Below are 72,089 nucleotides of genomic sequence, written 5' to 3'. Positions count from 1 at the left end.
TTCTTGTACATAGGAGGTAGTATTATAGTAGTTATATTCTTGTACATAGGAGCAGTATTATAGTAGTTATATTCTTGTACATAGGAGCAGTATTATAGTAGTTATATTCTTGTACATAGGAGTAGTATTATAGTAGTTATATTCTTGTACATAGGAGCAGTATTATAGTAGTTATATTCTTGTACATAGGAGTAGTATTATATTAGTTACATTCTTGTACATAGGAGTAGTATTATAGTAGTTATATTCTTGTACATAGGAGTAGTACAGTATTATAGTAGTTATATTCTTGTACATAGGAGTAGTATTATAGTAGTTATATTCTTGTATATAGGAGTAGTATTATAGTAGTTATATTCTTATACATAGGATTAGTATTATAGTAGTTATATTCTTGTACATAGGCGGTAGTATTATAGTAGTTATATTCTTGTACATAGGAGCAGTATTATAGTAGTTATATTCTTGTACATAGGCATAGTATTATATTAGTTACATTCTTGTACATAGGAGTAGTATTATAGTAGTTATATTCTTGTACATAGAAGCAGTATTATAGTAGTTATATTCTTGTACATAGGAGCAGTATTATAGTAGTTATATTCTTGTACATAGGAGTAGTATTATAGGAGTTATATTCTTGTACATAGGAGCAGTATTATAGTAGTTATATTCTAGTACATAGGAGTAGTATTATAGTAGTTATATTCTTGTACATAGGAGGTAGTATTATAGTTGTTATATTCTTGTACATAGGTGCAGTATTATAGCAGTTATATTCTTGTACATAGGAGTAGTATTATAGTAGTTATATTCTAGTACATAGGAGTAGTATTATAGTAGTTATATTCTTGTACATAGGAGTAGTATTATAGTAGTTATATTCTAGTACATAGGAGTAGTATTATAGTAGTTATATTCTTGTACTACAGAGTAGTTGTATAGTAGTTATATTCTTGCACATTGGAACAGTATTATAGTAGTTATATTCTTGTACATAGGAGCAGTATTATAGTAGTTATATTCTTGTACATAGGGGGCAGTATTATAGTAGTTATATTCCTGTACATAGGAGTAGTATTATAGTAGTTATATTCTTGTACATAGGAGCAGTATTATAGTAGTTATATTCTTGTACATAGGGGCAGTATTATAGCAGTTATATTCTTGTACATAGGAGTAGTATTATACGAGTTATATTCTTGTACATAGGAGCAGTATTATAGTAGTTATATTCTAGTACATAGGAGTAGTATTGTGAAGGTAGACCATGTCCATTCTTATTTTTATACATGCTTTATACTGCTTAAGAAATTATATTTTTCTTTGTGCAACGTTTATACATTAAGATGGCGCCTGTATCCAGTACCACATCCAGATGCTGACGCACACGATCGTCATGTGGTTTACAAGAAAGACAGTATTATTTCCTGGGAACTCGAAAGCTAAAAGATGTTGAAATTTAAGAGCCAATGACTGATCGCCAGTGTATTCGGATACAAGACGTATATGCTTACAGCCTGCCGTTATCTTATCTTTCTTGCATTCCTGTATAAAAACTGTAACTTCCTTAATAAACCTCAGTACTGTGTGAGCAGCCAAAGCGTCCAGCATGGCCTGAGATTGAAACTGAACCACCTTGTGTCAGAGTCTCTCTTAGCAAGCGCGCACATGCATGATTGATTTGGAGCAGGTGACTGACCACTGGAAGTGACCCGTATTCTGGCGGAGGTCACTACCTCAACAGTATTATAGTAGTTATATTCTTGTACATAGGAGCAGTATTATAGTAGTTATATTCTTGTACATAGGGGCAGTATTATAGCAGTTATATTCTTGTACATAGGAGTAGTATTATAGGAGTTATATTCTTGTACATAGGAGCAGTATTATAGTAGTTATATTCTAGTACATAGGAGTAGTATTATAGTAGTTATATTCTTGTACATAGGAGGTAGTATTATAGTTGTTATATTCTTATACATAGGGGCAGTATTATAGCAGTTATATTCTTGTACATAGGAGTAGTATTATAGTAGTTATATTCTAGTACATAGGAGTAGTATTACAGTAGTTATATTCTTGTACATAGGAGCAGTATTATAGTAGTTATATTCTTGTACATAGGAGCAGTATTATAGTAGTTATATTCTTGTACATAGGAGTAGTATTATAGTAGTTATATTCTTGTACATAGGAGGTAGTATTATAGTAGTTATATTCTTGTACATAGGAGGCAGTATTATAGTAGTTATATTCTTGTACATAGGCGGTAGTATTATAGTAGTTATATTCTTGTACATAGGAGGTAGTATTATAGTAGTTATATTCTTGTACATAGGAGGTAGTATTATAGTAGTTATATTCTTGTACATAGGAGCAGTATTATAGTAGTTACATTCTTGTACATAGGAGTAGTATTATAGTAGTTATATTCTTATACATAGGAGCAGTATTATAGTAGTTATATTCTTGTACATAGGAGGCAGTATTATAGTAGTTATATTCTTGTACATAGGAGCAGTATTATAGTAGTTATATTCTTGTACATAGGAGGTAGTATTATAGTAGTTATATTCTTGTACATAGGAGGTAGTATTATAGTAGTTATATTCTTGTACATAGGAGGCAGTATTATAGTAGTTATATTCTTGTACATAGGAGGTAGTATTATAGTAGTTATATTCTTGTACATAGGAGGTAGTATTATAGTAGTTATATTCTTGTACATAGGAGGTAGTATTATAGTAGTTATATTCTTGTACATAGGAGCAGTATTATAGTAGTTATATTCTTGTACATAGGAGCAGTATTATAGTAGTTATATTCTTGTACATAGGAGTAGTATTATAGTAGTTATATTCTTGTACATAGGAGCAGTATTATAGTAGTTATATTCTTGTACATAGGAGTAGTATTATATTAGTTACATTCTTGTACATAGGAGTAGTATTATAGTAGTTATATTCTTGTACATAGGAGTAGTACAGTATTATAGTAGTTATATTCTTGTACATAGGAGTAGTATTATAGTAGTTATATTCTTGTATATAGGAGTAGTATTATAGTAGTTATATTCTTATACATAGGAGCAGTATTATAGTAGTTATATTCTTGTACATAGGCGGTAGTATTATAGTAGTTATATTCTTGTACATAGGAGCAGTATTATAGTAGTTATATTCTTGTACATAGGCATAGTATTATATTAGTTACATTCTTGTACATAGGAGTAGTATTATAGTAGTTATATTCTTGTACATAGAAGCAGTATTATAGTAGTTATATTCTTGTACATAGGAGCAGTATTATAGTAGTTATATTCTTGTACATAGGAGTAGTATTATAGGAGTTATATTCTTGTACATAGGAGCAGTATTATAGTAGTTATATTCTAGTACATAGGAGTAGTATTATAGTAGTTATATTCTTGTACATAGGAGGTAGTATTATAGTTGTTATATTCTTGTACATAGGTGCAGTATTATAGTAGTTATATTCTAGTACATAGGAGTAGTATTATAGTAGTTATATTCTTGTACTACAGAGTAGTTGTATAGTAGTTATATTCTTGCACATTGGAACAGTATTATAGTAGTTATATTCTTGTACATAGGAGCAGTATTATAGTAGTTATATTCTTGTACATAGGGGGCAGTATTATAGTAGTTATATTCCTGTACATAGGAGTAGTATTATAGTAGTTATATTCTTGTACATAGGAGCAGTATTATAGTAGTTATATTCTTGTACATAGGGGCAGTATTATAGCAGTTATATTCTTGTACATAGGAGTAGTATTATACGAGTTATATTCTTGTACATAGGAGCAGTATTATAGTAGTTATATTCTAGTACATAGGAGTAGTATTATAGTAGTTATATTCTTGTACTACAGAGTAGTTGTATAGTAGTTATATTCTTGCACATTGGAACAGTATTATAGTAGTTATATTCTTGTACATAGGAGCAGTATTATAGTAGTTATATTCTTGTACATAGGGGGCAGTATTATAGTAGTTATATTCCTGTACATAGGAGTAGTATTATAGTAGTTATATTCTTGTACATAGGAGCAGTATTATAGTAGTTATATTCTTGTACATAGGGGCAGTATTATAGTAGTTATATTCCTGTACATAGGAGCAGTATTATAGTAGTTATATTCTTGTACATAGGAGGTAGTATTATAGTAGTTATATTCTTGTACATAGGAGTAGTATTATAGTAATTATATTCTTGTACATAGGAGGCAGTATTATAGTAGTTATATTCTTGTACATAGGAGGTAGTATTATAGTAGTTATATTCTTGTACATAGGAGGTAGTATTATAGTAGTTATATTCTTGTACATAGGAGGTAGTATTATAGTAGTTATATTCTTGTACATAGGAGCAGTATTATAGTAGTTATATTCTTGTACATAGGAGCAGTATTATAGTAGTTATATTCTTGTACATAGGAGTAGTATTATAGTAGTTATATTCTTGTACATAGGAGCAGTATTATAGTAGTTATATTCTTGTACATAGGAGTAGTATTATATTAGTTACATTCTTGTACATAGGAGTAGTATTATAGTAGTTATATTCTTGTACATAGGAGTAGTACAGTATTATAGTAGTTATATTCTTGTACATAGGAGTAGTATTATAGTAGTTATATTCTTGTATATAGGAGTAGTATTATAGTAGTTATATTCTTATACATAGGAGCAGTATTATAGTAGTTATATTCTTGTACATAGGCGGTAGTATTATAGTAGTTATATTCTTGTACATAGGAGCAGTATTATAGTAGTTATATTCTTGTACATAGGCATAGTATTATATTAGTTACATTCTTGTACATAGGAGTAGTATTATAGTAGTTATATTCTTGTACATAGAAGCAGTATTATAGTAGTTATATTCTTGTACATAGGAGCAGTATTATAGTAGTTATATTCTTGTACATAGGAGTAGTATTATAGGAGTTATATTCTTGTACATAGGAGCAGTATTATAGTAGTTATATTCTAGTACATAGGAGTAGTATTATAGTAGTTATATTCTTGTACATAGGAGGTAGTATTATAGTTGTTATATTCTTGTACATAGGTGCAGTATTATAGCAGTTATATTCTTGTACATAGGAGTAGTATTATAGTAGTTATATTCTAGTACATAGGAGTAGTATTATAGTAGTTATATTCTTGTACATAGGAGTAGTATTATAGTAGTTATATTCTAGTACATAGGAGTAGTATTATAGTAGTTATATTCTTGTACTACAGAGTAGTTGTATAGTAGTTATATTCTTGCACATTGGAACAGTATTATAGTAGTTATATTCTTGTACATAGGAGCAGTATTATAGTAGTTATATTCTTGTACATAGGGGGCAGTATTATAGTAGTTATATTCCTGTACATAGGAGTAGTATTATAGTAGTTATATTCTTGTACATAGGAGCAGTATTATAGTAGTTATATTCTTGTACATAGGGGCAGTATTATAGCAGTTATATTCTTGTACATAGGAGTAGTATTATACGAGTTATATTCTTGTACATAGGAGCAGTATTATAGTAGTTATATTCTAGTACATAGGAGTAGTATTATAGTAGTTATATTCTTGTACTACAGAGTAGTTGTATAGTAGTTATATTCTTGCACATTGGAACAGTATTATAGTAGTTATATTCTTGTACATAGGAGCAGTATTATAGTAGTTATATTCTTGTACATAGGGGGCAGTATTATAGTAGTTATATTCCTGTACATAGGAGTAGTATTATAGTAGTTATATTCTTGTACATAGGAGCAGTATTATAGTAGTTATATTCTTGTACATAGGGGCAGTATTATAGTAGTTATATTCCTGTACATAGGAGCAGTATTATAGTAGTTATATTCTTGTACATAGGAGGTAGTATTATAGTAGTTATATTCTTGTACATAGGAGTAGTATTATAGTAATTATATTCTTGTACATAGGAGGCAGTATTATAGTAGTTATATTCTTGTACATAGGAGGTAGTATTATAGTAGTTATATTCTTGTACATAGGAGGTAGTATTATAGTAGTTATATTCTTGTACATAGGAGGTAGTATTATAGTAGTTATATTCTTGTACATAGGAGCAGTATTATAGTAGTTATATTCTTGTACATAGGAGCAGTATTATAGTAGTTATATTCTTGTACATAGGAGTAGTATTATAGTAGTTATATTCTTGTACATAGGAGCAGTATTATAGTAGTTATATTCTTGTACATAGGAGTAGTATTATATTAGTTACATTCTTGTACATAGGAGTAGTATTATAGTAGTTATATTCTTGTACATAGGAGTAGTACAGTATTATAGTAGTTATATTCTTGTACATAGGAGTAGTATTATAGTAGTTATATTCTTGTATATAGGAGTAGTATTATAGTAGTTATATTCTTATACATAGGACCAGTATTATAGTAGTTATATTCTTGTACATAGGCGGTAGTATTATAGTAGTTATATTCTTGTACATAGGAGCAGTATTATAGTAGTTATATTCTTGTACATAGGCATAGTATTATATTAGTTACATTCTTGTACATAGGAGTAGTATTATAGTAGTTATATTCTTGTACATAGAAGCAGTATTATAGTAGTTATATTCTTGTACATAGGAGCAGTATTATAGTAGTTATATTCTTGTACATAGGAGTAGTATTATAGGAGTTATATTCTTGTACATAGGAGCAGTATTATAGTAGTTATATTCTTGTACATAGGAGGTAGTATTATAGTTGTTATATTCTTGTACATAGGTGCAGTATTATAGCAGTTATATTCTTGTACATAGGAGTAGTATTATAGTAGTTATATTCTAGTACATAGGAGTAGTATTATAGTAGTTATATTCTTGTACATAGGAGTAGTATTATAGTAGTTATATTCTAGTACATAGGAGTAGTATTATAGTAGTTATATTCTTGTACTACAGAGTAGTTGTATAGTAGTTATATTCTTGCACATTGGAACAGTATTATAGTAGTTATATTCTTGTACATAGGAGCAGTATTATAGTAGTTATATTCTTGTACATAGGGGGCAGTATTATAGTAGTTATATTCCTGTACATAGGAGTAGTATTATAGTAGTTATATTCTTGTACATAGGAGCAGTATTATAGTAGTTATATTCTTGTACATAGGGGCAGTATTATAGCAGTTATATTCTTGTACATAGGAGTAGTATTATACGAGTTATATTCTTGTACATAGGAGCAGTATTATAGTAGTTATATTCTAGTACATAGGAGTAGTATTGTGAAGGTAGACCATGTCCATTCTTATTTTTATACATGCTTTATACTGCTTAAGAAATTATATTTTTCTTTGTGCAACGTTTATACATTAAGATGGCGCCTGTATCCAGTACCACATCCAGATGCTGACGCACACGATCGTCATGTGGTTTACAAGAAAGACAGTATTATTTCCTGGGAACTCGAAAGCTAAAAGATGTTGAAATTTAAGAGCCAATGACTGATCGCCAGTGTATTCGGATACAAGACGTATATGCTTACAGCCTGCCGTTATCTTATCTTTCTTGCATTCCTGTATAAAAACTGTAACTTCCTTAATAAACCTCAGTACTGTGTGAGCAGCCAAAGCGTCCAGCATGGCCTGAGATTGAAACTGAACCACCTTGTGTCAGAGTCTCTCTTAGCAAGCGCGCACATGCATGATTGATTTGGAGCAGGTGACTGACCACTGGAAGTGACCCGTATTCTGGCGGAGGTCACTACCTCAACAGTATTATAGTAGTTATATTCTTGTACATAGGAGGTAGCATTATAGTAGTTATATTCTAGTACATAGGAGTAGTATTATAGTAGTTATATTCTAGTACATAGGAGTAGTATTATAGTAGTTATAATCTTGTACATAGGAGCAGTATTATAACAGTTATATTCTTGTACATAGGAGTAGTATTATAGTAGTTATATTCTTGTACATAGGAGTAGTATTATAGTAGTTATATTCTTGTACATAGGAGCAGTATTATAGTAGTTATATTCTAGTACATAGGAGTAGTATTATAGTAGTTATATTCTTGTACATAGGAGCAGTATTATAGTAGTTATATTCTTGTACATAGGAGTAGTATTATAGTAGTTATATTCTAGTACATAGGAGTAGTATTATAGTAGTTATAATCTTGTACATAGGAGCAGTATTATAACAGTTATATTCTTGTACATAGGAGTAGTATTATAGTAGTTATATTCTTGTACATAGGAGTAGTATTATAGTAGTTATATTCTTGTACATAGGAGCAGTATTATAGTAGTTATATTCTTGTACATAGGAGTAGTATTATAGTAGTTATATTCTTGTACATAGGAGTAGTATTATAGTAGTTATATTCTTGTACATAGGAGCAGTATTATAGTAGTTATATTCTTGTACATAGGAGTAGTATTATAGTAGTTATATTCTTGTACATAGGAGCAGTATTATAGTAGTTATATTCTTTTACATAGGAGGTAGTATTATAACAGTTATATTCTTGTACATAGGAGTAGTATTATAGTAGTTATATTCTTGTACATAGGAGTAGTATTATAGTAGTTATATTCTTGTACATAGGAGCAGTATTATAGTAGTTATATTCTTGTACATAGGAGCAGTATTATAGTAGTTATATTCTTGTACATAGGAGTAGTATTATAGTAGTTATATTCTTGTACATAGGAGCAGTATTATAGTAGTTATATTCTTGTACATAGGAGGTAGTATTATAGTAGTTATATTCTTCTACATAGGAGGTAGTATTATAGTAGTTATATTCTTGTACATAGGAGCAGTATTATAGTAGTTATATTCTTGTACATAGGAGCAGTATTATAGTAGTTATATTCTTGTACATAGGAGTAGTATTATAGTAGTTATATTCTTGTACATAGGAGCAGTATTATAGTAGTTATATTCTTGTACATAGGAGTAGTATTATATTAGTTACATTCTTGTACATAGGAGTAGTATTATAGTAGTTATATTCTTGTACATAGGAGTAGTACAGTATTATAGTAGTTATATTCTTGTACATAGGAGTAGTATTATAGTAGTTATATTCTTGTATATAGGAGTAGTATTATAGTAGTTATATTCTTATACATAGGAGCAGTATTATAGTAGTTATATTCTTGTACATAGGAGCAGTATTATAGTAGTTATATTCTTGTACATAGGAGTAGTATTATAGTAGTTATATTCTTGTACATAGGAGGTAGTATTATAGTAGTTATATTCTTGTACATAGGAGGCAGTATTATAGTAGTTATATTCTTGTACATAGGCGGTAGTATTATAGTAGTTATATTCTTGTACATAGGAGGTAGTATTATAGTAGTTATATTCTTGTACATAGGAGGTAGTATTATAGTAGTTATATTCTTGTACATAGGAGCAGTATTATAGTAGTTACATTCTTGTACATAGGAGTAGTATTATAGTAGTTATATTCTTATACATAGGAGCAGTATTATAGTAGTTATATTCTTGTACATAGGAGGCAGTATTATAGTAGTTATATTCTTGTACATAGGAGCAGTATTATAGTAGTTATATTCTTGTACATAGGAGGTAGTATTATAGTAGTTATATTCTTGTACATAGGAGGTAGTATTATAGTAGTTATATTCTTGTACATAGGAGGCAGTATTATAGTAGTTATATTCTTGTACATAGGAGGTAGTATTATAGTAGTTATATTCTTGTACATAGGAGGTAGTATTATAGTAGTTATATTCTTGTACATAGGAGGTAGTATTATAGTAGTTATATTCTTGTACATAGGAGCAGTATTATAGTAGTTATATTCTTGTACATAGGAGCAGTATTATAGTAGTTATATTCTTGTACATAGGAGTAGTATTATAGTAGTTATATTCTTGTACATAGGAGCAGTATTATAGTAGTTATATTCTTGTACATAGGAGTAGTATTATATTAGTTACATTCTTGTACATAGGAGTAGTATTATAGTAGTTATATTCTTGTACATAGGAGTAGTACAGTATTATAGTAGTTATATTCTTGTACATAGGAGTAGTATTATAGTAGTTATATTCTTGTATATAGGAGTAGTATTATAGTAGTTATATTCTTATACATAGGAGCAGTATTATAGTAGTTATATTCTTGTACATAGGCGGTAGTATTATAGTAGTTATATTCTTGTACATAGGAGCAGTATTATAGTAGTTATATTCTTGTACATAGGCATAGTATTATATTAGTTACATTCTTGTACATAGGAGTAGTATTATAGTAGTTATATTCTTGTACATAGAAGCAGTATTATAGTAGTTATATTCTTGTACATAGGAGCAGTATTATAGTAGTTATATTCTTGTACATAGGAGTAGTATTATAGGAGTTATATTCTTGTACATAGGAGCAGTATTATAGTAGTTATATTCTAGTACATAGGAGTAGTATTATAGTAGTTATATTCTTGTACATAGGAGGTAGTATTATAGTTGTTATATTCTTGTACATAGGTGCAGTATTATAGCAGTTATATTCTTGTACATAGGAGTAGTATTATAGTAGTTATATTCTAGTACATAGGAGTAGTATTATAGTAGTTATATTCTTGTACATAGGAGTAGTATTATAGTAGTTATATTCTAGTACATAGGAGTAGTATTATAGTAGTTATATTCTTGTACTACAGAGTAGTTGTATAGTAGTTATATTCTTGCACATTGGAACAGTATTATAGTAGTTATATTCTTGTACATAGGAGCAGTATTATAGTAGTTATATTCTTGTACATAGGGGGCAGTATTATAGTAGTTATATTCCTGTACATAGGAGTAGTATTATAGTAGTTATATTCTTGTACATAGGAGCAGTATTATAGTAGTTATATTCTTGTACATAGGGGCAGTATTATAGTAGTTATATTCCTGTACATAGGAGCATTATTATAGTAGTTATATTCTTGTACATAGGAGGTAGTATTATAGTAGTTATATTCTTGTACATAGGAGTAGTATTATAGTAATTATATTCTTGTACATAGGAGGCAGTATTATAGTAGTTATATTCTTGTACATAGGAGGTAGTATTATAGTAGTTATATTCTTGTACATAGGAGGTAGTATTATAGTAGTTATATTCTTGTACATAGGAGGTAGTATTATAGTAGTTATATTCTTGTACATAGGAGCAGTATTATAGTAGTTATATTCTTGTACATAGGAGCAGTATTATAGTAGTTATATTCTTGTACATAGGAGTAGTATTATAGTAGTTATATTCTTGTACATAGGAGCAGTATTATAGTAGTTATATTCTTGTACATAGGAGTAGTATTATATTAGTTACATTCTTGTACATAGGAGTAGTATTATAGTAGTTATATTCTTGTACATAGGAGTAGTACAGTATTATAGTAGTTATATTCTTGTACATAGGAGTAGTATTATAGTAGTTATATTCTTGTATATAGGAGTAGTATTATAGTAGTTATATTCTTATACATAGGACCAGTATTATAGTAGTTATATTCTTGTACATAGGCGGTAGTATTATAGTAGTTATATTCTTGTACATAGGAGCAGTATTATAGTAGTTATATTCTTGTACATAGGCATAGTATTATATTAGTTACATTCTTGTACATAGGAGTAGTATTATAGTAGTTATATTCTTGTACATAGAAGCAGTATTATAGTAGTTATATTCTTGTACATAGGAGCAGTATTATAGTAGTTATATTCTTGTACATAGGAGTAGTATTATAGGAGTTATATTCTTGTACATAGGAGCAGTATTATAGTAGTTATATTCTAGTACATAGGAGTAGTATTATAGTAGTTATATTCTTGTACATAGGAGGTAGTATTATAGTTGTTATATTCTTGTACATAGGTGCAGTATTATAGCAGTTATATTCTTGTACATAGGAGTAGTATTATAGTAGTTATATTCTAGTACATAGGAGTAGTATTATAGTAGTTATATTCTTGTACATAGGAGTAGTATTATAGTAGTTATATTCTAGTACATAGGAGTAGTATTATAGTAGTTATATTCTTGTACTACAGAGTAGTTGTATAGTAGTTATATTCTTGCACATTGGAACAGTATTATAGTAGTTATATTCTTGTACATAGGAGCAGTATTATAGTAGTTATATTCTTGTACATAGGGGGCAGTATTATAGTAGTTATATTCCTGTACATAGGAGTAGTATTATAGTAGTTATATTCTTGTACATAGGAGCAGTATTATAGTAGTTATATTCTTGTACATAGGGGCAGTATTATAGCAGTTATATTCTTGTACATAGGAGTAGTATTATACGAGTTATATTCTTGTACATAGGAGCAGTATTATAGTAGTTATATTCTAGTACATAGGAGTAGTATTGTGAAGGTAGACCATGTCCATTCTTATTTTTATACATGCTTTATACTGCTTAAGAAATTATATTTTTCTTTGTGCAACGTTTATACATTAAGATGGCGCCTGTATCCAGTACCACATCCAGATGCTGACGCACACGATCGTCATGTGGTTTACAAGAAAGACAGTATTATTTCCTGGGAACTCGAAAGCTAAAAGATGTTGAAATTTAAGAGCCAATGACTGATCGCCAGTGTATTCGGATACAAGACGTATATGCTTACAGCCTGCCGTTATCTTATCTTTCTTGCATTCCTGTATAAAAACTGTAACTTCCTTAATAAACCTCAGTGCTGTGTGAGCAGCCAAAGCGTCCAGCATGGCCTGAGATTGAAACTGAACCACCTTGTGTCAGAGTCTCTCTTAGCAAGCGCGCACATGCATGATTGATTTGGAGCAGGTGACTGACCACTGGAAGTGACCCGTATTCTGGCGGAGGTCACTACCTCAACAGTATTATAGTAGTTATATTCTTGTACATAGGAGGTAGCATTATAGTAGTTATATTCTAGTACATAGGAGTAGTATTATAGTAGTTATATTCTTGTACATAGGAGTAGTATTATAGTAGTTATATTCTTGTACATAGGGGGCAGTATTATAGTAGTTATATTCTTGTACATAGGAGTAGTATTATAGTAGTTATATTCTTGTACATAGGAGCAGTGTTATAGTAGTTATATTCTTGTACATAGGAGTAGTATTATAGTAGTTATATTCTAGTACATAGGAGTAGTATTATAGTAGTTATAATCTTGTACATAGGAGCAGTATTATAACAGTTATATTCTTGTACATAGGAGTAGTATTATAGTAGTTATATTCTTGTACATAGGAGTAGTATTATAGTAGTTATATTCTTGTACATAGGAGCAGTATTATAGTAGTTATATTCTAGTACATAGGAGTAGTATTATAGTAGTTATATTCTTGTACATAGGAGCAGTATTATAGTAGTTATATTCTTGTACATAGGAGTAGTATTATAGTAGTTATATTCTAGTACATAGGAGTAGTATTATAGTAGTTATAATCTTGTACATAGGAGCAGTATTATAACAGTTATATTCTTGTACATAGGAGTAGTATTATAGTAGTTATATTCTTGTACATAGGAGTAGTATTATAGTAGTTATATTCTTGTACATAGGAGCAGTATTATAGTAGTTATATTCTTGTACATAGGAGTAGTATTATAGTAGTTATATTCTTGTACATAGGAGTAGTATTATAGTAGTTATATTCTTGTACATAGGAGCAGTATTATAGTAGTTATATTCTTGTACATAGGAGTAGTATTATAGTAGTTATATTCTTGTACATAGGAGCAGTATTATAGTAGTTATATTCTTTTACATAGGAGGTAGTATTATAACAGTTATATTCTTGTACATAGGAGTAGTATTATAGTAGTTATATTCTTGTACATAGGAGTAGTATTATAGTAGTTATATTCTTGTACATAGGAGCAGTATTATAGTAGTTATATTCTTGTACATAGGAGCAGTATTATAGTAGTTATATTCTTGTACATAGGAGTAGTATTATAGTAGTTATATTCTTGTACATAGGAGCAGTATTATAGTAGTTATATTCTTGTACATAGGTGGTAGTATTATAGTAGTTATATTCTTCTACATAGGAGGTAGTATTATAGTAGTTATATTCTTGTACATAGGAGCAGTATTATAGTAGTTATATTCTTGTACATAGGAGCAGTATTATAGTAGTTATATTCTTGTACATAGGAGTAGTATTATAGTAGTTATATTCTTGTACATAGGAGCAGTATTATAGTAGTTATATTCTTGTACATAGGAGTAGTATTATATTAGTTACATTCTTGTACATAGGAGTAGTATTATAGTAGTTATATTCTTGTACATAGGAGTAGTACAGTATTATAGTAGTTATATTCTTGTACATAGGAGTAGTATTATAGTAGTTATATTCTTGTATATAGGAGTAGTATTATAGTAGTTATATTCTTATACATAGGAGCAGTATTATAGTAGTTATATTCTTGTACATAGGCGGTAGTATTATAGTAGTTATATTCTTGTACATAGGAGCAGTATTATAGTAGTTATATTCTTGTACATAGGCGTAGTATTATATTAGTTACATTCTTGTACATAGGAGTAGTATTATAGTAGTTATATTCTTGTACATAGAAGCAGTATTATAGTAGTTATATTCTTGTACATAGGAGTAGTATTATAGTAGTTATATTCTTGTACATAGGAGGTAGTATTATAGTAGTTATATTCTTGTACATAGGAGGTAGTATTATAGTAGGTATATTCTTGTGCATAGGAGTAGTATTATAGTAGTTGTATTGTTATACATGGGGCAGTATTATAGTAGCTGCATTGTTATACATGGGGCAGTATTATAGTAGTTATAGAAGGAGCTCCGCAAAACTTCTCTTCCCCGTTATAGCCATAAGTTTGGGTCTGGCCGCCCCACCATTCCACTTGCTATATTCTTCCCCTTACAGCTCCTTTCAGTGAATAGAGATTGAGTGAGACAATGTTTAATTTCTTGAATTTAATGGTGACAAATAGAATAACAGTGACATAAGTGTAGTAATAATGTTGAGGATAAAGATAATACGATTATGAGACCTGTATAGTGACATGAATATCTTAGTTGTCTTGTATAGTCCTTATTCTGCGGGGCAGCCACTTAGAGATACAAGATAAGCAGCCTATAGATTTGATTATTTCTTCTGATTCTGAGGAATATTCCGGACTCTTCTCTTCAGCCTCTTCATCTTTAATCTGCGGCAGAACAATCAGATGGTTATTCTTTCCCCATATTCAGGATATTGAGCCCATGACTACATTTATCTTACTCTCACAGTCGGGGTTCTCTCTTACTCTTGCGCTCTCAGTGATACTTACAATCTCTCTTATGGGGATGATGCCATAAATCCCTACAATGACACAATCTTTGTGATGGCCGCCTCTTTCCTCCCCTTAGAGATCACTACAAGTCCCAGGTAAGTGTCAGTCTAGACTCACCAGGCGGTGTCCATGGCGGTGGGGGTCTTCTCCCTCCTGGGGTTGTGTCTGGGCTAGACCCTCAGACACATTATCAGCAGAGGAGACGTCTTCATGTCTTGGGGCTGAGAACACAAGACAAGTCTGAAGACACAAGAAGTAGATCAGCAGGACGTCCATGTGTCCGTGTACACACCGCACTGAGCGCGCTCCAAAGCCGCAACGTCTATCTGAGCCCAGATTGTATGGACACAAAGTATTAAGCGAGTCAGTGACCAGAAACTGTCAGCGACTATTATAGGATCAGCCAGCGGAGACCGGAGACTCCCCCAATCCTCCCAAATCCTCAGCTATCAGATACGCTCCGCTAGGAGGTCATGGTCATGGGTTTGGGACACTCTGGATCTTCTTCTATTTACTTGTAGAGTTTGTTCTTTCACGCAGTACTGAATGCTCCTTAAAGGGGAACACCATCACCTTTAGCCAATCCCTTTGTGAATGTCTCCTGAGTTTGTGGACATTGTGGATATGGTTGCCTGGGGGAGGCCATGGACAATGTTCCTGAGTTGGGTGACTGCGCCCAGTAAGGAGGAACGCCGGCACACAGCCCAGGGCTCCCTCCTTGCATTAACCTTGGACTGTCTGTTTGTCTTAGCAGGTTGTCCCGGCAGGTTTGGTGCAGATCCCTGACGACTGGTGAATTCATTGTTATTCTCACTAAACCCTGAAGCAGAAAACAGAGTAACAATTCAGATCATTGCCCGCTCCCGATGACTGTGTATGGGATCAGTGAGGGGGTCATTACACTTTGTATGGGGTACTTAAAGGGATCCTATCATTAGAATCCATTTTTTTTTTAACTAACATGTAGGAATAGCCTTAAGACAGGCTATTCTTCTCCTACCTTTAGATGTCTTCTCCACACCGCCGTTCAGTAGATATTCCGTTTCCTGTCTTTATGCAAAGGAGTTCTCTCTCAGCACTGGGGGCGGGCCCCAGCACTCAAACAGCACTGTGGGTGTCCCCAGTGCTGCGAGAGAACTCTCCAGCACCGCCTCCATCTTCTTCAGGAACCGGCCTCTACGCGTCGTCTTCCAGCCTGGCTTTCAATCTTCTACGCGTGCGCAATCGGCTCTGCCAGCTGGCGATCACCCAGTAGGGTCTTGGAGTGGAACCATACCTTCTTCATATGGTCATAGATGGGGCAGTTTACTGTGTGTACTGGGCATAAGAGGGCATTATATTGAGGCATAATGGGGGCCTGCATAGTAACAAATAGGGGCGCCCTTAATAACGAGAGGGTTTGGCTTGCAAAAATGTTTGCCCACCTGTGATGAGATGTCGTCCACCTCCAATTGATGACCTTTATAGTGAGAAAATATTACAGGAAACTCAAGAATGAATTGAATGATTTTACTGTTTAGTTTTCTGATAGTCTCAGACATTTCATTTACGGGGGAGCCATTCATAAATACAAGATAAGCAACTTTGCCCAGGGGTAATTCCTCCTGAGGGTGATTCCTCTGAGTGTGATCTTTCTGGAGGTGCTCTTCCTGGGCTTGCTCCTGAGTGTGCTCCTCCTGGGGCGTGTTCCTTCTCCTGGGTGTGCTCCTCCTCCTGGGCGTGTTCCTTCTCCTGGGTGTGCTCCTCCTCCTGGGTGTGCTCCTCCTCCTGGGCGTGTTCCTTCTCCTGGGTGTGCTCCTCCTCCTGGGTGTGCTCCTCCTCCTGGGCGTGTTCCTCCTCCTGGGTGTAATCCTGGTTCTGAGGAAGGTTCTGGATTCTTCTTTCCAGCCTCTTCATCTGTGATCTGCGACAGAACAATCAGGATCTTCAGCTTTCTCAGATGTTTCTTGCCTCATTCTGGATGATACAGATGTTGTACCTGGAGTCTGCACTCTCTATATCTGCTGTATATGTTACTGTGTGTCAGCATAAGACTGACTCCTTATCTGGAGCCCAATTTGTCAGATACAGAGCTCCAACTCCCCTGCATAGTCATAGTACATGAAAAATTCTTTAGTCTGAAGCCACCACTAGGGGGAGCTCAGGAGCTTACAGGACTCTATATGTATTGTGTATTGAACTTAAAGGGAATCTGTCATGGCTAGAGTCACTTTTTAAATAAGTTCTGTGAAGATGATTTGCATATGAAGAAAACAGAGGAATTCCTGTATTCCTGGAATAGTCTTTATAAAGATTTGCTTATTTAGAAAGTGATTTCAGCAATGATAGAGTCCCTTTAATAGTAGCACAGTATGCCGGGGGTGCCACGGATACTCCTCAGGTGCTGCAGCACTTGTGATGATGGACAGATATAATCTAGCTGATACAGTTGAATGGTGAAGCAGGAGGCCTTTAGCTTCTTTCTCCACCATTCAGGCTGATCCTAGCGATGTCTATGGCTCAGTGTTGACCTTCTGCATGATGGAGGAGGAGGGGGAGGAGAGCAGCAGAGAGCTCCGTCCTAATGGAGCCAGGAAAATATTACTTGTTTTATTTTCATTGAACAACTACTACATGTGGGGGCTACTGGGGAGCATTATACTATGTGGGGGCTACTGGGGAGCATTATACTATGCAGAGTTACTGGGGAGCATTATACTATGTGGGGGCTACTGGGGAGCATTATACTATGTGGGGGCTACTGGAGAACATTATACTATATGGGGGCTACTGGGGAGCATTATACTATGCGGAGTTACTGGGGAGCATTATATTATGCGAGAGCTACTGGGGAGCATTATACTATGCGGGAGCTACTGGGGAGCAGTATACTATGCGGGGGCTACTGGAGAGCATTATACTATGCGGGGGCTACTGGGGAGTATTATACTAAGTGGGAATTACTGGGGAGCATTATACTATGTGGGAGCTACTGGGGAGCATTATACTATGCGGGAGCTACTGGGGAGCATTATACTATGTGGGAGCTACTGGGGAGCATTATACTATGTGGGGGCTACTGAGGAGCATTATACTATGCGGGGGCTACTGAGGAGCATTATACTATGCGGGGGCAACTGAGGAGCATTATACTATGCGGGAGCTACTGGGGAGCATTATACTATGCGGGAGCTACTGGGGAGCATTATACTATGTGGGAGCTACTGGGGAGCATTATATTATGCGGGAGCTACTGGGGAGCATTATACTATGCGGAGTTACTGGGGAGCATTATACTATGTGGGAGCTACTGGGGAGCATTATACTATGCTATACTATGTATCTCTGCATCTGTAAAATAAAGCTCCAGCCCCTATAAAAGTAAATGTAGAAGGAAGAACCAGTAGAGGATAAGCTCATGGCTCCTCTCTTCTAGAAACAGCGCCCCCTTAGCTATGAGTTTTGACATTCAGTGCTGTTTTCAAGTCCCAGGTAAGTGTCAGACTAGACTCACCAGGTGGTGTCCATGGCGGCGGGGGTCTTCTACCTCCTGGGGTTGTGTATGGGCCAGACCCTCAGACACATTATCAGCAGAGGAGACGTCTTCATGTCTTGGGGCTGAGAACACAAGACAAGTCTGAAGACACAAGAAGTAGATCAGTAGGACGTCCATGTGTCCGTGTACACACCGCACTGAGCGCGCTCCAGAGCCGCAACGTCTATCTGAGCCCAGATTGTATGGACACAAAGTATTAAGAGAGTCAGTGACCAGAAACTGTCAGCGACTATTATAGGATCAGCCAGCGGAGACCGGAGACTCCCCCAATCCTCCCAAATCCTCAAATATCTGTCCTCTCTCCTGTATAGTGGAGTATTGTCATTGGAAGCCGAGCAGTTCCAGCCTCAGATTGTCAGGAGATGTCCAAATGTATTAATTATACCGAGCTGAAGAGGAATGATCACTGGACACAACGTGCGCTCTGCTCTCTATGATGAGTCTTCAGGTTTATTGAGGTTGTGCATGGAGTTATAAAGAAAACGAATGGCTTTATACCAGGTTACGCATCACAACATAATCCTATACAATGTGTAATGTGATTGGTCGAAGAATAAAATGGGCGTTTGCACGTGGCGAGCACAGGAGCGTCCCATGGACATCCGCTATCTTAGATATTTAATGAGAACCTGACCACATAGACTCATCTAAGTATCACAATCCAGCACTGCCTATTCATAAATGGAGAGAGTAAAACGTACAACTGGACCTAATCTTATCACAAGAACCTAAACTATGGACGTGAGAAGAACTTCCTGAATCATCCTCTATAATAGACTGAATATATTCTGTTACATACACACAATTATGGGTGATTATTGATTCTCAAGCCATTTTCTGATATTTTTCCACCACAGTATATAGAGCCGTGATGGTGAACCTAAGGCACGGGTGGCACTCAGAGCCCTCTTTTTGTTGCACCTATCTGTGGAGCAGATTATACTGTGTGTGGGCCACTGTGGAGCAGATTATACTGTGTGGGAGCCACTGTGGAGCAGATTATACTGTGTGGGGGCCACTGTAGAGCAGATTATACTGTGTGGGGGCCACTGTAGAGCAGATTATACTGTGTGGGGGCCACTGTAGAGCAGATTATACTGTGTGGGGGGCATTGTAGAGCAGATTATACTGTGTGGGGGCCACTGTGGAGCAGATTACACTGTGTGGGGGTCACTGTAGAGCAGATTATACTGTATGGGGGCCACTGTGGAGCAGATTATACTGTGTGGGGGCTACTGTGGAGCAGATTATACTGTGTGGGGGTCACTGTAGAGCAGATTATACCCCTCTCTGGCCCAGCTCTCCTTCCATTTGCCCCGTACCCCTCTCTGGCCCGCCCCAAGGACTGACTGCTGGCCCGATGCTGGTGCCCTGTCTCTAGTAGCCAGTACATTGATGCTCCCATCCATCCTCCCAGTGCTGCCCCCCCCCAACTCTCCTTCCATCTGCCCCATACCCTCTCTGGCTCAGCTCTCCTTCCATCTGCCCTGTACCCCTCTCTGGCCCAGCTCTCCTTCCATCTGCCCCGTACCCCTCTCTGGCCCGCCCCGAGGACTAACTGCTGGCCCGATGCTTGTGCCCAGCTCTCCTTCCATCTGCCCCGTACCCCTCTCTGGCCCAACTCTCCTTGCATCTGCCCCGTCCCCTCTCTGCCCGCCCCGAGGACTGACTGCTGGCCCGATGCTGGCGCCCTGGCTCTAGTAGCCAGTACATCGATGCTCCCATCCATCCTCCCAGTGCTGCCCCCCCCCCCAGCTCTCCTTCCATCTGCCCCATACCCTCTCTGGCCCAGCTCTCCATCCATCTGCCCCGTACCCCTCTCTGGCCCAGCTCTCCTTCCATCTGCCCCGTACCCCTCTCTGGCCCGCCCTTGGACTGACTGCTGGACCGATGCTGGTGCCCTGTCTCTATTAGCCAGTATATCGATGCCCCCACCCATCCCAGTGCTGCCCCCCCAGCTCTCCTTACATCTGCCCCGTACCCCCTCTCCCCGCCACACGACTAGGCCTCACCTCGGCACTCTCAATCTGGCCGTTCGCGTTCAGGAGGAAAGAAAGACGCTCGCCCCGGAAGCCATGGCTAGTACAGAGAACAGAGACCGGAAGGAAAAAAACATCACACACCGGGTTTCAATAAAGGGTCCTGAAATTGGCGGTGGAGATTCAGGGATGCGCCGACCAAAGTAACGGTGGGGAGCTACGGCGACCCGGAGGGACAAACTTCCTGCAGCGCCCGGTGACTAGTAGTGTTGGTCAGGCATAGTTGTGTGGCGGGGAGAGGGGTACGGGGCAGATGGAAAAAGAGCTGGGCACAAGCATCAGGCCAGTAGTCAGTCCTCGGATGTCATTCCTGATGCTGAAATACTGCTGCTGTCCTGATGCTGGTGCTGATAAGCTCTGCTGGCCCAATAATGGAATAGCACCAAATAAACAACTACTTTCAGACATTAACTGTAGCAGAGTCATGGACAAGGATGGAGCCCTCTCCATCTGTGATCATTCTCATTGACTTTAACCCCTTCCTGATGGCTGGGTCTTTAAAGATGGCAGACTCTCTCCTGCAGCATGGCCAACATAGCAATTGGGTCTCTGCTGCATTCTACAGCAGAGACCCAGCACTATTGCCTGTGATCAGAGTTCAGTCTGGGGAAGATGCTGCCCTGAAATGCCTACAATCAAAGTTAAAAAAATGGCCTTCGGGGCTAGTCTGCTGGATTCCCGAGCAGTCAATCATTGCAATACTTCTAGCACCAGCTGAAACAGCAATGGGACGACAATACAGCTTCTCTGAACCGATTATGTTGCAAATTCAGCAACAATTTCAGACCACTTAGACTGAACATTATGGCTTGGGAACCAACAAAAGATACCCAATGTTAGGCTTGGGATCCTAGGCAAAGACACCCACCCTCAGGCTTCAGAACCTGCGATAAAGAGACCGCCCGTGACTGGCCTTGCACGACTATCGGCCATGGCTCCTAGGCGATGGAGCTGTCAATTCTGGAAAGACAGCATTATTACAATTCTTAATAGGATTATAATCCCAATTCTTAGGGAATTGGTAGTGGTAGAACCACCATCGACCAACGCAAGGGTTTGACTAGTGCAATTACCATTCATTGCGTATGATAAATGTTCAGTGGCATTTTTCTTTTCTTAAACTGGGAGACTCCAAACACCCCCCCCCCCCCCCCCCGATGATCCTTGTAGAGAAAAATGTGCTCTTTCCAATGATATTAATAGATTTTAGGGGTACCCTTTTTGAGAAATTTGACCTAAAAATAGGTAAAATTTGAATTTTATATGTTTTTCATCATATGTGGGTGTGAATATCTCCACAAATACATCTGCTTTGACCATGATATTGCAGCAATGTAGATGTTTGGTGTACAGGGCAAAGCACGAGTTACTATTGGTTTTTGGTCTTGAGTTATATTTGGGCAAAGTTTGGCATAAATGTCATGCGGCGTGATTTTCAAGCACAAAATTGCGTCCGATATATTGTTTTGTGATAGCCGGTAATAATTTTATCGTGTTTAGCAGCAAAAGTTGAGCTAGTATGTCACATCTCAGCATCATAGCCAGTATAGAACCCTAATGGCTATGTGCCAAAGTCTGCAAAATCCTCTTAGCTGAAGCCGTGGTCTTGGTGAACCTCCAGTAAAAGGTCAACAGTGCCTCTGGTATTTGATATCTGGCCCTAAAAATTTACAGAACCTTGTTTCAAACATACATGTACATCCTTATAAATTTTCAGCAAAATCGGAGGAGGTCGAGTGGGGACGATTTTAAAAACTGGTCCACTTGATGTGGAATGACCCTGCTGCACAATGTGTTGGTCGTCTTCAGACTTCATAATGCCATGCACACGGTCAAGCAGTCCAGTGCCAGAGGCAGCAAAGCAACCCCAAACCATCAGGGACCTCCACCATGTCTGACTGTAGGGGGCGTCTTCTCTTTTTCCTGTAATCTCTATGTTGAGGCCTTTTCCTACTTTTGTCTCCTCTGACCAGAGAACATTCTTCCAGAACGGTTTTGGCTTTTTCAGGTAAGTTTTGGCAAACTCCAGCCTGGCTTCTGTCTGTGGGTAAGAAGTGGGGTCTTCCTGGGTCTCCTACCATACAGTCCCTTCTCATTCAGACGCTGACGCTGGATAGTACGGGGCGACACTGTTGTACCCTCGGACTGCAGGGCAGCTTGGACTTGTTTGGATGTTAGTCGAGGTTCTTTATCCGCCATCCGCACAATCTTGCGGTGAAATCTCTGGTCAATGTTTCTTTTGCGTCCACATCTAGGGAGGTTAGCCACAGGGCCATGGGCTTTACACGTCTTGATGACACTGTGCACGGTAGACACAGGAACATTCAGGTCTTTGGAGATGGACTTGTAGCCTTGAGATTGCTCAGGCTTCCTCACAATTTTGCTTCTCAAGTCCTCAGACAGTTCTTTGGTCTTCTTTCTTTCCTCCATGCTCAATGTGGTCACACAAGGACACAGGACAGAGGTGGAGTCAACTTTAATCAATTTCAATTGGCTGCAAGTGTGATTTAGTTATTGTCTCCACCTGTTAGGTGCCTCAGGTAAGTAACAGGTGCTGTTAATTACACAAATTAGAGAATAACCACATGATTTTTCAAACAGTGCCAATACTTTTGTCCACCCCCTTTTTTATGTTTGCTGTGGAATTATATCCAATTTGGCTTTTTGACAATTCTTTTTGTGGTTTTCCATTGAAGACAAATTAAATGAAGAAAATACCAAAGAGTTTGTGATTGCAATCATTATCTGGAAGAACACGAGGATTATCTGACAGAAGTGCAGGGGTGCCAATACTTTTGGCCAACACTGTATATAGGGCAGGCAGCTAATAAAGTAAAAATTAACAGTGATCAAAAAGTTGTACATATGAAAAACAGTACCAATAAAAGCTATGATTTACTCCCCCCCCAAAAAAAAAGAAACATAAAAAAAACCTCCTTACATAGCTCCAAAAAAATAAAAGTTATGGACGTCAGAGTACAAGGAAAATAATTTATTTTTGCAACATTGAGTTTTGTTTAGAAATAGTTAGAAAAACTTCAATACAACTTCTATAAAGATGAGATCGCCGGAATTGCCACGACCACATGTCAATTCATAACGCTTAGTGCATGACAAAAAATAAAAAAAAACTACTGAATTTCACTTTTTTCAATGCCAAAAAGGTCAATAAAAGCTAAATGAAGACATTATCTGTACCCGGAATTATGAAAAACCTCATTAACAGGTTACATTAAAGGGATTCTACCACTGAAACAACATTTTTCCATTTACCACATCGGAATAGCCTTAAGAAAGGTTATTCGTCTCCTACCTTTATCAGTCGCCTCCAGCCCACCGTTCCGTAGAAATTATATGCATCTAAAAGATTTTCCAGCAAACCAAAATGTAAAACTTAACTTTTACTTAAAATATATAAAACATAGAGATGACATCACCATTTGAAGAACACGAACATGATTGACCAGCTGACGCGTTTCAGGACTAGTGTATTATCGTCCCTTACTCATAGCTGAATTAGATATGAGTAAGATATGAAGGCAAAGAATTCCACGTAGTCGCTCTTTACACGGCACACTAACTGAAAACCGTTCCAGGTGACGACCTCATGAAGCTCAATGAACATCAATGATTTTATTATATATTATTGTGATTATTACATATTATTATTGTTATATATTAGATTATCATATCACTATTGTTATATATTATCATTATTATTATTATTATTATTATTACTATTATTTCGGTCCCGGCCGCCATGTTGCTCCTCACACTTCACAGGATTGGCGGGTTTAGCGTCTGCTTATTACCATGGTAATAACTTCTGGATGACGTAACCCGGAAGTCTTGCACCATTGGCCGGGAGGACGTCAGATAGCTCCGCCTCTGTGTGTAGATTACCGATCTGAATCCGCGCATGCGCAGGGTGAGAGCGGCCTGACAGCGGAGAAATGCAGAAATACGAGAAGCTGGAAAAGATCGGAGAAGGTGAGAGAAGCGGCGGAGAGGAGGCAGGAGAGGCCGGGGATGTGCGGCCTACACCGGTCATGTGCTGAGCAGAGCTGTGCGTTGTTACTGGTCACACTACTGCCCTCATCCTCCTCTATAGGATCAGACTACTGCCCTCACCCTCCTCTATAGGATCAGACTACTGCCCTCATCCTCCTCTATAGGATCAGACTACTGCCCTCATCCTCCTCCACTATAGGATCAGACTACTGCCCTCATCCTCCTCCTCCATTGTATTATAGGATCAGACTACTGCCCTCATCCTCCTCCATTGTATTACAGGATCAGACTACTGCCCTCATCCTCCTCCTCCATTGTATTATAGGATCAGACTACTACCCTCATCCTCCTCCATTGTATTATAGGATCAGACTACTGCCCTCATCCTCCTCCATTGTATTATAGGATCAGACTACTGCCCTCATCCTCCTCCATTGTATTATAGGATCAGACTACTGCCCTCATCCTCCTCCATTGTATTACAGGATCAGACTACTGCCCTCATCCTCCTCCTCCATTGTATTATAGGATCAGACTACTACCCTCATCCTTCTCCATTGTATTATAGGATCAGACTACTACCCTCATCCTCCTCCATTGTATTATAGGATCAGACTACTACCCTCATCCTTCTCCATTGTATTATAGGATCAGACTACTACCCTCATCCTCCTCCATTGTATTATAGGATCAGACTACTGCCCTCATCCTCCTCCATTGTATTATAGGATCAGACTACTGCCCTCATCCTCCTCCATTGTATTATAGGATCAGACTACTGCCCTCATCCTCCTCCATTGTATTATAGGATCAGACTACTGCCCTCATCCTCCTCCATTGTATTATAGGATCAGACTACTGCCCTCATCCTCCTCCTCCATTGTATTATAGGATCAGACTACTACCCTCATCCTTCTCCATTGTATTATAGGATCAGACTACTACCCTCATCCTCCTCCATTGTATTATAGGATCAGACTACTGCCCTCATCCTCCTCCATTGTATTATAGGATCAGACTACTGCCCTCATCCTCCTCCATTGTATTATAGGATCAGACTACTGCCCTCATCCTCCTCCATTGTATTACAGGATCAGACTACTGCCCTCATCCTCCTCCTCCATTGTATTATAGGATCAGACTACTACCCTCATCCTTCTCCATTGTATTATAGGATCAGACTACTACCCTCATCCTCCTCCATTGTATTATAGGATCAGACTACTGCCCTCATCCTCCTCCATTGTATTATAGGATCAGACTACTGCCCTCATCCTCCTCCATTGTATTATAGGATCAGACTACTGCCCTCATCCTCCTCCATTGTATTATAGGATCAGACTACTGCCCTCATCCTCCTCCTCTATAGGATCAGACTACTGCCCTCACCCTCCTCCATTGTATTATAGGATCAGACTACTGCCCTCATCCTCCTCCATTGTATTATAGGATCAGACTACTGCCCTCATCCTTCTCCATGGTATTATAGGATCAGACTACTGCCCTCATCCTCCACCATTGTATTATAGGATCAGACTACTGCCCTCATCCTCCTCCATTGTATTATAGGATCAGACTACTGCCCTCATCCTCTTCCATTGTATTACAGGATCAGACTACTGCCCTCATCCTCCTCTATTGTATTATAGTATCAGACTACTGCCCTCATCCTCCTCCATTGTATTATAGGATCAGACTACTGCCCTCATCCTCCTCCATTGTATTATAGTATCAGACTACTACCCTCATCCTCCTCCATTGTATTACAGGATCAGACTACTGCCCTCATCCTCCTCCATTGTATTATAGGATCAGACTACTACCCTCATCCTCCTCCATTGTATTATAGGATCAGACTACTGCCCTCATCCTCCTCCACTATAGGATCAGACTACTGCCCTCATCCTCCTCCTCCATTGTATTATAGGATCAGACTACTGCCCTCATCCTCCTCCATTGTATTACAGGATCAGACTACTGCCCTCATCCTCCTCCTCCATTGTATTATAGGATCAGACTACTGCCCTCATCCTCCTCCTCCATTGTATTATAGGATCAGACTACTACCCTCATCCTCCTCCATTGTATTATAGGATCAGACTACTACCCTCATCCTCCTCCATTGTATTATAGGATCAGACTACTGCCCTCATCCTCCTCCATTGTATTATAGGATCAGACTACTGCCCTCATCCTCCTCCATTGTATTATAGGATCAGACTACTGCCCTCATCCTTCTCCATTGTATTATAGGATCAGACTACTGCCCTCATCCTCCTCCATTGTATTATAGGATCAGACTACTGCCCTCATCCTCCACCATTGTATTATAGGATCAGACTACTGCCCTCATCCTCCTCCATTGTATTATAGGATCAGACTACTGCCCTCATCCTCTTCCATTGTATTACAGGATCAGACTACTGCCCTCATCCTCCTCCATTGTATTATAGTATCAGACTACTGCCCTCATCCTCCTCCATTGTATTATAGTATCAGACTACTACCCTCATCCTCCTCCATTGTATTATAGGATCAGACTACTGCCCTCATCCTCCTCCATTGTATTATAGGATCAGACTACTGCCCTCATCCTCTTCCATTGTATTATAGGATCAGACTACTGCCCTCATCCTCCTCCATTGTATTACAGGATCAGACTACTGCCCTCATCCTCCTCCATTGTATTATAGGATCAGACTACTGCCCTCATCCTCCTCCATTGTATTATAGGATCAGACTACTACCCTCATCCTCCTCCATTGTATTATAGGATCAGACTACTGCCCTCATCCTCCTCCATTGTATTATAGGATCAGACTACTGCCCCCATCCTCCTCCTCCATTGTATTATAGGATCAGACTACTACCCTCATCCTCCTCCATTGTATTATAGGATCAGACTACTGCCCTCATCCTCCTCCATTGTGTTATAGGATCAGACTACTGCCCTCATCCTCCTCCATTGTATTATAGGATCAGACTACTGCTCTCATCCTCCTCCATTGTATTACAGGATCAGACTACTGCCCTCATCCTCCTCCTCCATTGTATTACAGGATCAGACTACTGCCCTCATCCTCCTCTATAGGATCAGACTACTGCCCTCATCCTCCTCTATAGGATCAGACTACTGCCCTCATCCTCCTCCTCCATTGTATTATAGGATCAGACTACTGCCCTCATCCTCCTCCATTGTATTATAGGATCAGACTACTGCCCTCATCCTCTTCCATTGTATTATAGGATCAGACTACTGCCCTCATCCTCCTCCATTGTATTATAGGATCAGACTACTGCCCTCATCCTCTTCCATTGTATTATAGGATCAGACTACTGCCCTCATCCTCCTCTATAGGATCAGACTACTGCCCTCATCCTCCTCCTCCATTGTATTATAGGATCAGACTACTGCCCTCATCCTCCTCCATTGTATTATAGGATCAGACTACTGCCCTCATCCTCTTCCATTGTATTATAGGATCAGACTACTGCCCTCATCCTCCTCTATAGGATCAGACTACTGCCCTCATCCTCCTCTATAGGATCAGACTACTGCCCTCATCCTCCTCCTCCATTGTATTATAGGATCAGACTACTGCCCTCATCCTCCTCCATTGTATTATAGGATCAGACTACTGCCCTCATCCTCCTCCATTGTATTATAGGATCAGACTACTGCCCTCATCCTCCTCCATTGTATTATAGGATCAGACTACTGCCCTCCTCCTCCTCCATTGTATTATAGGATCAGACTACTACCCTCATCCTCCGCCATTGTATTATAGGATCAGACTACTGCCCTCATCCTCCTCCATTGTATTATAGAATCAGACTACTGCCCTCATCCTCCTCCATTGTATTATAGGATCAGACTACTGCCCTCATCCTCCGCCATTGTATTATAGGATCAGACTACTGCCCTCATCCTCCTCCATTGTATTATAGAATCAGACTACTACCCTCATCCTCCTCTATAGGATCAGACTACTACCCTCATCCTCCTCCATTGTATTATAGGATCAGACTACTGCCCTCATCCTCCTCTATAGGATCAGACTACTGCCCTCATCCTCCTCTATAGGATCAGACTACTGCCCTCATCCTCCTCCATTGTATTATAGGATCAGACTACTGCCCTCATCCTCCGCCATTGTATTATAGGATCAGACTACTACCCTCATCCTCCTCTATAGGATCAGACTACTGCCCTCATCCTCCTCCATTGTATTATAGAATCAGACTACTACCCTCATCCTCCTCTATAGGATCAGACTACTACCCTCATCCTCCTCCATTGTATTACAGGATCAGACTACTGCCCTCATCCTCCTCCATTGTATTACAGGATCAGACTACTGCTCTCATCCTCCTCCATTGTATTATATAATCAGACTACTGCCCTCATCCTCCTCCATTGTATTATAGTATCAGACTACTGCCCTCATCCTCCTCCATTGTATTATAGTATCAGACTACTACCCTCATCCTCCTCCATTGTATTATAGGATCAGACTACTGCCCTCATCCTCCTCCATTGTATTATAGGATCAGACTACTGCCCTCATCCTCTTCCATTGTATTATAGGATCAGACTACTGCCCTCATCCTCCTCCATTGTATTACAGGATCAGACTACTGCCCTCATCCTCCTCCATTGTATTATAGGATCAGACTACTACCCTCATCCTCCTCCATTGTATTATAGGATCAGACTACTGCCCTCATCCTCCTCTATAGGATCAGACTACTGCCCTCATCCTCCTCCATTGTATTATAGGATCAGACTACTGCCCCCATCCTCCTCCTCCATTGTATTATAGGATCAGACTACTGCCCTCATCCTCCTCCATTGTATTATAGGATCAGACTACTGCCCTCATCCTCCTCCATTGTATTATAGGATCAGACTACTGCCCTCATCCTCCTCCATTGTATTATAGGATCAGACTACTGCCCTCATCCTCTTCCATTGTATTATAGGATCAGACTACTGCCCTCATCCTCCTCCATTGTATTATAGGATCAGACTACTGCCCTCATCCTCTTCCATTGTATTATAGGATCAGACTACTGCCCTCATCCTCCTCCATTGTATTATAGGATCAGACTACTGCCCTCATCCTCCACCATTGTATTATAGGATCAGACTACTGCCCTCATCCTCCTCCATTGTATTATAGGATCAGACTACTGCCCTCATCCTCTTCCATTGTATTACAGGATCAGACTACTGCCCTCATCCTCCTCCATTGTATTATAGTATCAGACTACTGCCCTCATCCTCCTCCATTGTATTATAGTATCAGACTACTACCCTCATCCTCCTCCATTGTATTATAGGATCAGACTACTGCCCTCATCCTCCTCCATTGTATTATAGGATCAGACTACTGCCCTCATCCTCTTCCATTGTATTATAGGATCAGACTACTGCCCTCATCCTCCTCCATTGTATTACAGGATCAGACTACTGCCCTCATCCTCCTCCATTGTATTATAGGATCAGACTACTGCCCTCATCCTCCTCCATTGTATTATAGGATCAGACTACTACCCTCATCCTCCTCCATTGTATTATAGGATCAGACTACTGCCCTCATCCTCCTCCATTGTATTATAGGATCAGACTACTGCCCCCATCCTCCTCCTCCATTGTATTATAGGATCAGACTACTACCCTCATCCTCCTCCATTGTATTATAGGATCAGACTACTGCCCTCATCCTCCTCCATTGTGTTATAGGATCAGACTACTGCCCTCATCCTCCTCCATTGTATTATAGGATCAGACTACTGCTCTCATCCTCCTCCATTGTATTACAGGATCAGACTACTGCCCTCATCCTCCTCCTCCATTGTATTACAGGATCAGACTACTGCCCTCATCCTCCTCTATAGGATCAGACTACTGCCCTCATCCTCCTCCATTGTATTATAGGATCAGACTACTGCCCTCATCCTCTTCCATTGTATTATAGGATCAGACTACTGCCCTCATCCTCCTCCATTGTATTATAGGATCAGACTACTGCCCTCATCCTCTTCCATTGTATTATAGGATCAGACTACTGCCCTCATCCTCCTCTATAGGATCAGACTACTGCCCTCATCCTCCTCCTCCATAGTATTATAGGATCAGACTACTGCCCTCATCCTCCTCCATTGTATTATAGGATCAGACTACTGCCCTCATCCTCTTCCATTGTATTATAGGATCAGACTACTGCCCTCATCCTCCTCTATAGGATCAGACTACTGCCCCCATCCTCCTCCATTGTATTATAGGATCAGACTACTGCCCCCATCCTCCTCCATTGTATTATAGGATCAGACTACTGCCCTCATCCTCCTCCATTGTATTATAGGATCAGACTACTGCCCTCATCCTCCTCCATTGTATTATAGGATCAGACTACTGCCCTCATCCTCCTCCATTGTATTATAGGATCAGACTACTGCCCTCATCCTCCTCCATTGTATTATAGGATCAGACTACTGCCCTCATCCTCCTCCATTGTATTATAGAATCAGACTACTACCCTCATCCTCCGCCATTGTATTATAGGATCAGACTACTGCCCTCATCCTCCTCCATTGTATTATATAATCAGACTACTGCCCTCATCCTCCTCCATTGTATTATAGGATCAGACTACTGCCCTCATCCTCCGCCATTGTATTATAGGATCAGACTACTACCCTCATCCTCCTCTATAGGATCAGACTACTGCCCTCATCCTCCTCCATTGTATTATAGAATCAGACTACTACCCTCATCCTCCTCTATAGGATCAGACTACTACCCTCATCCTCCTCCATTGTATTACAGGATCAGACTACTGCCCTCATCCTCCTCCATTGTATTACAGGATCAGACTACTGCTCTCATCCTCCTCCATTGTATTATATAATCAGACTACTGCCCTCATCCTCCTCCATTGTATTATAGGATCAGACTACTGCCCTCATCCTCCTCTATAGGATCAGACTACTGCCCTCATCCTCCTCCATTGTGTTATAGGATCAGACTACTACCCTTATCCTCCTCCATTGTATTATAGGATCAGACTACTGCCCTCATCCTCCTCTATAGGATCAGACTACTGCCCTCATCCTCCTCCATTGTATTATAGGATCAGACTACTGCCCTCATCCTCCTCCATTGTATTATAGAATCAGACTACTACCCTCATCCTCCTCCATTGTATTATAGGATCAGACTACTGCCCTCATCCTCCTCCATTGTATTATAGGATCAGACTACTGCCCTCATCCTCCTCCTCCATTGTATTATAGGATCAGACTACTGCCCCCATCCTCCTCCATTGTATTATAGGATCAGACTACTGCCCTCATCCTCCTCCTCCATTGTATTATAGGATCAGACTACTGCCCTCATCCTCCACCATTGTATTATATTATCAGACTACTGCCCCCATCCTCCTCCATTGTATTATAGGATCAGACTACTGCCCTCATCCTCCTCCATTGTATTATAGGATCAGACTACTGCCCTCATCCTCCTCCTCCATTGTATTATAGGATCAGACTACTGCCCTCATCCTCCACCATTGTATTATATTATCAGACTACTGCCCCCATCCTCCTCCATTGTATTATAGGATCAGACTACTGCCCTCATCCTCCTCCTCCATTGTATTATAGGTTCAGACTACTGCCCTCATCCTCCTCCATTGTATTATAGGATCAGACTACTGCCCTCATCCTCCTCCATTGTATTATAGGATCAGACTACTGCCCTCATCCTCCTCCTCCATTGTATTATAGGATCAGACTACTGCCCTCATCCTCCACCATTGTATTAAAGGATCAGACTACTGCCCTCATCCTCTTCCATTGTATTATAGGATCAGACTACTGCCCTCATCCTCCACCATTGTATTATATTATCAGACTACTGCCCTCATCCTCCTCCATTGTATTATAGGATCAGACTACTACCCTCATCCTCCTCCATTGTATTATAGGATCAGACTACTGCCCTCATCCTCCACCATTGTATTATATTATCAGACTACTGCCCTCATCCTCCTCCATTGTATTATAGGATCAGACTACTGCCCCCATCCTCCACCATTGTATTAAAGGATCAGACTACTGCCCTCATCCTCCACCATTGTATTATATTATCAGACTACTGCCCCCATCCTCCTCCATTGTATTATAGGATCAGACTACTGCCCTCATCCTCCTCCTCCATTGTATTATAGGATCAGACTACTGCCCTCATCCTCCACCATTGTATTATATTATCAGACTACTGCCCTCATCCTCCTCCATTGTATTATAGGATCAGACTACTGCCCTCATCCTCCTCCTCCATTGTATTATAGGATCAGACTACTGCCCTCATCCTCCACCATTGTATTAAAGGATCAGACTACTGCCCTCATCCTCCTCCTCCATTGTATTATAGGATCAGACTACTGCCCTCATCCTCCACCATTGTATTATATTATCAGACTACTGCCCTCATCCTCCTCCATTGTATTAAAGGATCAGACTACTGCCCCCATCCTCCACCATTGTATTAAAGGATCAGACTACTGCCCTCATCCTCCTCCTCCATTGTATTATAGGATCAGACTACTGCCCTCATCCTCCACCATTGTATTATATTATCAGACTACTGCCCTCATCCTCCTCCATTGTATTATAGGATCAGACTACTGCCCTCATCCTCCTCCTCCATTGTATTATAGGATCAGACTACTGCCCCCATCCTCCTCCATTGTATTAAAGGATCAGACTACTGCCCTCATCCTCCTCCTCCATTGTATTATAGAATCAGACTACTGCCCTCATCCTCCACCATTGTATTATAGGATCAGACTACTGCCCTCATCCTCCTCCATTGTATTATAGGATCAGACTACTGCCCTCATCCTCCTCTATAGGATCAGACTACTGCCCTCATCCTCCTCCATTGTATTATAGGATCAGACTACTGCCCCCATCCTCCTCCTCCATTGTATTATAGGATCAGACTACTGCCCTCATCCTCCTCCATTGTATTACAGGATCAGACTACTGCCCTCATCCTCCTCCTCTATAGGATCAGACTACTGCCCTCATCCTCCTCCTCCATTGTATTATAGGATCAGACTACTGCCCTCATCCTCTTCCATTGTATTACAGGATCAGACTACTGCCCTCATCCTCCTCCATTGTATTATAGGATCAGACTACTGCCCTCATCCTCCTCCATTGTATTATAGGATCAGACTACTGCCCTCATCCTCCTCCTCCATTGTATTATAGGATCAGACTACTGCTCTCATCCTCCTCCATTGTATTATAGGATCAGACTACTGCCCTCATCCTCTTCCATTGTATTATAGGATCAGACTACTGCCCTCATCCTCCTCCATTGTATTATAGGATCAGACTACTGCCCTCATCCTCCTCCTCTATAGGATCAGACTACTGCCCTCATCCTCCTCCATTGTATTATAGGATCAGACTACTGCCCCCATCCTCCTCCATTGTATTATAGGATCAGACTACTGCCCTCATCCTCCTCCATTGTATTATAGGATCAGACTACTGCCCTCATCCTCCTCCATTGTATTATAGGATCAGACTACTGCCCCCATCCTCCTCCATTGTATTATAGGATCAGACTACTGCCCCCATCCTCCTCCATTGTATTATAGGATCAGACTACTGCCCTCATCCTCCTCCATTGTATTATAGTATCAGACTACTGCCCTCATCCTCCTCCTCTATAGGATCAGACTACTGCCCTCATCCTCCTCCATTGTATTATAGGATCAGACTACTGCCCTCATCCTCCTCCATTGTATTATAGGATCAGACTACTACCCTCATCCTCCTCCATTGTATTATAGGATCAGACTACTGCCCCCATCCTCCTCCATTGTATTATAGTATCAGACTACTGCCCTCATCCTCCTCCATTGTATTATAGGATCAGACTACTGTCCTCATCCTCCTCTATAGGATCAGACTACTGCCCTCATCCTCCTCTATAGGATCAGACTACTGCCCTCATCCTCTTCCATTGTATTATAGTATCAGACTACTGCCCTCATCCTCCTCCATTGTATTATAGGATCAGACTACTGTCCTCATCCTCCTCTATAGGATCAGACTACTGCCCTCATCCTCCTCTATAGGATCAGACTACTGCCCTCATCCTCTTCCATTGTATTATAGTATCAGACTACTGCCCTCATCCTCTTCCATTGTATTATAGGATCAGACTACTGCCCTCATCCTCTTCCATTGTATTATAGGATCAGACTACTGCCCTCATCCTCCTCTATAGTATCAGACTACTGCCCTCATCCTCCTCCATTGTATTATAGGATCAGACTACTGCCCTCATCCTCCTCTATAGGATCAGACTACTGCCCTCATCCTCCTCCATTGTATTATAGGATCAGACTTCTGCCCGCATCCTCTACGATCCTTCTCCTCCATCTTCTCAGTCCCATATATATATATATATATATATATATATATATATATATATATATATATATATATATATATATATATATATATAGGGGCTGTCTGTTTCCCCCATTGCTGTGTATTCCCCAATTTGCCTCCTTGGCCCTGATGATGTCATCAGTGATGGCTTCTCTGTATGTTGTGGTGCCGCAGAGCTCAGCGCCGCTCCTGTTTCGTCTTCCTTCCTGCAGGTCTCGGTGTGCGGACACTAATGGTGGAACCATCTACTATAATCCTCTCTCCTCTGCAGGTACTTATGGCACCGTGTTCAAAGCAAAGAACCGCGAGACCCATGAGATTGTGGCTCTGAAGCGCGTGCGGCTGGACGACGATGACGAGGTGAGGGGCGGCCGCGCCGCTGTATGGCCGTGGTCTGTATGTGGATGTATGTTCTCTATATGTCATCTCCATGTCTGTCTCTGCAGGGGGTCCCCAGCTCTGCCCTCCGAGAGATCTGCTTACTGAAGGAGCTGAAACACAAGAACATAGTCAGGTAAGGAGGGGCAGCCAAACATGGCCCCAGGGGACCTCCGCCATTGCTGGGAGTGGGACCAGCCTGCACTTCCATCACTTAGAGGGTCACAAGTTCCTCCATCAGTTCTTATTGACAAATGTGGTAGTGGGATGGACGAGGAAAAGATGGTGTAGTCCTTTAAAGATACTGGAGGAGCCTGGAGCTGAAATGTAGGCAAAACAATTTATTGTGCAGCTTTGGATGTGGTTGGAGTATATGTGTATAACACTCTAGACTGTTTGTTGGGACCGTACTGTAAATTCTCTGTATCATTATCAGACATGACCTGATAACCACTGGATTACTACTACAGGCAGGAGGGGGTGGCAGCCGCCACTTGGTGGGGGGGGGGGGATCTCTGCCCCAAATATTAGTAATAGATTTCAGATCTGTGTGAAATTTCACTATAAAACTTGTATCAGCATTTTTTGCTACATGGTTATACTTATGTTTGGCAGGTTACATGATGTTCTCCACAGTGACAAGAAGCTGACGCTGGTCTTTGAGTATTGTGATCAGGTGAGTATTACCGGCAACCTCATGTATGTTCTGGGGGGTCAGGGGGAGTTATCTGCAGATTTTGGCTTTCTACTGTGCAAGTTGAAATCTGTATTAGGCTGGTGTTACACGGTCATAATGTAAGTCCGCAAATGGTTATACACATTATATTCAATGCGGCCTCTTACACCGGAGTCTATGTTGCTGATCAGCAGCTTGCGGACTGTAAAGTCATTATGGCTGTGTAAGAACAGCCTTACTCAGTCCCTAGCCTGACATGGCTGATAACAGATAGTAATAGATTGTATTCCCCTGTCCTACAGTCGGCCTCTCCTCTCCTGACATGGCTGATAACAGATAGTAATAGATTGTATTCCCCTGTCCTACAGTCGGCCTCTCCTCTCCTGACATGGCTGATAACAGATAGTAATAGATTGTATTCCCCTGTCCTACAGTCGGCCTCTCCTCTCCTGACATGGCTGATAACAGATAGTAATAGATTGTATTCCCCTGTCCTACAGTCGGCCTCTCCTGACATGGCAGATAACAGATAGTAATAGATTGTATTCCCCTGTCCTACAGTCGGCCTCTCCTGACATGGCTGATAACAGATAGTAATAGATTGTATTCTCCTGTCCTACAGTCGGCCTCTCCTCTCCTGACATGGCTGATAACAGATAGTAATAGATTGTATTCTCCTGTCCTACAGTCGGCCTCTCCTCTCCTGACATGGCTGATAACAGATAGTAATAGATTGTATTCCCCTGTCCTACAGTCGGCCTCTCCTCTCCTGACATGGCTGATAACAGATAGTAATAGATTGTATTCCCCTGTCCTACAGTCGGCCTCTCCTGACATGGCTGATAACAGATAGTAATAGATTGTATTCTCCTGTCCTACAGTCGGCCTCTCCTCTCCTGACATGGCAGATAACGGATAGTAATAGATTGTATTCCCCTGTCCTACAGTCGGCCTCTCCTCTCCTGACATGGCAGATAACGGATAGTAATAGATTGTATTCTCCTGTCCTACAGTCGGCCTCTCCTCTCCTGACATGGCAGATAACGGATAGTAATAGATTGTATTCCCCTGTCTTACAGTCGGCCTCTCCTCTCCTGACATGGCTGATAACAGATAGTAATAGATTGTATTCCCCTGTCCTACAGTCGGCCTCTCCTGACATGGCTGATAACAGATAGTAATAGATTGTATTCCCCTGTCCTACAGTCGGCCTCTCCTGACATGGCTGATAACAGATAGTAATAGATTGTATTCCCCTATCCTACAGTCGGCCTCTCCTCTCCTGACATGGCTGATAACAGATAGTAATAGATTGTATTCCCCTGTCCTACAGTCGGCCTCTCCTGACATGGCTGATAACAGATAGTAATAGATTGTATTCCCCTGTCCTACAGTCGGCCTCTCCTGACATGGCTGATAACAGATAGTAATAGATTGTATTCCCCTGTCCTACAGTCGGCCTCTCCTGACATGGCTGATAACAGATAGTAATAGATTGTATTCCCCTGTCCTACAGTCGGCCTCTCCTGACATGGCTGATAACAGATAGTAATAGATTGTATTCCCCTGTCCTACAGTCGGCCTCTCCTCTCCTGACATGGCTGATAACAGATAGTAATAGATTGTATTCTCCTGTCCTACAGTCGGCCTCTCCTCTCCTGACATGGCTGATAACAGATAGTAATAGATTGTATTCCCCTGTCCTACAGTCGGCCTCTCCCCTCCTGACATGGCTGATAACAGATAGTAATAGATTGTATTCTCCTGTCCTACAGTCGGCCTCTCCTCTCCTTTCATGGCTGACAACAGATAGTAATAGATTGTGTTCCCCTGTCCTACAGTCGGCCTATCCTCTCCTGACATGGCTGATAACAGATAGTAATAGATTGTATTCCCCTGTCCTACAGTCGGCCTCTCCCCTCCTGACATGGCTGATAACAGATAGTAATAGATTGTATTCCCCTGTCCTACAGTCGGCCTCTCCTCTCCTGACATGGCTGATAACAGATAGTAATAGATTGTATTCCCCTGTCCTACAGTCGGCCTCTCCCCTCCTGACATGGCTGATAACAGATAGTAATAGATTGTATTCCCCTGTCCTACAGTCGGCCTCTCCCCTCCTGACATGGCTGATAACAGATAGTAATAGATTGTATTCCCCTGTCCTACAGTCGGCCTCTCCTCTCCTTTCATGGCTGATAACAGATAGTAATAGATTGTATTCTCCTGTCCTACAGTCGGCCTCTCCTCTCCTGACATGGCTGATAACAGATAGTAATAGATTGTATTCCTCTGTCCTACAGTCGGCCTCTCCCCTCCTGACATGGCTGATAACAGATAGTAATAGATTGTATTCCTCTGTCCTACAGTCGGCCTCTCCTCTCCTGACATGGCTGATAACAGATAGTAATAGATTGTATTCTCCTGTCCTACAGTCGGCCTCTCCTGACATGGCTGATAACAGATAGTAATAGATTGTATTCCCCTGTCCTACAGTCGGCCTCTCCTCTCCTGACATGGCTGATACCAGATAGTAATAGATTGTATTCCCCTGTCCTACAGTCGGCCTCTCCCCTCCTGACATGGCTGATAACAGATAGTAATAGATTGTATTCCCCTGTCCTACAGTCGGCCTCTCCTCTCCTGACATGGCTGATAACAGATAGTAATAGATTGTATTCTCCTGTCCTACAGTCGGCCTCTCCTGACATGGCTGATAACAGATAGTAATAGATTGTATTCCCCTGTCCTACAGTCGGCCTCTCCCCTCCTGACATGGCTGATAACAGATAGTAATAGATTGTATTCCCCTGTCCTACAGTCGGCCTCTCCTCTCCTGACATGGCTGATAACAGATAGTAATAGATTGTATTCCCCTGTCCTACAGTCGGCCTCTCCTCTCCTGACATGGCTGATAACAGATAGTAATTGTAAAAAAAAATGGATCCTTGTAAATCCAGCTGTAATTTATTTATTTATTTTTTTGTTTATTGCAGGATCTGAAAAAATATTTTGACAGCTGTAATGGCGACCTGGACCCAGAAATTGTGAAGGTAATGCATGTATTCTGTCATCGACTTCCATTAGCGTGGGCTGTTAGTGTATTATATGTGCTGCTATATACGGCCGGTGTTGGGTTTCTCTTGCTTATATGTTGACATTTTGTCCTGGAATCTAGTGGTGGCCATATTAGTAAGACGCATGGCCGCTTGTCTCTGCTTTATGACTGTTGCAAAAATAAATTTTTGGTTTAGAACTGTAAGTAGATCTTCAGTGTTCTGATGTTTTTATTCAGTTTGTTATAAAGTGACAGTTCTCTTCTCCTCTGTCCCCTCTAGTCCTTTATGTATCAGCTGCTGAAGGGTCTGGCGTTCTGCCACAGTCGTAACGTTCTGCACCGAGACCTCAAACCTCAAAACCTGCTGATCAATCGGGTAAAAATATATGGGGTGGGGATAGGGACATACTTGATATCAGAGGTCATGGGGAGTGGGAGAGAAGGGGCAAGGAGAAGACGAAAGTAATCTGAAGTCTGTCATGTCACTCACAGACATGGCTGATAAGAAGATGAAGAAGAATCATTACCAAAAAGACTTGATTTTTCTTTAACTGGCAATGTATTTTACCTCCAATTCCCAGCAATATAACTACTATAATACTACTCCTATATACAAGAATATAACTACTATAATACTACTCCTATGTACAAGAATATAACTACAATAATACTACTCCTATGTACAAGAATATAACTACTATAATACTACTCCTATATACAAGAATATAACTACTATAATACTACTCCTATATACAAGAATATAACTACTATAATACTACTCCTATGTACAAGAATATAACTACTATAATACTACTCCTATGTACAAGAATATAACTACTATAATACTACTCCTATGTACAAGAATATAACTACTATAATACTACTCCTATATACAAGAATATAACTACTATAATACTACTCCTATGTACAAGAATATAACTACTATAATACTACTCCTATGTACAAGAATATAACTACTATAATACTGCTCCTATGTACAAGAATATAACTACTATAATACTACTATATACAAGAATATAACTACTATAATACTACTCCTATGTACAAGAATATAACTACTATAATACTATATACAAGAATATAACTACTATAATACTACTGCTATATACAAGAATATAACTACTGTAATACTACCTCCTATGTACAAGAATATAACTACTATAATACTACCTCCTATGTACAAGAATATAACTACTATAATACTACTGCTATATACAAGAATATAACTACTATAATACTGCTCCTATGTACAAGAATATAACTACTATAATACTACTCCTATGTACAAGAATATAACTACTATAATACTGCTCCTATGTACAAGAATATAACTACTATAATACTGCTCCTATGTACAAGAATATAACTACTATAATACTGCTCCTATGTACAAGAATATAACTACTATAATACTGCTCCTATGTACAAGAATATAACTACTATAATACTACTCCTATGTACAAGAATATAACTACTATAATACTACCTCCTATGTACAAGAATATAACTACTATAATACTACTCCTATGTACAAGAATATAACTACTATAATACTGCTCCTATGTACAAGAATATAACTACTATAATACTGCTCCTATGTACAAGAATATAACTACTATAATACTGCCCCTATGTACAAGAATATTACTACTATAATACTACTCCTATGTACAAGAATATAACTACTATAATACTGCTCCTATGTACAAGAATATAACTACTATAATACTACTCCTATGTACAAGAATATAACTACTATAATACTACCTCCTATGTACCTGTATATAGCTCCTGCATTTTGTGAGTGATATATTAGTGACCGGTCCCTATTGGTCCTATATATAATACTGACACGTGTTCTTTCTGTTATCAGAATGGAGAGCTGAAGCTTGCAGACTTCGGCCTTGCTCGGGCGTTTGGTATTCCGGTTCGGTGTTACTCTGCTGAGGTGAGTTTTTGTTTTGGATCCTCTTTACATTTTGTGCTGGAGATTCCTCTGGTACTTATGGATCGCTCCACTTTCCCCCGTGTCTCCCTCTAGGTGGTGACACTTTGGTATCGCCCGCCTGATGTCCTGTTCGGTGCTAAGCTGTACTCCACCTCTATAGACATGTGGTCGGCCGGCTGTATCTTTGCAGGTAGGTCTGTGCGGTTCCTTCCTATAATCTGGCCCTTGTGCAGGCCGGTAGTTTCACCATGTTTGCACCATTGGGTTGTTTTCCTGTTGCTCCTCTGTGGGGTTACTGCGCGTGTTTGGGGATTTCTGTATGTGACCTGTATGTCCCGCTCTCTCTCTCTCTCCTCAGAGCTGGCCAATGCTGGGCGGCCGCTATTTCCTGGAAATGACGTAGACGACCAACTGAAGAGAATTTTCCGATATCCTTATTGAGCCCCTGCTGCTGTGTTGCGATGGGGGCTGACTTATTTGGGGAGATTTTCTGGTTTGGTTTTTAACGCTGTTTTCTGACCCCTTGGCGGTATTTTATACTGATGACATGCAGCAGATTCTGGAGCAGCTGATTGGTGCAGGGCTCGGGGGTCGGGACACCATTAGTCAAATGTTGATGGCCGATCCTGACAAATTGGATCAGTATTTAACACCGCCTGGTTGTTGGGAGACCCCTTTAATCTCAGGTCATGTCACTAGACTGTAAGCCAGGCACTGATCAGTAGGAGCTGCCCTTTCCAAAGGTGGCGCTAGAGGAACAATTTTTGCATCTTATTTCTCAGAGATCCTATACGCGGCCTGTGTCTCGGCCCTCCGGTATTGGTCGTCTCCTTCACTCTACAGTTAGGAATCTTCCTTAACACATCACACATTGCTTGGAACCCCGACTGAGGAGCAATGGCCGGCCATGACCAAGCTGCCCGACTATAAGGTGAGCTCACACGTGTAGTGACATCAGGACAAGAGCTGATACTGGAATTCCAATTGTGATCGTGAAATTTACTCTATCGCCGATTGGAATCCAATCCTGGTCGCTCAACCCTAGTCTCCAGCTTCTGAGTATGTAGTATGATATATTACCACTAGATGGCAGCACCATCCTATAGTGACCCCAGGCCATCGGGATCACATTGTGTATGTCGGGCTCACAGAGGGGGTTGCAGAGAACATGACGCCCCTTCAGTGTTTACTACACCTACTAGTGGTCGTGCTTGGTATTGCAGCTCATTGCCGATCTGTGTCGTCGCTCTGTCCTGTGCGACCTGTTTCTCATCATCAGATCGTTTCCGTTTCTCTTTCAGCCCTACCCCATGTATCCTGCAACTACCTCTCTAGTGAATGTTGTACCCAAGCTGAATGCAACTGGAAGAGACTTGTTACAGGTTAGTGGCGCTGGTGGTACTACAACTCCCAGCATTCATAGCCCGCCACCCCTGTATATGCACATTACATGTACCGGCCATAGCACTGCAGTCTCAGCATCTCTAGAATACCTCCTGTTCACATTATAGCGGTTTTTATTATTTCTTCCTGTCTGGAAACCATCAGCAAGCTGTGGGCGGAGCTTCTGTTTGTAATGTTTCTCCTCTCCATTCCCTTTAAATATTGTGCAGTGAGAACATCTCCATGCCGGTGGGAGGAGCTATATAGGATTATATAACCTGGCTATATGGCTAGTTGCCCTACATGCTGATGGTTTCCAGGTCACTATACTGAGCCCCCTGTAACCCCCCGCTCTCTTCCTGATTCTCTCCTTACACAGAATCTCTTCTCTTTCCAGAACTTGCTGAAGTGTAATCCGGTGCAGAGGATTTCGGCAGACGAGGCTCTACAACACCCCTACTTTGCTGACTACTGCCCCCCATAATGTCCCCACCCCTCAAAACTCCCACCTTTGTTCCCAGTCATACATCACGGTCATGTCAGTTACTTGCCCCCCTGCATGGTCACTTAGCCCAGTCCACTCCTAAAGCGCCCCCTGTAGGCCACGGTGTTAATGGGAACCTGTCAGGTAATTTGGGACACCACCCATAGATACTCATGGGGCGGGGGATTCGTGTCCCGAATTGTCCTGTTATAGCACAATCTGCGGCCCCAATAAAATAAACCAAACCTTTACCCTTGGAGATGAATCTGATCGGACTCCTCTCTGGTGCTGGCGGCGCCTGCGCACTCAGGACGTAGACCCCAGCATGGCCGCACAGGTGCCGGAGGTCCCGGGCGCGTGCGCTGAGGCTGAGCTGAAGAACCGCGCCGGTGCAGGGCGTACAGCCGCAGACTATAAAGCTTGTGGCCACGGATGGCCTTACAACATGGCGATTTGAGTCCCTAAACCCCCGCTCCATGAGGCCCTGACCGATTCCCTTCCACGTGAGCTCATTATCACTATGAATGTAAAGCTGGTTGTTACAAGCTCCACCCATAATCTGGGCGGAGCCTGCTAACAGTGCCATAGACTAGCACTTGCGATTGTTACCGTAAATGATCATGGGTGGGGCTTATTAATTGCTGTGCATATATGGGTTCAGCCAGCAGGGGGCAGGCAAGAGAAATCATTCCAATCATACCGCCTTATCTCGTCCATCCCTCCCCCCGTGCTGCATATCCTCTCCCCCCTAATTTATTTTTTACACCCCCCTGTAGGTGGAGTCCTGGCAGTCCCGCCCCCTTTGTATATTTTAATGTACATTTCTGAATGGTTTATTTGCATCTTTTTCTTTTGCCCTGTAAATGTTCGGCCGTTTCCGGAGAAATGCAGTTTTATTTTACAGACATTTTGGGTTTGTGTATTTTATTTTATTTTTATTTTTTCCTCAAAATTCCAAAATTGTAAAACTTTATTTGATCCACATTAGTGAACATTAAACATTGTGGCTGGATTCTGACGGGAAGGCCTCTCCCATTGTCTCACCTTCTGGTAGGAGAAGATCCAAGACCTCGGTTCTTACAGGTAATACAGCGGGGTTATAGTATATAATCCGGGGGTCCGGTATCTTCTCAGAACACGTCTATGAGAGTCCTCGGCATCATGTCCCCCGATGCAGTCCCTTGGACCTTATGGCATATGAGTCACCTCCAGGGGCAAGTACTAGGGGTCTGCAATCGTGGCCCTCAGGATTAGACTTTCTCCCAGAACTCGTCTTCTACTGGTGGCTACACCTGAAACCTTCCTGGACCCTGTTGACCACCGATGCATCGCTTTCAGGACGGGGAGCCCATCTGTCCGAGAAGAATGAACAAATCTGGACCAGGATAGAAAGGATGACATGATCCGACTGGAGGGAACTCGGAGCATTCTCAAGCGCTGTCAAGATCCCGTCCAACATGGCGACTGTAATAAACAAGGAAGCTCCAGATCTTTATCCCTTCTCGGGAAGGCAGGTCTGATTTTCACCAGGGCAGAGAAGAATCTGACCCATCTCTGTGCGGTTCACATTCAGGGCTCCTTGAACATAGTAATTCTGAATTATTTTCCAGCTTCCCAGTACATTATATAGAATAAATAATGGTGGCATCATGAAGAAAAATTTGTCCCGCAAAGATGAAGACCTCATATGTCTCTGGGAGCGGAGAAATAAAAAAGTTATGGGGTTTAGAAGGAGGGGAGTCAAAAACGAAAATCAAAAATGCCATCGGCGGGAAAGGGTTAAAGACTATCCACAGTTCTTTCTCTGCGTTCCGCCATTGGCTCCATCATTGAGGAGGAAGAAAAACTCCAAACACTGGATGTAGTAAGGAGTCTCCAAATGTATCTTCAGCGTACACGGCCCTTCAGAAGATCAGAGAACATCTTCATTAATATATAAGGTAGAGACAAAGGTCTCCAGGCTTCCTAAGCAGTCCTGCTGCCACCACATTGCAGATTTTACTATTTGTCTGTTACTTTGAGAGTCCCTGATGAATCTGATAGCGGGAACGTGTAGTGTTATCCAATATGGCGGCTTTGTCCGCTATAGATGGGAATTCCAGCGCTGATGAGGCTTCTGCCCGTGTGTATTGCTCTCGTTTCCCTGCACAGTCCTGTTGGGATGTCATTAGGCCAGGACAGGCGGAGATACATTGTCTCTACAACATAGTACACATCCCAATATGCAGGCGCCGCTGCAGAGGTCTAACTGGCATGTACAGAGGAGGAGGGTATATAATCTAGGCTGGACCGCTATATATCTGCTATACACTGCTGTGACTGGGCGGGAGCGCTGCATTCTGTTCTGTCCTTCTAGGGTTTTTTTCTATTTTTATATACTTCAATAAAATTGAAGTTCTATATTTTGTATCAGTCACCAATCAGCTTTCTAAAGTGATACTTACAGGATAAGTAATGTAATGTATGTACACAGTGACTGTACCAGCAGAATAGTGAGCGCAGCTCTGGAGTATAATACAGGATAAGTAATGTAATGTATGTACACAGTGACTGCACCGGCAGAATAGTGAGCGCAGCTCTGGAGTATAATACAGGATAAGTAATGTAATGTATGTACACAGTGACTGTACCGGCAGAATAGTGAGCGCAGCTCTGGAGTATAATACAGGATAAGTAATGTAATGTATGTACACAGTGACTGTACCGGCAGAATAGTGAGCGCAGCTCTGGAGTATAATACAGGATAAGTAATGTAATGTATGTACACAGTGACTGCACCGGCAGAATAGTGAGCGCAGCTCTGGAGTATAATACAGGATAAGTAATGTAATGTATGTACACAGTGACTGCACCGGCAGAATAGTGAGCGCAGCTCTGGAGTATAATACAGGATAAGTAATGTAATGTATGTACACAGTGACTGTACCGGCAGAATAGTGAGCGCAGCTCTGGAGTATAATACAGGATAAGTAATGTAATGTATGTACACAGTGACTGCACCAGCAGAATAGTGAGCGCAGCTCTGGGGTATAATACAGTGTAAGTAATGTAATGTATGTACACAGTGACTGTACCAGCAGAATAGTGAGCGCAGCTCTGGAGTATAATACAGGATAAGTAATGTAATGTATGTACACAGTGACTGTACCAGCAGAATAGTGAGCGCAGCTCTGGAGTATAATACAGGATAAGTAATGTAATGTATGTACACAGTGACTGCACCAGCAGAATAGTGAGCGCAGCTCTGGAGTATAACACAGGATAAGTAATGTAATGTATGTACACAGTGACTGCACCAGCAGAATAGTGAGCGCAGCTCTGGAGTATAACACAGGATAAGTAATGTAATGTATGTACACAGTGACTGTACCAGCAGAATAGTGAGTGCAGCTCTGCGGTATAATACAGGATAAGTAATGTAATGTATGTACACAGTGACTGCACCGGCAGAATAGTGAGTGCAGCTCTGCGGTATAATACAGGATAAGTAATGTAATGTATGTACACAGTGACTGTACCGGCAGAATAGTGAGTGCAGCTCTGCGGTATAATACAGGATAAGTAATGTAATGTATGTACACAGTGACTGTACCGGCAGAATAGTGAGTGCAGCTCTGCGGTATAATACAGGATAAGTAATGTAATGTATGTACACAGTGACTGTACCGGCAGAATAGTGAGCGCAGCTCTGGGGTATAATACAGGATAAGTAATGTAATGTATGTACACAGTGACTGTACCGGCAGAATAGTGAGTGCAGCTCTGCAGTATAATACAGGATAAGTAATGTAATGTATATACACAGTGACTGTACCGGCAGAATAGTGAGTGCAGCTCTGGAGTATAATACAGGATAAGTAATGTAATGTATGTACACAGTGACTGTACCGGCAGAATAGTGAGTGCAGCTCTGGAGTATAATACAGGATAAGTAATGTAATGTATGTACACAGTGACTGTACCAGCAGAATAGTGAGCGCAGCTCTGGAGTATAATACAGGATAAGTAATGTATGTACACAGTGACTGCACCAGCAGAATAGTGAGTGCAGCTCTGGAGTATAATACAGGATAAGTAATGTAATGTATGTACACAGTGACTGTACCGGCAGAATAGTGAGTGCAGCTCTGCAGTATAATACAGGATAAGTAATGTAAGGTATGTACACAGTGACTACACCAGCAGAATAGTGAGCGCAGCTCTGCAGTATAATACAGGATATGTAATGTAATGTATGTACACAGTGACTGTACCAGCAGAATAGTGAGCGCAGCTCTGCAGTATAATACAGGATATGTAATGTAATGTATGTACACAGTGACTGTACCAGCAGAATAGTGAGCGCAGCTCTGCAGTATAATACAGGATATGTAATGTAATGTATGTACACAGTGACCGCACCAGCAGAATAGTGAGCGCAGCTCTGGAGTATAATACAGGATAAGTAATGTAATGTATGTACACAGTGACTGTACCAGCAGAATAGTGAGCGCAGCTCTGGAGTATAATACAGGATAAGTAATGTAATGTATGTACACAGTGACTGCACCAGCAGAATAGTGAGCGCAGCTCTGGAGTATAATACAGGATATGTAATGTATGTACACAGTGAAGCAGATATATAACTACAGAGTCCAGGAAATGTTTTATTTATTAGTCCGCACAGTGAATGTACAGTACAATCTTCCTATATTACAGCTTCCTGAGTGACAGAACAGTATATTGGTCTATTGTAAACTATGTTATAAATATATATATACATACACAATATATGTTCTTACACAGGGGCACCACACCCGTGTTCTGTGTCTCTTCTGTGTAATACTGTAAAATAATCTATTTCTGTACAAAGTGAGAGCAGGAATAGCAACGAGGATCTGACCTCAGCCGGGATCTCCTCTCCTGTGTAGTAATATACAGATGACATCAGCGGGGGTCTCCTCTCCTGGTTTCTCCTTGATAATGTTTTCTGGTCCGGTTCCTTTTGTGTTGCGTGCGTTTCATGGTCTTGCTGCTGTAGTATTGGAGTACATGAGGTATTTCTGGTGTTTCTAGGACTCTTGGTTCTGTCTACGTATAAGCTCTGCGTACGGGCCGCCTCTTCTCAGCAGCTCATGATGGGTCCCACTCTGGGAGAAAAACACAAGAAATAGCTTCATTACTGCAACCTTCTTGTACTGTACTAATCTTATCACACCCCGTACTCAAGAACAAGGATCTGACAACAGCAAAGAGCTCCTCTCCTGTACACCATACTGAAGAGCTGACAACAAAGAGCTCCTCTCCTGTACACCATACTGAAGAGCTGACAACAAAGAGCTCCTCTCCTGTACACCATACTGAAGAGCTGACAACAAAGAGCTCCTCTCCTGTACACCATACTGAAGAGCTGACAACAAAGAGCTCCTCTCCTGTACACCATACTGAAGAGCTGACAACAAAGAGCTCCTCTCCTTTACACCATACTGAAGAGCTGACAATAAAGAGCTCCTCTCCTGTATACCATACTGAAGATCTTACATCAGCAAGGAGCACAAAGATGATAGATTCCCAATCAGAGCCAAAACCAGGAATGCAGCTTTGGATGTGAATGGAGTGATGTATTCTTGCTCTGTGTTGAGTATGTTACGTGGACTCACCTCAGCTATACGACCCTTTGACAGGACCACGATGATATCGGCATCTGCAATGGTGCTCAGCCGATGAGCGATGACCAAGACAGTGCGGCCAGAAGAGGCGCGATCCAGGGCTAACTGTACCGTCCGCTCAGACTCCGAGTCCAGTGCGCTTGTAGCTTCGTCCAGAATTAAAATCCGGGGGTCTTTGAGAAGAGCGCGGGCGATGGCCACCCGCTGCTTCTGTCCTCCGGAGAGGGTGACTCCGCGCTCACCTGTCAGCCAAGACAAGTAGTTATGGGGCATGATATAACATTCACCAGTACAGGGATAGGGGGCGTCAGTGAGTAGCACTGCTCAGTCTCCTGTACCTCTATTGACTTCTAGGGGTGGATACAGGAGTTATTTGCTCTCTGACCTGTATATAGCAGCCTGTATCCCGCTGATGTATACCCTGCAGCACAGACAGCTCTGCTATAGGGAGCAGTGGTTATAATGGAGGTCTGCACTCCACGGGACACTTACCGAGCAGTGTGTTATATCCATCTGGAAAGTTCTGGATAAAGTCATCGGCATTCGCCAGTTTTGCCGCTTCCCGGACCTCGGCATCACTGGCGTCCGGTCGTCCAAAGCGAATGTTTTCCATGATGCTCGTCCCAAAAAGAACAGGCTCCTGATTGATGAGGAATCGACAGCAAGCTGTTATATATCATCTTATTACGTGAGCTTCTCTCCTGCCTAATTACAGTTCATTGAGCTCCTCTCCCTCCTTATTACAGTACAGTGAGCTACTCTCTAGCCTTATTACAGTGCAGTGAGCTCCTCTCCCTCCTTATTACAGTGCAGTGAGCTCCTCTCCTTCTTTATTACAGTGCAGTGAGCTCCTCTCCCTCCTTATTACAGGGCAGTGAGCTCCTCTCCCTCCTTATTACAGGGCAGTGAGCTCCTCTCCTTCCTTGTTACAGTGCATTGAGCTCCTATCTCTCCTTATTACAGTGCAGTGAGCTCCTCTCCCTCCTTATTACAATGCAGTGAGCTCCTCTCCCTCCTTATTACAGTGCAGTGAGCTCCTTTCTCTCCTTGTTACAGTGCAGTGAGCTCCTCTCCCTCCTTATTACAGGGCAGTGAGCTCCTCTCCCTCCTTATTACAGGGCAGTGAGCTCCTCTCCCTCCTTATTACAGGGCAGTGAGCTCCTCTACCACCTTATTACAGTACAGTGAGCTCCTCTCCTACCTTATTACACTGCTGTGAGCTCCTCTCCCTCCTTATTACAGCACAGTGAGCTCCTCTCCCTCCTTATTACAGCACAGTGAGCTCCTCTCTCTCTCCTTATTACAGTGCAGTGAGCTCCCCTCCCTCCTTATTACAGGTCAGTGAGCTCCTCTCTCTCTCCTTATTACAGGGCAGTGAGCTCCTCTCCTTCCTTGTTACAGGGCAGTGAGCTCCTCTACCACCTTATTACAGTACAGTGAGCTCCTCTCCTACCTTATTACACTGCTGTGAGCTCCTCTCCCTCCTTATTACAGCACAGTGAGCTCCTCTCCCTCCTTATTACAGCACAGTGAGCTCCTCTCTCTCTCCTTATTACAGTGCAGTGAGCTCCCCTCCCTCCTTATTACAGGTCAGTGAGCTCCTCTCTCTCTCCTTATTACAGTGCAGTGAGCTCCTCTCCTTCCTTGTTACAGTGCATTGAGCTCCTCTCTCTCCTTATTACAGTACAGTGAGCGCCTCTCCTACCTTATTACAGTGAGCTCCTCTCCAGCCTTATTACAGTACAGTGAGCTCCTCTCCTACCTTATTACACTGCTGTGAGCTCCTCTCTCTCCTTATTACAGTGCAGTGAGCTCCTCTCCTTCCTTGTTACAGTGCATTGAGCTCCTCTCCTACCTTATTACAGTGAGCTCCTCTCCAGCCTTATTACAGTACAGTGAGCTCCTCCCCTACCTTATTACAGGGCAGTGAGCTCCTCTACCACCTTATTACAGTACAGTGAGCTCCTCTCCTACCTTATTACACTGCTGTGAGCTCCTCTCTCTCCTTATTACAATGCAGTGAGCTCCTCTCCTTCCTTGTTACAGTGCATTGAGCTCCTCTCCTACCTTATTACAGTGAGCTCCTCTCCAGCCTTATTACAGTACAGTGAGCTCCTCCCCTACCTTATTACAGGGCAGTGAGCTCCTCTACCACCTTATTACAGTACAGTGAGCTCCTCTCCTACCTTATTACACTGCTGTGAGCTCCTCTCTCTCCTTATTACAATGCAGTGAGCTCCTTTCTCTCCTTGTTACAGTGCATTGAGCTCCTATCTCTCCTTATTACAGTGCAGTGAGCTCCTCTCCCTCCTTATTACAATGCAGTGAGCTCCTCTCCCTCCTTATTACAGTGCAGTGAGCTCCTTTCTCTCCTTGTTACAGTGCAGTGAGCTCCTCTCCCTCCTTATTACAGGGCAGTGAGCTCCTCTCCCTCCTTATTACAGGGCAGTGAGCTCCTCTCCCTCCTTATTACAGGGCAGTGAGCTCCTCTACCACCTTATTACAGTACAGTGAGCTCCTCTCCTACCTTATTACACTGCTGTGAGCTCCTCTCCCTCCTTATTACAGCACAGTGAGCTCCTCTCCCTCCTTATTACAGCACAGTGAGCTCCTCTCTCTCTCCTTATTACAGTGCAGTGAGCTCCCCTCCCTCCTTATTACAGGTCAGTGAGCTCCTCTCTCTCTCCTTATTACAGTGCAGTGAGCTCCTCTCCTTCCTTGTTACAGTGCATTGAGCTCCTCTCCCTCCTTATTACAGTACAGTGAGCGCCTCTCCTACCTTATTACAGTGAGCTCCTCTCCAGCCTTATTACAGTACAGTGAGCTCCTCCCCTACCTTATTACAGGGCAGTGAGCTCCTCTACCACCTTATTACAGTACAGTGAGCTCCTCTCCTACCTTATTACACTGCTGTGAGCTCCTCTCTCTCCTTATTACAGTGCAGTGAGCTCCTCTCCTTCCTTGTTACAGTGCATTGAGCTCCTCTCCCTCCTTATTACAATGCAGTGAGCTCCTTTCTCTCCTTGTTACAGTGCATTGAGCTCCTATCTCTCCTTATTACAGTGCAGTGAGCTCCTCTCCCTCCTTATTACAATGCAGTGAGCTCCTCTCCCTCCTTATTACAGTGCAGTGAGCTCCTTTCTCTCCTTGTTACAGTGCAGTGAGCTCCTCTCCCTCCTTATTACAGGGCAGTGAGCTCCTCTCCCTCCTTATTACAGGGCAGTGAGCTCCTCTACCACCTTATTACAGTACAGTGAGCTCCTCTCCTACCTTATTACACTGCTGTGAGCTCCTCTCCCTCCTTATTACAGCACAGTGAGCTCCTCTCCCTCCTTATTACAGCACAGTGAGCTCCTCTCTCTCTCCTTATTACAGTGCAGTGAGCTCCCCTCCCTCCTTATTACAGGTCAGTGAGCTCCTCTCTCTCTCCTTATTATAGGGCAGTGAGCTCCTCTCCTTCCTTGTTACAGGGCAGTGAGCTCCTCTACCACCTTATTACAGTACAGTGAGCTCCTCTCCTACCTTATTACACTGCTGTGAGCTCCTCTCCCTCCTTATTACAGCACAGTGAGCTCCTCTCCCTCCTTATTACAGCACAGTGAGCTCCTCTCTCTCTCCTTATTACAGTGCAGTGAGCTCCCCTCCCTCCTTATTACAGGTCAGTGAGCTCCTCTCTCTCTCCTTATTACAGTGCAGTGAGCTCCTCTCCTTCCTTGTTACAGTGCATTGAGCTCCTCTCCCTCCTTATTACAGTACAGTGAGCGCCTCTCCTACCTTATTACAGTGAGCTCCTCTCCAGCCTTATTACAGTACAGTGAGCTCCTCCCCTACCTTATTACAGGGCAGTGAGCTCCTCTACCACCTTATTACAGTACAGTGAGCTCCTCTCCTACCTTATTACACTGCTGTGAGCTCCTCTCTCTCCTTATTACAGTGCAGTGAGCTCCTCTCCTTCCTTGTTACAGTGCATTGAGCTCCTCTCCCTCATTATTACAGTACAGTGAGCACCTCTCCTACCTTATTACAGTGAGCTCCTCTCCAGCCTTATTACAGTACAGTGAGCTCCTCCCCTACCTTATTACAGGGCAGTGAGCTCCTCTACCACCTTATTACAGTACAGTGAGCTCCTCTCCTACCTTATTACAGGGCAGTGAGCTCCTCTCCTACCTTATTACACTGCTGTGAGCTCCTCTCTCTCCTTATTACAGTGCAGTGAGCTCCTCTCCTTCCTTGTTACAGTGCATTGAGCTCCTCTCCCTCCTTATTACAATGCAGTGAGCTCCTTTCTCTCCTTGTTACAGTGCATTGAGCTCCTATCTCTCCTTATTACAGTGCAGTGAGCTCCTCTCCCTCCTTATTACAATGCAGTGAGCTCCTCTCCCTCCTTATTACAGTGCAGTGAGCTCCTTTCTCTCCTTGTTACAGTGCAGTGAGCTCCTCTCCCTCCTTATTACAGGGCAGTGAGCTCCTCTCCCTCCTTATTACAGGGCAGTGAGCTCCTCTCCCTCCTTATTACAGGGCAGTGAGCTCCTCTCCCTCCTTATTACAGGGCAGTGAGCTCCTCTACCACCTTATTACAGTACAGTGAGCTCCTCTCCTACCTTATTACACTGCTGTGAGCTCCTCTCCCTCCTTATTACAGCACAGTGAGCTCCTCTCCCTCCTTATTACAGCACAGTGAGCTCCTCTCCCTCCTTATTACAGCACAGTGAGCTCCTCTCTCTCTCCTTATTACAGTGCAGTGAGCTCCCCTCCCTCCTTATTACAGGTCAGTGAGCTCCTCTCTCTCTCCTTATTACAGGGCAGTGAGCTCCTCTCCTTCCTTGTTACAGGGCAGTGAGCTCCTCTACCACCTTATTACAGTACAGTGAGCTCCTCTCCTACCTTATTACACTGCTGTGAGCTCCTCTCCCTCCTTATTACAGCACAGTGAGCTCCTCTCCCTCCTTATTACAGCACAGTGAGCTCCTCTCTCTCTCCTTATTACAGTGCAGTGAGCTCCCCTCCCTCCTTATTACAGGTCAGTGAGCTCCTCTCTCTCTCCTTATTACAGTGCAGTGAGCTCCTCTCCTTCCTTGTTACAGTGCATTGAGCTCCTCTCCCTCCTTATTACAGTACAGTGAGCGCCTCTCCTACCTTATTACAGTGAGCTCCTCTCCAGCCTTATTACAGTACAGTGAGCTCCTCCCCTACCTTATTACAGGGCAGTGAGCTCCTCTACCACCTTATTACAGTACAGTGAGCTCCTCTCCTACCTTATTACACTGCTGTGAGCTCCTCTCTCTCCTTATTACAGTGCAGTGAGCTCCTCCCCTTCCTTGTTACAGTGCATTGAGCTCCTCTCCCTCCTTATTACAGTACAGTGAGCACCTCTCCTACCTTATTACAGTGAGCTCCTCTCCAGCCTTATTACAGTACAGTGAGCTCCTCCCCTACCTTATTACAGGGCAGTGAGCTCCTCTACCACCTTATTACAGTACAGTGAGATCCTCTCCTACCTTATTACAGGGCAGTGAGCTCCTCTCCTACCTTATTACACTGCTGTGAGGTCCTCTCTCTCCTTATTACAGTGCAGTGAGCTCCTCTCCTTCCTTGTTACAGTGCATTGAGCTCCTCTCCCTCCTTATTACAATGCAGTGAGCTCCTTTCTCTCCTTGTTACAGTGCAGTGAGCTCCTCTCCCTCCTTATTACAGGGCAGTGAGCTCCTCTCCCTCCTTATTACAGGGCAGTGAGCTCCTCTCCTTCCTTGTTACAGTGCATTGAGCTCCTATCTCTCCTTATTACAGTGCAGTGAGCTCCTCTCCCTCCTTGTTACAGGTCAGTGAGCTCCTCTCTCTCTCCTTATTACAGTGCAGTGAGCTCCTCTCCTTCCTTGTTACAGTGCATTGAGCTCCTCTCCCTCCTTATTACAGTACAGTGAGCGCCTCTCCTACCTTATTACCGTGAGCTCCTCTCCAGCCTTATTACAGTACAGTGAGCTCCTCTCCTACCTTATTACAGGGCAGTCAGCTCCTCTACCACCTTATTACAGTACAGTGAGCTCCTCTCCTACCTTATTACACTGCTGTGAGCTCCTCTCCCTCCTTATTACAGCACAGTGAGCTCCTCTCTCTCTCCTTATTACAGTGCAGTGAGCTCCTCCCTCTCCTTATTACAGTGAGCTCCTCTCCTACCTTATTACAATCTACTAGTCTACCTTTCTCATGTATCTTGCATTCTAACCTGGTTGATGAATCCGATGACTTCTCCTCTTAACCAGGATGGGTCAAGTGAACGGATGTCGGCTCCATCTAGTTCCACAGCACCCTGGTCGGGGTCGTAGAATCGCTCTACCAGCGCAGCCACAGTGGACTTTCCTGAACAACAAAACCACAAATGAACAATGATTATATCAAAAGTATGTGACCCCCTGAAGGACACCCTTCCCCTTAACTTCTTCAAGATCCACACCTGCCTATACTCCTCAGTTCAGTCTTTACACGGATCCTCTTATGTTCTTACCTCCACCAGATTGTCCCACGATGGCCACCGTCTTTCCGGGGGGTATGTATAAGTCAAAACCCTTCAAGACCTCTTGACCCGGCCGAGTGGGGTAACTAGAGAAGCAGAGCTGTACATGTTATTGTGTGGCCTAGTCCTATACCATACACTACTAGGATACAGGAGAATACTCTGTCACTTGTGAGGATTATAGAGCTGACCCCCACTCTAATAGCTGGGTCACTAGTGACTCCTATGCCCACCATTTAACTGCTTAGATGCTGTAGCCAGTGATAGCGAGGGTTACACTGTCTCTGTCACCCCATTGGTGTCACCACAAGACAATCATGGGAGTGCCAATGGGTTTCTATAGCAGTCATAGGCCTAGGTCTGCTAAACATGGAAGTCTACCTAATATTAAAGGGATTTTCCAAGCTCTCTTAATTGATGACCTTAGGCTCACAGGCCATGTGACATCACATCCATTGCTCAGTGAATGGGCTGAGCTTAGGATAGGTCATCAATTAATAAGCCTGGAAAACCCGTCCTTAGGAGAAGTCATCAATATGTGCCAATGGCGTTCATCAGTCACATGGTACAGCAGCAGTTCCAATAACGTAAATGGGGCTGAGCTGCAATACCAAGCACAGGCCTACGACATGGACAGCACTGTATATTCTGCAACGAGGCCGCAGCACTTAGGTCAGCCTAGTCAGCTGATCTGTGTGGGGTCCCGGAGTCAGAGGACAGGTCATCAATAAGTCAATCCTGGAAAACCCCTTTAATACATTGCACCACAGGAATTATATCATGTGCAAACTTCATATGTTACCTCCACACTATCATTGTATGGGTCATGTGATCATCTCTCCGCAAGCCGTACCCCCTTGTTCTTACCTGAAGGAGACGTCTCTGAAGTGTATTTCGCCCGTCAGCTGAGGAAGCTTCTTCCCTCCTCTCAGTGGGATCTCTGGCTGCAAACGCATGAACTCGAAGACGCGGCCCCCGGCGCTAAGACCACGGACCACCTAAGAGACAAACGATCAGACATCAGGGTTACTAAATATGTCCGCAAATATGAAAACATCCATTCAGTCTAAGCAATAACCTCGGACCCTCTCCCACTGATCCGAAAAATAGTATGTGCTGGACCTCCAGGGGTGTTCTTGGGTTCAGAAGGGGTTAAACATCCTACAATGCATCAGCATCTTATGTAAAAAATCAGGGTAACAAGGGGGGATCAGTGACCCGACACCCCTCTAGACATCCAAACCTTGCTCATCTCACCTGTCCAAACAGCACCGAGGTGTTTGCCATAGACCTGTGTGATATAAAAGGACAGACATTAGGTATAGGACCAGGCACGGTCACTGCGCCTCCCCCAATGACATGTAAGGGTCAGATGGACGAACCTCTGAACGGTCTGAGAAGCCACCAAGAAGGACATGAGGTCACCGGCCGACAGTTCATTCCCTGCCATCAGAGAACCGCCTGCAAATATGGTTCCCAGGACTATACCTGCAGGACAGAGGGTCAGTATACGGTATATACTGCTCTACACTACCTACATACACAGTCACATGTAAGCTATACAGAACATACGGCAAGGAAGACCTTACAGACAAGACCTCACACACCGTATATTCCATACAGCCCTGATGACAATATAGACAGAGCCCAATATAAAGCCCATACCGTGCACCAGAACTCACAATTCAAGGCGATGTTGGAGAGACCCTGGAAGACGGCGATTCCGATGCCCAGAACTTCATTCATGTGAGCAGACTTGTCCACCTCAGCGGAGTACAGCCTGTATGGAGGAGACACAGGGGCTATGTCACATGACTAATACCTGTACCTGGGAGAGATGGGTGACAGTATGGCTGCCGGTGGCTACTATAGGGCTGCACTCTCCAACACTCACTCCACCTCGCGGTCCTCCATGGCGAAAGCTCTCACCGTGCGCACATTTCCAATCGCCTCATCGGCCACACCTGTCGCTTTGGCGATCTGCAAAAATAAATTGCACATAAAACCGATCTGTCGTGTGCAGCGGCTGGTTATATCCACAGGGAGGCGCACTTTACCTGTTCCTGAGCCCGACGCGACAATCTGCGCAGAAAAGAGCCAATGACGGCCCCGGCCCCCACCAGTACGGGCATCACCACCACCAGGAGGCCGGTCAGCTTTGGAGAGATGTAATAGAGGGACACGAAGCAGCCGAACGTCTGGGTGATGTTCCTGAGCCCCTACAAGTCATAACACATCATCAATACACAAGCCATTCAGGTTCCACCCAGCTTTCCAATGACCCTGAATGGCATATGACCTCTCACCTGGGAGATGACCTGCTTGAAGGCGGACTTAAACTCCTGGACGTCGGAGGTGAGACGATTTACCAAGAGACCCGTCTTCTGAGCGTCAAAGAAAGCGACGTCCTGGCTGCGGCGGAAGGAAGAGCAGAGACGAGGAGGTTTGTTACAATGTGTCAGTGTAAATACAAGGAGTCCTGCTGCTGGGCTTCTCTACACTGACACATTGTCACAAACCCTCTGCTATGGGAATGACAGATAAGAAGACACAGGTCACCTATGGACTAGTCAGCTAGTGGCGCCCTCTACAGTCACACAATACTCACTGCAGAAGAGACGTGAACAAGGCTTTCCTCATACTGCCGGCCACTCGCTCCCCGACCTGAGACAGGAGGATGATATAACCGCTTGTCAGCAAGCCCTGAGAGAGGAATACAAGAGTCAGTAATGTAATATAGAATAGAGAATAATCACACAGAGAGGCCGCCCCCTACTGGTCAGAGAAGAGAAGTGCCTGCGAATATTAATGATATTTATAGGAATAGTCCGAATGAAAGCAAAATAATAGATATATGTGTGTGAGACCTAATGAGACCTCCAAGGAAACCACATAGAATGACATAGGAGGCCCCATAGAAGAGTAGGACGGACATATCACAGAGGATGTAAGAACATCAAGAAACAACACCAAGAACAAAGCAAGAACAGGACCAGGTGCACTGGACGGATAATTCTTCACCTGTCCCTCAGAGCTCACCTGGGCTGCGTACAGAGACAACAGCTTCATGGCCGGACCCCGGACTTCCCGGAGGTAGTCCCCAGCATGTTCCCTTGTGTAGCGGGCCACGACATTCACCAGCTCCCCCAGAATTAGAGGGATCTGTATATTCAGCAACGCCGCACCGAATGCCAACTGAGAAAATAAGACAGCGGCAAAAGATCACAGAGATGTAGCAGGGTGCAAATTCTACTGGTTACATCCTGTATTATACTCCAGAGCTGCGCTCACTATTCTGCTGGTGCAGTCACTGTGTACATACATTACATTACTTATCCTGTATTATACTCCAGAGCTGCGCTCACTATTCTGCTGGTGCAGTCACTGTGTACATACATTACATTACTTATCCTGTATTATACTCCAGAGCTGCGCTCACTATTCTGCTGGTACAGTCACTGTGTACATACATTACATTACTTATCCTGTATTATACTCCAGAGCTGCGCTCACTATTCTGCTGGTGCAGTCACTGTGTACATACATTACATCACTTATCCTGTATTATACTCCAGAGCTGCGCTCACTATTCTGCTGGTGCAGCCACTGTGTACATACATTACATTACTTATCCTGTATTATACTCCAGAGCTGCGCTCACTATTCTGCTGGTACAGTCACTGTGTACATACATTACATTACTTATCCTGTATTATACTCCAGAGCTGCGCTCACTATTCTGCTGGTACAGTCACTGTGTACATACATTACATTACTTATCCTGTATTATACTCCAGAGCTGCGCTCACTATTCTGCTGGTGCAGTCACTGTGTACATACATTACATCACTTATCCTGTATTATACTCCAGAGCTGCGCTCACTATTCTGCTGGTACAGTCACTGTGTACATACATTACATTACTTATCCTGTATTATACCCCAGAGCTGCGCTCACTATTCTGCTGGTACAGTCACTGTGTACATACATTACATTACTTATCCTGTATTATACTCCAGAGCTGCGCTCACTATTCTGCTGGTGCAGTCACTGTGTACATACATTACATTACTTATCCTGTATTATACTCCAGAGCTGCGCTCACTATTCTGCTGGTACAGTCACTGTGTACATACATTACATTACTTATCCTGTATTATACTCCAGAGCTGCGCTCACTATTCTGCTGGTACAGTCACTGTGTACATACATTACATTACTTATCCTGTATTATACTCCAGAGCTGCGCTCACTATTCTGCTGGTGCAGTCACTGTGTACATACATTACATTACTTATCCTGTATTATACTCCAGAGCTGCGCTCACTATTCTGTTGGTGCAGTCACTGTGTACATACATTACATTACTTATCCTGTATTATACTCCAGAGCTGCGCTCACTATTCTGTTGGTGCAGTCACTGTGTACATACATTACATTACTTATCCTGTATTATACTCCAGAGCTGCACTCACTATTCTGTTGGTGCAGTCACTGTGTACATACATTACATTACTTATCCTGTATTATACTCCAGAGCTGCACTCACTATTCTGCTGGTACAGTCACTGTGTACATACATTACATTACTTATCCTGCATTATACCCCAGAGCTGCGCTCACTATTCTGCTGGTACAGTCACTGTGTACATACATTACATTATTTAGAAGACTCAGCTCTGAAATCTGCAGAATTATAATCTATATGTAATATGTAATCTGGCCACTGATGTCTGAAGATGGACCGCCCCTTTAAGTCTTGCTGGGACTTATGCTCCTCCCATCCCCCCCCATGTACTTACAATGACAGCTGACAGCAGTGCCAGTAGTTGTGGCCGCAGAAGTTTCCAGAATTCTCTCCAGCTGAACTCCGGTTCAGGTCTTGGCCTCGCAGACACTATGGGGGGATGATGCTGCAGCTCCAGCTGGCACAGGGCGACCTTCCCACCTACCCCCACGAGGGCCGGGCCCAGCAGGAGTGCCAGTGTTCTGCCCTTGTTAGAGGTTCTGCCAGGGCAGCGGGAGTGACAGCGGGCGGCATCTCGTAGGCGGGCGTACAAGTGCAGGCGCAGCGGTGCAGGAGGAGAGCGGGCGATGCAGGAAAGCTGGAAGTGCCTGGAAGAGAAAGCACGGCCATTAGAGGGAGGGTCACCAGAGCGGCGGCGGATTCTACCCTATAAGGATCAGGTACAGACAGGACAGGGGCAGATGCCAACTTTATTGACACTTTATTTAAATGTTTGGTGCGACTCTTTTGGCGCTGCGACCTGGACGATGGTAACATGCGGGCCACAGCTCCAATAACTGCCTGGTGATGTTCAGAGGGGTATTACATAAGAATCCCCCTCTAATAAGCCTCAGAGGGTAATACACTATCCCTCAGTGTGACAATCAACGAGCAACAGTACAGTATGCCCTGAAATGTAACCGTGTGTATGGGGGCCACAGGAATGTAACCGTGTGTATGGGGGCCACAGGAATGTCACCGTGTGTATGGGGGGCCACAGGAATGTAACCGTGTGTATGGGGGTCACAGGACTGTAACCGTGTATATGGGGGCCACAGGAATGTAACCGTGTATATGGGGGCCACAGGAATGTAACCGTGTATATGGGGGCCACAGGAATGTAACCGTGTGTATGGGGGCCACGGGAATGTAACCGTGTGTATGGGGGCCACGGGAATGTAACCGTGTATATGGGGGCCACGGGAATGTAACCGTGTATATGGGGGCCACGGGAATGTAACCGTGTATATGGGGGCCACGGGAATGTAACCGTGTATATGGGGGCCACGGGAATGTAACCGTGTATATGGGGGCCACGGGAATGTAACCGTGTATATGGGGGCCACGGGAATGTAACCGTGTGTATGGGGGCCACGGGAATGTAAACGTGTGTATGGGGGCCACGGGAATGTAACCGTGTGTATGGGGGCCACGGGAATGTAACCGTGTGTATGGGGGCCACGGGAATGTAACCGTGTGTATGGGGGCCACGGGAATGTAACCGTGTGTATGGGGGCCACGGGAATGTAACCGTGTGTATGGGGGCCACGGGAATGTAACCGTGTGTATGGGGGCCACGGGAATGTAACCGTGTGTATGGGGGCCACGGGAATGTAACCGTGTGTATGGGGGCCACGGGAATGTAACCGTGTGTATGGGGGCCACGGGAATGTACCGGTGTGTATGGGGGGGCCACGGGAATGTAACCGTGTGTATGGGGCCACAGGAATGTAACCGTGTGTATGGGGGCCACAGGAATGTAACCGTGTGTATGGGGGCCACAGGAATGTAACCGTGTGTATGGGGGCCACAGGAATGTAACCGTGTGTATGGGGGCCACAGGAATGTAACCGTGTGTATGGGGGCCACAGGAATGTAACCGTGTGTATGGGGGCCACAGGAATGTAACCGTGTGTATGGGGGCCACAGGAATGTAACCGTGTGTATGGGGGCCACAGGAATGTAACCGTGTGTATGGGGGCCACAGGAATGTAACTGTGTGTATGGGGGCCACAGGAATGTAACCGTGTATATGGGGGCCACAGGAATGTAACTGTGTGTACGGGGGTCACAGGAATGTCACTGTGTGTACGGGGGTCACAGGAATGTAACCGTGTGTATGGGGGCCACAGGAATGTAACCGTGTGTATGGGGGCCACAGGAATGTAACTGTGTGTATGGGGGCCACAGCCTCAGGTGAGCACCAGGGGGCGCTGTCTGGGCAGCAGATCAGCATTTGACCGCTCACAGGGGCCCATTGGCCCTTCAGTACTCCGCCCCGGCCTAGTTACATATACATGTAGGATCACAGGGGTAGACACCCAGCTTTCCCAGACACCTGAATGGCCAGAATGCTTCCATTCACTGACAGCAAGCAGAGTGGCCATGCTGGGACTTGTAGTCTCACTCATACCCTGAAGCTAATAGCCTGCTCCCACTGTGCTGGCAGGGAATGCTGGGACTTGTAGTGTCACATGGACTCGTCCTCCCGGTGTATAACGGGACATGTAGTCCAATACTGTACGGTCCGACTACACTTCCCAGCAGGCTGTGCGTGTGACGTCACCTCTTACCTGACGGGGCCCGGGCAGCGGCGGAGCCCGGCCTGTAGGAAGTGCAGCAGCATGGCCGGCCGGTGTACCGGTGACCCTGCACTAAGCTCCGCCCTCACCGGCAACAACCCCGCCCCCTGCTCATACTGATTGGTTGGCCGTTAGTCAGGTGATTATCGGGAAATGGAGGAGCTGATTAGGTCTGGATGTCACGTCTGGTGCCCAATGATACTGAGGGGTCAGTGTGAGGGCCCGGGCCGAGTGTGAGGGCCACAGAGCCCCTCAGGAGTGTAACACGGCTGGATCTATAGAGAGCCAATCAGAGAGCGGGCTCTGGGCCATGTGATCTGCCACCTGACGTTAGAAGGCGGGAACGTTGTGTCCCTGATAGTTACTGCTGAGGGGACGGGAGGGGGCGCTGTAATGTGAGGAGGAGACTTATGGGGGGCAGTGAGGAGGAGACTTATGGGGGGCAGTGAGGAGGAGACTGTAATGGGGGGCAGTGAGGAGGAGACTGTAATGGGGGGCAGTGAGGAGGAGACTGTAATGGGGGGCAGTGAGGAGGAGACTGTAATGGGGGGCAGTGAGGAGGAGACTGTACTGGGGGGCAGTGAGGAGGGGACTGTACTGGGGGGCAGTGAGGAGGAGACTGTAATGGGGGGCAGTGAGGAGGAGACTGTAATGGGGGGCAGTGAGGAGGAGACTGTAATGGGGGGCAGTGAGGAGGAGACTGTAATGGGGGGCAGTGAGGAGGAGACTGTAATGGGGGGCAGTGAGGAGGAGACTGTAATGGGGGGCAGTGAGGAGGAGACTGTAATGGGGGGCAGTGAGGAGGAGACTGTAATGGGGGGCTGTGAGGAGGAGACTAATGGGGGGCAGTGAGGAGGGGACTGTAATGGGGGGCTGTGAGGAGGAGACTAATGGGGGGCAGTGAGGAGGAAACTGTAATGGGGGGCAGTGAGGAGGAGACTGTAATGGGGGGCAGTGAGGAAGAGACTAATGGGGGGCAGTGAGGAGGAAACTGTAATGGGGGGCAGTGAGGAGGAGACTAATGGGGGGCAGTGAGGAGGAGACTGTAATGGGGGGGCAGTGAGGAGGAGACTGTAATGGGGGGCAGTGAGGAGGGGACTGTAATGGGGGGCAGTGAGGAGACTGTAATGGGGGGCAGTGAGGAGGAGACTAATGGGGGGCAGTGAGGAGGAGACTGTAATGGGGGGCAGTGAGGAGGAGACTAATGGGGGGCAGTGAGGAGGAAACTGTAATGGGGGGCAGTGAGGAGGAGACTGTAATGGGGGGCAGTGAGGAAGAGACTAATGGGGGGCAGTGAGGAGGAAACTGTAATGGGGGGCAGTGAGGAGGAGACTAATGGGGGGCAGTGAGGAGGGGACTGTAATGGGGGGCAGTGAGGAGGGGACTGTAATGGGGGGCAGTGAGGAGGAGACTGTAATGGGGGGCAGTGAGGAGGGGACTGTAATGGGGGGCAGTGAGGAGGAGACTGTAATGGGGGGCAGTGAGGAGGGGACTGTAATGGGGGGCTGTGAGGAGGAGACTGTAATGGGGGGGCTGTGAGGAGGAGACTGTAATGGGGGGCAGTGAGGAGGAGACTGTAATGGGGGGCAGTGAGGAGGGGACTGTAATGGGGGGCAGTGAAGAGGGGACTGTAATGGGGGGCAGTGAGGAGGAGACTGTAATGGGGGCAGTGAGGAGGAGACTGTAATGGGGGGCAGTGAGGAGGGGACTGTAATGGGGGGCAGTGAGGAGGGGACTGTAATGGGGGGCTGTGAGGAGGAGACTGTAATGGGGGGGCTGTGAGGAGGGGACTGTAATGGGGGGCAGTGAGGAGGAGACTGTAATGGGGGGCAGTGAGGAGGAGACTAATGGGGGGCAGTGAGGAGGGGACTGTAATGGGGGGCAGTGAGGAGGGGACTGTAATGGGGGGCAGTGAGGAGGAGACTGTAATGGGGGGCAGTGAGGAAGAGACTAATGGGGGGCAGTGAGGAGGAAACTGTAATGGGGGGCAGTGAGGAGGAGACTAATGGGGGGCAGTGAGGAGGGGACTGTAATGGGGGGCAGTGAGGAGGAGACTGTAATGGGGGGCAGTGAGGAGGAGACTGTAATGGGGGGCAGTGAGGAGGGGACTGTAATGGGGGGCAGTGAGGAGGGGACTGTAATGGGGGGCTGTGAGGAGGAGACTGTAATGGGGGGGCTGTGAGGAGGAGACTGTAATGGGGGGCAGTGAGGAGGAGACTGTAATGGGGGGCAGTGAGGAGGGGACTGTAATGGGGGGCAGTGAAGAGGGGACTGTAATGGGGGGCAGTGAGGAGGAGACTGTAATGGGGGCAGTGAGGAGGAGACTGTAATGGGGGGCAGTGAGGAGGAGACTGTAATGGGGGGCAGTGAGGAGGGGACTGTAATGGGGGGCAGTGAGGAGGGGACTGTAATGGGGGGCTGTGAGGAGGAGACTGTAATGGGGGGGCTGTGAGGAGGGGACTGTAATGGGGGGCAGTGAGGAGGAGACTGTAATGGGGGGCAGTGAGGAGGAGACTGTAATGGGGGGCAGTGAGGAGGAGACTAATGGGGGGCAGTGAGGGGGACTGTAATGGGGGGCAGTGAGGAGGGGACTGTAATGGGGGGCAGTGAGGAGGGGACTGTAATGGGGGGCAGTGAGGAGGAGACTGTAATGGGGGGCAGTGAGGAGGGGACTGTAATGGGGGGCTGTGAGGAGGAGACTGTAATGGGGGGGCTGTGAGGAGGAGACTGTAATGGGGGGCAGTGAGGAGGAGACTAATGGGGGGCAGTGAGGAGGAGACTGTAATGGGGGGCAGTGAGGAGGGGACTGTAATGGGGGGCAGTGAGGAGGGGACTGTAATGGGGGGCAGTGAGGAGGGGACTGTAATGGGGGGCTGTGAGGAGGAGACTGTAATGGGGGGCTGTGAGGAGGGGACTGTAATGGGGGGCAGTGAGGAGGGGACTGTAATGGGGGGGCAGTGAGGAGGGGACTGTAATGGGGGGGCAGTGAGGAGGAGACTGTAATGGGGGGCAGTGAGGAGGGGACTGTAATGGGGGGCAGTGAGGAGGGGACTGTAATGGGGGGCAGTGAGGAGGGGACTGTAATGGGGGGCAGTGAGGAGGGGACTGTAATGGGGGGGCAGTGAGGAGGGGACTGTAATGGGGGGGCAGTGAGGAGACTGTAATGGAGGCAGTGAGGAGGAGACTGTAATGGGGGGCAGTGAGGAGGGGACTGTAATGGGGGGCAGTGAGGAGGAGACTGTAATGGGGGGCAGTGAGGAGGAGACTGTAATGGGGGGCTGTGAGGAGGAGACTGTAATGGGGGGGCTGTGAGGAGGAGACTGTAATGGGGGGCAGTGAGGAGGGGACTGTAATGGGGGGGCTGTGAGGAGGGGACTGTAATGGGGGCAGTGAGGAGGAGACTGTAATGGGGGGCAGTGAGGAGGGGACTGTAATGGGGGGGCAGTGAGGAGGAGACTGTAATGGGGGGCAGTGAGGAGGGGACTGTAATGGGGGGCAGTGAGGAGGGGACTGTAATGGGGGGCAGTGAGGAGGAGACTGTAATGGAGGCAGTGAGGAGGAGACTGTAATGGGGGGCAGTGAGGAGGGGACTGTAATGGGGGGCAGTGAGGAGGGGACTGTAATGGGGGGCAGTGAGGAGGAGACTGTAATGGGGGGCAGTGAGGAGGAGACTGTAATGGGGGGCTGTGAGGAGGAGACTGTAATGGGGGGGCAGTGAGGAGGAGACTGTAATGGGGGGCTGTGAGGAGGAGACTGTAATGGGGGGCTGTGAGGAGGGGACTGTAATGGGAGGGCAGTGAGGAGGGGACTGTAATGGGAGGGCAGTGAGGAGGAGACTGTAATGGGGGGCAGTGAGGAGGGGACTGTAATGGGGGGGCAGTGAGGAGGGGACTGTAATGGGGGGGCAGTGAGGAGGAGACTGTAATGGGGGGCTGTGAGGAGGAGACTGTAATGGGGGGCTGTGAGGAGGGGACTGTAATGGGAGGGCAGTGAGGAGGGGACTGTAATGGGAGGGCAGTGAGGAGGAGACTGTAATGGGAGGGCAGTGAGGAGGAGACTGTAATGGGGGGCAGTGAGGAGGGGACTGTAATGGGGGGGCAGTGAGGAGGGGACTGTAATGGGGGGCAGTGAGGAGGAGACTGTAATGGGGGGCAGTGAGGAGGAGACTGTAATGGGAGGGCAGTGAGGAGGAGACTGTAATGGGGGGCAGTGAGGAGGGGACTGTAATGGGGGGGCAGTGAGGAGGGGACTGTAATGGGGGGCAGTGAGGAGGAGACTGTAATGGGGGGCAGTGAGGAGACTGTAATGGGGGGCAGTGAGGAGGAGACTAATGGGGGGCAGTGAGGAGGGGACTGTAATGGGGGGGCAGTGAGGAGGAGACTGTAATGGGGGGGCTGTGAGGAGGAGACTGTAATGGGGGGCAGTGAGGAGGGGACTGTAATGGGGGGCAGTGAGGAGGGGACTGTAATGGGGGGGCAGTGAGGAGGAGACTGTAATGGGGGGCAGTGAGGAGACTGTAATGGGGGGCAGTGAGGAGGAGACTGTAATGGGGGGGCAGTGAGGAGGAGACTGTAATGGGGGGCAGTGAGGAGGGGACTGTAATGGGGGGCAGTGAGGAGGGGACTGTAATGGGGGGGCAGTGAGGAGGAGACTGTAATGGGGGGCAGTGAGGAGACTGTAATGGGGGGCAGTGAGGAGGGGACTGTAATGGGGGGGCAGTGAGGAGGAGACTGTAATGGGGGGCAGTGAGGAGGGGACTGTAATGGGGGGCAGTGAGGAGACTGTAATGGGGGGCAGTGAGGAGGAGACTAATGGGGGGCAGTGAGGAGGGGACTGTAATGGGGGGGCAGTGAGGAGGAGACTGTAATGGGGGGGCTGTGAGGAGGAGACTGTAATGGGGGGGCAGTGAGGAGGAGACTGTAATGGGGGGCAGTGAGGAGGGGACTGTAATGGGGGGCAGTGAGGAGGGGACTGTAATGGGGGGCAGTGAGGAGGGGACTGTAATGGGGGGGCAGTGAGGAGGAGACTGTAATGGGGGGCAGTGAGGAGGAGACTGTAATGGGGGGCTGTGAGGAGGGGACTGTAATGGGGGGCAGTGAGGAGGAGACTGTAATGGGGGGCAGTGAGGAGGGGACTGTAATGGGGGGCTGTGAGGAGGGGACTGTAATGGGGGGCAGTGAGGAGGAGACTGTAATGGGGCCAGTGAGAGAGGAGATCGGCACACATTGGCGCAGCGCTGTCCATAGCTGGGAATCTTCCTTTTGGAATAGAAATACTAGTTTGGCAATAATCCCGCATCATGTTATTAGGCTCATTAAAGGAGTCATGCCTGATGTTATAGGGGCTGCCCCTAGAGGGCGCTATACACAGGCACTGTTCTCCTAATTACATCCTGGAGAATAGCTTTGCATATATTACCCATAATCCCTAGCGTGGCAGGAATGGCTCGTCAGTCTCTGTACGCTTGTGTGCTCTCCCTGATGTGTACGATTTTCCCCCGATCAGTCACATCAGTCAGAGTTCCCTTCAGGGCTTGTTCACACGTGAAAACCTCCTGGCATATTTTGGTCCAAAAAAAACACTTCCTAATTAGGAGGCGGTTTTTGGACCTTGGCACATTTTTTCGAGTGGTGTTTGGTAAAAACCACTTCAGAAAGTGGCAGGCTGTTTTCCCCTCCTCTAAAGTGAATGGACCTTAAAAAATCGCAACGCGGTTTTCGCCTCCCAGTCACTTCTATTGCTTTCCTCAGGCGGAATCAAAGGCCAGAACAAAGGTCATGTCGGCACAAAACTGCTAGCGGGAAAACGAAAGCTATCAGCGCCCATACACCACCATTATATGGAGGCGAAATCCGCTGTCAAACTCCGCCTCCTTGCCCCCATGTGAACCAGCCCGTTTATTTTTGAAGGTGAGGATATATGAGATATACAGCTGAGGATGTCCTTATATATACAGTGTGTGCGGTGAAGGCCGTGCCATAATCAGGTTATTATAACATCACACAGCACCGTATACTACTACATGTACAGCGCCGTATACTACTACATGTACAGTGCTGTATACTACTACATGTACAGCGCCGTATACTACTACATATACTACACGTATAGTGCCATATACTACTTCATATATAGCGCTGTGTGAGTAAATAATGAAGAGTGACCAAAACAATTTTATAAAGAGATATACACTATAATATATATGTAGGTCATCAGTATCTGTACTTATTATAGTGTCACATATCAGAGGATTAGATACACAGCTCAGCAGTCAGTATCACACAGGATAGGATTAGATACACAGCTCAGTAGTCAGTATCACACAGGATAGGATTAGATACACGGCTCAGTATACAGTATCACACAGGATAGGATTAGATACACAGCTCAGCAGTCAGTATCACACAGGATAGGATTAGATACACAGCTCAGCAGTCAGTATCACACAGGATAGGATTAGATACACGGCTCAGTATACAGTATCACACAGGATAGGATTAGATACACAGCTCAGTATACAGTATCACACAGGATAGGATTAGATACACGGCTCAGTATACAGTATCACACAGGATAGGATTAGATACACGGCTCAGTATACAGTATCACACAGGATAGGATTAGATACACGGCTCAGTATACAGTATCACACAGGAGAGGATTAGATACACAGCTCAGTACACAGGATAGGATTAGATACACAGCTCAGTATACAGTATCACACAGGAGAGGATTAGATACACAGCTCAATATACAGTATCACATGGGATAGGATTAGATACACAGCTCAATATACAGTATCACATGGGATAGGATTAGATACACAGCTCAGTATACAGTATCACACAGGAGAGGATTAGATACACGGCTCAGTATACAGTATCACACAGGATAGGATTAGATACACAGCTCAGTATACAGTATCACATAGGATAGGATTAGATACACGGCTCAGTATACAGTATCACACAGGATAGGATTAGATACACAGCTCAGTATACAGTATCACACAGGATAGGATTAGATACACGGCTCAGTATACAGTATCACACAGGATAGGATTAGATACACAGCTCAGTATACAGTATCACACAGGATAGGATTAGATACACAGCTCAATATACAGTATCACACGGGATAGGATTAGATACACGGCTCCGTATACAGTATCACACAGGATAGGATTAGATACACGGCTCAGTATACAGTATCACACAGGATAGGATTAGATACACAGCTCAGTATACAGTATCACACAGGGTAGGATTAGATACACGGCTCAGTATACAGTATCACACGGGATAGGATTAGATACACGGCTCAGTATACAGTATCACACGGGATAGGATTAGATACAGCTCAGTATACAGTATCACACAGGATAGGATTAGATACACAGCTCAGTATACAGTATCACACGGGATAGGATTAGATACAGCTCAGTATACAGTATCACACAGGATAGGATTAGATACACAGCTCAGTATACAGTATCACACAGGGTAGGATTAGATACACGGCTCAGTATACAGTATCACACGGGATAGGATTAGATACACGGCTCAGTATACAGTATCACACGGGATAGGATTAGATACAGCTCAGTATACAGTATCACACAGGATAGGATTAGATACACAGCTCAGTATACAGTATCACACAGGATAGGATTAGATACACAGCTCAGTATACAGTATCACACAGGATAGGATTAGATTCACAGCTCAGTATACAGTATCACACAGGATAGGATTAGATACACGGCTCAGTATACAGTATCACACAGGATAGGATTAGATACACGGCTCAGTATACAGTATCACACATGATAGGATTAGATACACGGCTCAGTATACAGTATCACACAGGATAGGATTAGATACACGGCTCAGTATACAGTATCACACAGGGTAGGATTAGATACACGGCTCAGTATACAGTATCACACAGGATAGGATTAGATACACAGCTCAGTATACAGTATCACACAGGATAGGATTAGATACAGCTCAGTATACAGTATCACACAGGATAGGATTAGATACACAGCTCAGTATACAGTATCACACAGGATAGGATTAGATACACAGCTCAGTATACAGTATCACACAGGGTAGGATTAGATACACGGCTCAGTATACAGTATCACACAGGGTAGGATTAGATACACGGCTCAGTATACAGTATCACACGGGATAGGATTAGATACACGGCTCAGTATACAGTATCACACGGGATAGGATTAGATACAGCTCAGTATACAGTATCACACAGGATAGGATTAGATACACAGCTCAGTATACAGGATCACACAGGGTAGGATTAGATACACGGCTCAGTATACAGTATCACACGGGATAGGATTAGATACACGGCTCAGTATACAGTATCACACGGGATAGGATTAGATACAGCTCAGTATACAGTATCACACAGGATAGGATTAGATACACAGCTCAGTATACAGTATCACACAGGATAGGATTAGATACACAGCTCAGTATACAGTATCACACAGGATAGGATTAGATACACGCTTTGGCAGGAGCTGAGTCAGAGGTTGCTCAGGCTTTGGGCCTGGTAGTTGCAGGGCTCCGGCACGCAGGGGGTTACTGCTTGTTGTCACAGCTCTTGGTCTTGCGTAAGACACTGAGAGCAGCCAATCGGGAGGCGGGGCAGGCCCAGCACAGGCTCCGCCCCCTCCTAATCCCTGCACTGACCAGCTGGGACTGTACAATAGCATAGACAGGGCCCAGAAACAAAAACAGGCAGAGCCCCCTCACCCCGAGCTCTGACCCCTCAGCTGTCATAGGGACACAGAAATAGCAGCAGGATGCAATGACAAGAGGAGACCCCGACCCGCTGGGACAAGGTGAGACCTGCACCCCTACACCCTGTGTAATAGGAGGGCCCCTATAATACTGCTGAGGGGATAGCAGGGGGGTCCTGGTACAGCAGCTACAAGAGGTAAGGGGGGGGGGGGGAAGAATCCTCCCAAATCCCAGTACACGGAATCTACTCTGTGTGCCCTGCACTGGTATATAATGGTGTCATCACCTCTACACAGGCCCTGACATCTGCATGTGTATATACAGTGATCCTGACCATATACAGGCTGCAGAGGTGTGCACTTATATAGGAAGGTCAGAGGGAGCATGTCATATATACAGATCACAGCTAGGGGGGGCCCTGCTTACTGATTGTATATAGGGGAAACTCATGGAGAGAGATCTGACCTTATCATGTATACAGGATATGTCATTATCACTGAGGGTATATATTACATACATATCCTGAGTTACATCCTGTATTATACTCCACAGCTGCGCTCACTATTCTGCTGGTACAGTCACTGTGTACATACATTACATTACTTATCCTGTATTATACTCCAGAGCTGCGCTCACTATTCTGCTGGTACAGTCACTGTGTACATACATTACATTACTTATCCTGTATTATACT

General features: G+C 43.8%; 2 protein-coding genes and 1 pseudogene across 2 annotated transcripts; 2 read left to right on the top strand and 1 right to left on the bottom strand.

Moving 5' to 3' along the window:
• Nucleotides 1-24,791: 24,791 nt before the first annotated feature.
• Nucleotides 24,792-44,254, top strand: CDK5 (cyclin dependent kinase 5). Its single transcript, XM_075271844.1, has 12 exons — nt 24,792-24,925; nt 35,700-35,788; nt 35,875-35,942; nt 36,422-36,482; nt 39,479-39,535; nt 39,821-39,916; nt 41,435-41,509; nt 41,603-41,699; nt 41,868-41,939; nt 42,382-42,440; nt 42,811-42,891; nt 43,290-44,254. Exons 1-12 carry the CDS (start codon nt 24,889-24,891, stop codon nt 43,374-43,376), a joined length of 879 nt encoding a protein of 292 aa, XP_075127945.1. The 5' UTR covers nt 24,792-24,888; the 3' UTR covers nt 43,377-44,254.
• A 3,763-nt stretch (nt 44,255-48,017) lies between these two features.
• Nucleotides 48,018-62,992, bottom strand: LOC142201026 (mitochondrial potassium channel ATP-binding subunit-like). The gene is made up of 16 exons (XM_075271835.1): nt 62,616-62,992; nt 60,338-60,650; nt 58,575-58,730; nt 58,144-58,238; nt 57,842-57,947; nt 57,593-57,754; nt 57,430-57,515; nt 57,218-57,315; nt 56,918-57,023; nt 56,793-56,826; nt 56,403-56,533; nt 55,527-55,621; nt 55,248-55,381; nt 49,517-49,664; nt 49,016-49,266; nt 48,018-48,505 (listed from the first exon to the last, which is right to left on the bottom strand). Exons 1-16 carry the CDS (start codon nt 62,666-62,668, stop codon nt 48,428-48,430), a joined length of 2,046 nt encoding a protein of 681 aa, XP_075127936.1. The 5' UTR covers nt 62,669-62,992; the 3' UTR covers nt 48,018-48,427.
• Nucleotides 62,993-71,324: 8,332 nt separating this feature from the next.
• LOC142201201 (uncharacterized) overlaps nt 71,325-72,089 on the top strand; it is an 18,966-nt pseudogene continuing 18,201 nt past the window's right edge.

Source organism: Leptodactylus fuscus, chromosome 4, assembly GCF_031893055.1.
Source record: "Leptodactylus fuscus isolate aLepFus1 chromosome 4, aLepFus1.hap2, whole genome shotgun sequence".
NCBI classification, from domain to species: Eukaryota; Metazoa; Chordata; class Amphibia; order Anura; family Leptodactylidae; genus Leptodactylus; species Leptodactylus fuscus.
Note: the sequence above shows the minus strand (reverse complement) of the source record. Positions and strands in the feature narration are given on the sequence as shown.

What these genes read in the sequence shown, in the direction of transcription:
- CDK5 (XM_075271844.1), top strand. Translation starts at nt 24,889, where the DNA reads ATGCAGAAATACGAGAAGCTGGAAAAGATCGGAGAAG. An exon ending in GGCCGGCTGTATCTTTGCAG is followed by an intron (nt 41,700 to 41,867) that starts GTAGGTCTGTGC and finishes CTCTCTCCTCAG; the next exon opens with AGCTGGCCAATGCTGGGCGG. An exon ending in CCAAGCTGCCCGACTATAAG is followed by an intron (nt 42,441 to 42,810) that starts GTGAGCTCACAC and finishes TTTCTCTTTCAG; the next exon opens with CCCTACCCCATGTATCCTGC.
- LOC142201026 (XM_075271835.1), bottom strand. Translation starts at nt 62,668, where the DNA reads ATGCTGCTGCACTTCCTACAGGCCGGGCTCCGCCGCTGCCCGGGCCCC. An exon ending in TGTCTCTGTACGCAGCCCAG is followed by an intron (nt 58,239 to 58,574) that starts GTGAGCTCTGAG and finishes TTCCTCTCTCAG; the next exon opens with GGCTTGCTGACAAGCGGTTA. An exon ending in CTCCAACATCGCCTTGAATT is followed by an intron (nt 57,024 to 57,217) that starts GTGAGTTCTGGT and finishes TCTGTCCTGCAG; the next exon opens with GTATAGTCCTGGGAACCATA.